At 41.8% G+C, this 59,535-nt stretch overlaps 1 protein-coding gene across 1 annotated transcript; it reads right to left on the bottom strand.

Annotated features, from left to right (window-relative positions):
• Nucleotides 1–9,932: 9,932 nt before the first annotated feature.
• On the bottom strand, nt 9,933–25,580 carry LOC120040000 (transcription factor AP-2-delta-like). Its single transcript, XM_038985322.1, has 8 exons — nt 25,542–25,580; nt 24,448–24,957; nt 18,725–18,785; nt 14,864–15,029; nt 14,189–14,307; nt 13,529–13,670; nt 13,264–13,377; nt 9,933–10,143 (listed from the first exon to the last, which is right to left on the bottom strand). Exons 1-8 carry the CDS (start codon nt 25,578–25,580, stop codon nt 9,933–9,935), a joined length of 1,362 nt encoding a protein of 453 aa, XP_038841250.1.
• Between the last annotated feature and the right edge of the window lie 33,955 nt (nt 25,581–59,535).

The raw sequence follows: 59,535 nt of genomic DNA, 5'->3' as shown, positions 1-59,535 counted from the left end.
GTAACCCAGTCTCACCAACATAGTAACCCCAGTCTCTCCAACATAGTAACCCCAGTCTCACCAACATAGTAACCCCAGTCTCACCAACATAGTAACCCCAGTCTCACACTCTCACCAACATAGTAACCCCAGTCTCACCAACATAGTAACCCCAGTCTCACCAACATAGTAACCCCAGTCTCACCAACATAGTAACCCCAGTCTAACACTCTCACCAACATAGTAACCCCAGTCTCACCAACATAGTAACCCCAGTCTCACCAACATAGTAACCCAAGTCTCACCAACATAGTAACCCCAGTCTCACCAACATAGTAACCCCAGTCTCACCAACATAGTAACCCCAGTCTCACCAACATAGTAACCCCAGTCTCTCCAACATAGTAACCCCAGTCTCACACTCTCACCAACATAGTAACCCCAGTCTCACCAACATAGTAACCCCAGTCTAACACTCTCACCAACATAGTAACCCCAGTCTCACCAACATAGTAACCCAAGTCTCACCAACATAGTAACCCCAGTCTAACACTCTCACCAACATAGTAACCCCAGACCCCAGTCTCACACTCTCACCAACATAGTAACCCCAGTCCCACCAACATAGTAACCCCAGTCTAACACTCTCACCAACATAGTAACCCCAGTCTCACCAACATAGTAACCCCAGTCTCACCAACATAGTAACCCCAGTCTCTCCAACATAGTAACCCAAGTCTCACCAACATAGTAACCCCAGTCTCACCAACATAGTAACCCCAGTCTCACCAACATAGTAACCCAAGTCTCACCAACATAGTAACCCCAGTCTCACCAACATAGTAACCCCAGTCTCTCCAACATAGTAACCCCAGTCTCACCAACATAGTAACCCCAGTCTCTCCAACATAGTAACCCCAGTCTCTCCAACATAGTAACCCAAGTCTCACCAACATAGTAACCCCAGTCTCTCCAACATAGTAACCCCAGTCTCACCAACATAGTAACCCCAGTCTCACACTCTCACCAACATAGTAACCCCAGTCTCACCAACATAGTAACCCCAGTCTCTCCAACATAGTAACCCCAGTCTCACCAACATAGTAACCCCAGTCTCTCCAACATAGTAACCCCAGACTAACTCTCTCACCAACATAGTAACCCCAGTCTCACCAACATAGTAACCCCAGTCTCACACTCTCACCAACATAGTAACCCCAGTCTCACCAACATAGTAACCCCAGTCTCACACTCTCACCAACATAGTAACCCCAGTCTCACACTCTCACCAACATAGTAACCCCAGTCTCACCAACATAGTAACCCCAGTCTCACACTCTCACCAACATAGTAACCCCAGTCTAACACTCTCACCAACATAGTAACCCCAGTCTAACCAACATAGTAACCCCAGTCTAACACTCTCACCAACATAGTAACCCCAGTCTAACACTCTCACCAACATAGTAACCCCAGTCTAACACTCTCACCAACATAGTAACCCCAGTCTAACACTCTCACCAACATAGTAACCCCAGTCTAACACTCTCACCAACATAGTAACCCCAGTCTCACCAACATAGTAACCCCAGTCTCACACTCTCACCAACATAGTAACCCCAGTCTAACACTCTCACCAACATAGTAACCCCAGTCTAACACTCTCACCAACATAGTAACCCCAGTCTCACCAACATAGTAACCCCAGTCTCACACTCTCTCCAACATAGTAACCCCAGTCTCACACTCTCACCAACATAGTAACCCCAGTCTCACACTCTCACCAACATAGTAACCCCAGTCTCACCAACATAGTAACCCCAGACCCCAGTCTAACACTCTCACCAACATAGTAACCCCAGTCTCACCAACATAGTAACCCCAGTCTCACCAACATAGTAACCCCAGTCTCTCCAACATAGTAACCCCAGTCTCTCCAACATAGTAACCCCAGTCTCTCCAACATAGTAACCCCAGTCTCTCCAACATAGTAACCCCAGTCTAACACTCTCACCAACATAGTAACCCCAGTCTAACACTCTCACCAACATAGTAACCCCAGTCTCACCAACATAGTAACCCCAGTCTCACACTCTCACCAACATAGTAACCCCAGTCTCTCCAACATAGTAACCCCAGTCTCACCAACATAGTAACCCCAGTCTCACACTCTCACCAACATAGTAACCCCAGTCTCTCCAACATAGTAACCCCAGTCTCACCAACATAGTAACCCCAGTCTCTCCAACATAGTAACCCCAGACTAACTCTCTCACCAACATAGTAACCCCAGACTAACTCTCTCACCAACATAGTAACCCCAGTCTCACCAACATAGTAACCCCAGTCTCACACTCTCACCAACATAGTAACCCCAGTCTCACCAACATAGTAACCCCAGTCTCACACTCTCACCAACATAGTAACCCCAGTCTCACACTCTCACCAACATAGTAACCCCAGTCTCACCAACATAGTAACCCCAGTCTCACACTCTCACCAACATAGTAACCCCAGTCTAACACTCTCACCAACATAGTAACCCCAGTCTAACACTCTCACCAACATAGTAACCCCAGTCTAACACTCTCACCAACATAGTAACCCCAGTCTCACCAACATAGTAACCCCAGTCTAACCAACATAGTAACCCCAGTCTAACACTCTCACCAACATAGTAACCCCAGTCTAACACGCTCACCAACATAGTAACCCCAGTCTAACACTCTCACCAACATAGTAACCCCAGTCTAACACTCTCACCAACATAGTAACCCCAGTCTAACACTCTCACCAACATAGTAACCCCAGTCTCACCAACATAGTAACCCCAGTCTCACACTCTCACCAACATAGTAACCCCAGTCTAACACTCTCACCAACATAGTAACCCCAGTCTAACACTCTCACCAACATAGTAACCCCAGTCTCACCAACATAGTAACCCCAGTCTCACACTCTCTCCAACATAGTAACCCCAGTCTCACACTCTCACCAACATAGTAACCCCAGTCTCACCAACATAGTAACCCCAGACCCCAGTCTAACACTCTCACCAACATAGTAACCCCAGTCTCACCAACATAGTAACCCCAGTCTCACCAACATAGTAACCCCAGTCTCTCCAACATAGTAACCCCAGTCTCTCCAACATAGTAACCCCAGTCTCTCCAACATAGTAACCCCAGTCTCTCCAACATAGTAACCCCAGTCTAACACTCTCACCAACATAGTAACCCCAGTCTAACACTCTCACCAACATAGTAACCCCAGTCTCACCAACATAGTAACCCCAGTCTCACACTCTCACCAACATAGTAACCCCAGTCTAACACTCTCACCAACATAGTAACCCCAGTCTAACACTCTCACCAACATAGTAACCCCAGTCTCACCAACATAGTAACCCCAGTCTCTCCAACATAGTAACCCCAGTCTCTCCAACATAGTAACCCCAGTCTCTCCAACATAGTAACCCCAGTCTCTCCAACATAGTAACCCCAGTCTAACACTCTCACCAACATAGTAACCCCAGTCTAACACTCTCACCAACATAGTAACCCCAGTCTCACCAACATAGTAACCCCAGTCTCACACTCTCACCAACATAGTAACCCCAGTCTAACACTCTCACCAACATAGTAACCCCAGTCTAACACTCTCACCAACATAGTAACCCCAGTCTCACCAACATAGTAACCCCAGTCTCACACTCTCACCAACATAGTAACCCCAGTCTCACACTCTCACCAACATAGTAACCCCAGTCTAACACTCTCACCAACATAGTAACCCCAGTCTCACCAACATAGTAACCCCAGTCTCACACTCTCACCAACATAGTAACCCCAGACCCCAGACTAACACTCTCACCAACATAGTAACCCCAGACCCCAGTCTCACACTCTCACCAACATAGTAACCCCAGACCCCAGACTAACACTCTCACCAACATAGTAACCCCAGACCCCAGTCTAACACTCTCACCAACATAGTAACCCCAGTCTCACCAACATAGTAACCCCAGTCTCACACTCTCACCAACATAGTAACCCCAGACCCCAGTCTAACACTCTCACCAACATAGTAACCCCAGTCTCACCAACATAGTAACCCCAGTCTCACACTCTCACCAACATAGTAACCCCAGACCCCAGACTAACACTCTCACCAACATAGTAACCCCAGACCCCAGTCTAACACTCTCACCAACATAGTAACCCCAGTCTCACCAACATAGTAACCCCAGTCTCACACTCTCACCAACATAGTAACCCCAGACCCCAGACTAACACTCTCACCAACATAGTAACCCCAGACCCCAGACTAACACTCTCACCAACATAGTAACCCCAGACCCCAGACTAACACTCTCACCAACATAGTAACCCCAGACCCCAGACTAACACTCTCACCAACATAGTAACCCCAGTCTCACCAACATAGTAACCCCAGTCTCACCAACATAGTAACCCCAGACCCCAGTCTAACACTCTCACCAACATAGTAACCCCAGACCCCAGTCTAACACTCTCACCAACATAGTAACCCCAGACCCCAGTCTAACACTCTCTCCAACATAGTAACCCCAGACCCCAGTCTAACACTCTCACCAACATAGTAACCCCAGACCCCAGTCTAACACTCTCTCCAACATAGTAACCCCAGACCCCAGTCTAACACTCTCACCAACATAGTAACCCCAGACCCCAGTCTAACACTCTCACCAACATAGTAACCCCAGACCCCAGTCTAACACTCTCACCAACATAGTAACCCCAGACCCCAGTCTAACACTCTCTCCAACATAGTAACCCCAGACCCCAGTCTAACACTCTCACCAACATAGTAACCCCAGACCCCAGTCTAACACTCTCACCAACATAGTAACCCCAGACCCCAGTCTAACACTCTCACCAACATAGTAACCCCAGACCCCAGTCTAACACTCTCACCAACATAGTAACCCCAGACCCCAGTCTAACACTCTCACCAACATAGTAACCCCAGACCCCAGTCTAACACTCTCACCAACATAGTAACCCCAGACCCCAGTCTAACACTCTCACCAACATAGTAACCCCAGACCCCAGTCTAACACTCTCACCAACATAGTAACCCCAGACCCCAGTCTAACACTCTCACCAACATAGTAACCCCAGACCCCAGTCTAACACTCTCACCAACATAGTAACCCCAGACCCCAGTCTAACACTCTCACCAACATAGTAACCCCAGACCCCAGTCTAACACTCTCACCAACATAGTAACCCCAGACCCCAGTCTCACACTCTCACAAACATAGTAACCCCACTCTCACCAACATAGTAACCCCAGTCTAACACTCTCACCAACATAGTAACCCCAGACTAACACTCTCACCAACATAGTAACCCCAGACCCCAGTCTAACACTCTCACCAACATAGTAACCCCAGACCCCAGTCTAACACTCTCACCAACATAGTAACCCCAGACCCCAGTCTAACACTCTCACCAACATAGTAACCCCAGACCCCAGTCTCACACTCTCACAAACATAGTAACCCCACTCTCACCAACATAGTAACCCCAGTCTCACACACTCACCAACATAGTAACCCCAGACCCCAGTCTAACACTCTCACCAACATAGTAACCCCAGACCCCAGTCTAACACTCTCACCAACATAGTAACCCCAGACCCCAGTCTAACACTCTCACCAACATAGTAACCCCAGACCCCAGTCTAACACTCTCACCAACATAGTAACCCCAGACCCCAGTCTAACACTCTCACCAACATAGTAACCCCAGACCCCAGTCTAACACTCTCACCAACATAGTAACCCCAGTCCCCAGTCTAACACTCTCACCAACATAGTAACCCCAGTCTCACACTCTCACCAACATAGTAACCCCAGACCCCAGTCTAACACTCTCACCAACATAGTAACCCCAGACCCCAGTCTAACACTCTCACCAACATAGTAACCCCAGTCTCACACTCTCACCAACATAGTAACCCCAGACCCCAGTCTAACACTCTCACCAACATAGTAACCCCAGTCTCACACTCTCACCAACATAGTAACCCCAGACCCCAGTCTAACACTCTCACCAACATAGTAACCCCAGTCTCACCAACATAGTAACCCCAGTCTCACACTCTCACCAACATAGTAACCCCAGACCCCAGTCTCACACTCTCACCAACATAGTAACCCCAGACCCCAGTCTAACACTCTCACCAACATAGTAACCCCAGACCCCAGTCTAACACTCTCACCAACATAGTAACCCCAGTCTCACACTCTCTCCAACATAGTAACCCCAGACCCCAGTCTAACACTCTCACCAACATAGTAACCCCAGACCCCAGTCTAACACTCTCACCAACATAGTAACCCCAGTCTCACACTCTCACCAACATAGTAACCCCAGTCTAACACTCTCACCAACATAGTAACCCCAGTCTCACACTCTCACCAACATAGTAACCCCAGTCTAACACTCTCACCAACATAGTAACCCCAGACCCCAGTCTCACACTCTCACCAACATAGTAACCCCAGACCCCAGTCTCATACTCTCACCAACATAGTAACCCCAGACCCCAGTCTAACACTCTCACCAACATAGTAACCCCAGACCCCAGTCTAACACTCTCACCAACATAGTAACCCCACTCTCACCAACATAGTAACCCCAGACCCCAGTCTCACACTCTCACCAACATAGTAACCCCAGACCCCAGTCTCACACTCTCACCAACATAGTAACCCCAGACCCCAGTCTAACACTCTCACCAACATAGTAACCCCAGTATAACACTCTCACCAACATAGTAACCCCAAACCCCAGTCTCACACTCTCACCAACATAGTAACCCCAGTCTCTCCAACATAGTAACCCCAGACCCCAGTCTCACACTCTCACCAACATAGTAACCCCAGTCTAACACTCTCACCAACATGTTAACCCCACTCTCACCAACATAGTAACCCCAGTCTCTCCAACATAGTAACCCCAGTCTAACACTCTCTCCAACATAGTAACCCCAGACTAACTCTCTCACCAACATAGTAACCCCAGTCTAACACTCTCTCCAACATAGTAACCCCAGTCTAACACTCTCACCAACATAGTAACCCCAGTCTAACACTCTCACCAACATAGTAACCCCAGTCTAACACTCTCACCAACATAGTAACCCCAGACTAACTCTCTCACCAACATAGTAACCCCAGTCTAACCAACATAGTAACCCCAGACTTACACTCTCACCAACATAGTAACCCCAGTCTAACCAACATAGTAACCCCAGACTAACACTCTCACCAACATAGTAACCCCAGACTAACTCTCTCACCAACATAGTAACCCCAGTCTAACCAACATAGTAACCCCAGACTAACACTCTCACCAACATAGTAACCCCAGACTAACTCTCTCACCAACATAGTAACCCCACTCTCACCAACATAGTAACCCCAGTCTCACCAACATAGTAACCCCAGTCTCACCAACATAGTAACCCCAGTCCCCAGTCTAACACTCTCCAACATAGTAACCCCAGAACCCAGTCTAACACTCTCCAACATAGTAACCCCATTCTCTCCAACATAGTAACCCCAGACCCCAGTCTAACACTCTCACCAACATAGTAACCCCATTCTCTCCAACATAGTAACCCCAGACCCCAGTCTAACACTCTCACCAACATAGTAACCCCAGACCCCAGTCTAACACTCTCACCAACATAGTAACCCCAGACCCCAGTCTCACACTCTCACCAACATAGTAACCCCAGACCCCAGTCTCACACTCTCACCAACATAGTAACCCCAGTCTAATACTCTCTCCAACATAGTAACCCCAATCTAACACTCTCTCCAACATAGTAACCCCAGACCCCAGTCTAACACTCTCACCAACATAGTAACCCCACTCTCACCAACATAGTAACCCCAGTCTAATACTCTCTCCAACATAGTAACCCCAGACCCCAGTCTAACACTCTCACCAACATAGTAACCCCAGACCCCAGTCTAACACACTCTCCAACATAGTAACCCCAGTCTCACCAACATAGTAACCCCAGTCTCACACTCTCACCAACATAGTAACCCCAGTCTCACACTCTCACCAACATAGTAACCCCAATCTAACACTCTCACCAACATAGTAACCCCAGACCCCAGTCTAACACTCTCACCAACATAGTAACCCCAGACCCCAGTCTAACACTCTCACCAACATAGTAACCCCAGTCTAACACTCTCACCAACATAGTAACCCCAGACCCCAGTCTCACACTCTCACCAACATAGTAACCCCAGACCCCAGTCTCACACTCTCACCAACATAGTAACCCCAGACCCCAGTCTAACACTCTCACCAACATAGTAACCCCAGACCCCAGTCTCACACACTCACCAACATAGTAACCCCAGTCTAACACTCTCTCCAACATAGTAACCCCAGACCCCAGTCTCACACTCTCACCAACATAGTAACCCCAGTCTCACACTCTCACCAACATAGTAACCCCAGTCTAACACTCTCACCAACATAGTAACCCCACTCTCACCAACATAGTAACCCCAGTCTCACACTCTCACCAACATAGTAACCCCAGACCCCAGTCTAACACTCTCACCAACATAGTAACCCCAGTCTCACACTCTCTCCAACATAGTAACCCCAGACCCCAGTCTAACACTCTCACCAACATAGTAACCCCAGACCCCAGTCTAACACTCTCACCAACATAGTAACCCCAGTCTCACCAACATAGTAACCCCAGTCTCACACTCTCACCAACATAGTAACCCCAGACCCCAGTCTCACACTCTCACCAACATAGTAACCCCAGACCCCAGTCTAACACTCTCACCAACATAGTAACCCCAGACCCCAGTCTCACACACTCACCAACATAGTAACCCCAGTCTAACACTCTCTCCAACATAGTAACCCCAGACCCCAGTCTCACACTCTCACCAACATAGTAACCCCAGTCTCACACTCTCACCAACATAGTAACCCCAGTCTAACACTCTCACCAACATAGTAACCCCACTCTCACCAACATAGTAACCCCAGTCTCACACTCTCACCAACATAGTAACCCCAGACCCCAGTCTAACACTCTCACCAACATAGTAACCCCAGTCTCACACTCTCTCCAACATAGTAACCCCAGACCCCAGTCTAACACTCTCACCAACATAGTAACCCCAGACCCCAGTCTAACACTCTCACCAACATAGTAACCCCAGTCTCACCAACATAGTAACCCCAGTCTCACACTCTCACCAACATAGTAACCCCAGACCCCAGTCTCACACTCTCACCAACATAGTAACCCCAGACCCCAGTCTCACACTCTCACCAACATAGTAACCCCAGACCCCAGTCTCACACTCTCACCAACATAGTAACCCCAGTCTAACACACTCTCCAACATAGTAACCCCACTCTCACCAACATAGTAACCCCAGTATAACACTCTCACCAACATAGTAACCCCAGTCTAACACTCTCACCAACATAGTAACCCCAGTCCCCAGTCTCACACTCTCACCAACATAGTAACCCCAGACTAACTCTCTCACCAACATAGTAACCCCACTCTCACCAACATAGTAACCCCATTCTCTCCAACATAGTAACCCCAGTCCCCAGTCTCACACTCTCACCAACATAGTAACCCCAGACTAACTCTCTCACCAACATAGTAACCCCAGTCTCACCAACATAGTAACCCCAGACCCCAGTCTCTCAGTTCTGAAATGGTAAACACTTATTAATTGCACTGTTCAGGTGGACACTGAAGGGGGAACAGTGTGCTCCTCTCCCGTTGGCTCCCAGATGGCGGTGACCAGAAGTCCATGTCTCTACTTCCTGTTGATCAGAATTAATAAACATAGCTGTCTCCATAGCTCCTCCTCCCAAGGCACATGGAAGGGGTTACTCTGTCTTTTCAGCTTTCTCCTCTTTATTGAGCGGTTCGCTGTTTTTCCGGGCGGTTCCGGTCTTTTCCGTCTCCTGACCTGAGGTTTTCCCATGGTTCCCAGCGGCAGATTGTTTGTCCAGGAAGTTGAGCATCTCACTGAGAACGGTCTGGAAGGTGCTAAGGGCTGCGCACACCGCCGGAGTCCCAAACCCATGGGTGATCAGACTGGAGAATACACATATAAATACACAATATATAACCCTAAACACAGACATAAGTAGTGTAGCTGGTTGAAAGCACTGAGCTGTCTGTTTAAACAACTAGCACACAGCTCAGACACCCATGCATACCCCACAAGACATGCCACCAGAGGTCTCTTCACAGTCCCCAAGTCCAGAACAGACTATGGGAGGCACACAGTACTACATAGAGCCATGACTACATGGAACTCTATTCCACAGTACTACATAGAGCCATGACTACATGGAACTCTATTCCACAGTACTACATAGAGCCATGACTACATGGAACTCTATTCCACAGTACTACATAGAGCCATGACTACATGGAACTCTATTCCACAGTACTACATAGAGCCATGACTACATGGAACTCTATTCCACATCAGGTAACTGATGCAGCAGTAGAATCAGATTTAAAAAGCAGGTAAAAAATACACCTTATGGAACAGCGGGGACTGAGAAGAGACACAAACATAGGCACAGACACATGCATATACACAAACACACGATAACATACGCACTATACACACAAGTACACATGGATTTTGCGTTGTAGATATGTGGTAGTAGAGTAGGGGCCTGTGGGCACTCACTTAATATGTTGTGAAATATGTTATGAACGTATTGTTGTGTTTTTTAAATTGTATAACTGCCTTAATTTTGCCGGACCCCAGGAAGAGTAGCTGCTGCCTTGTCAGGAACTAATGGGGATCCATAATAAACCCCAGGAAGAGTAGCTGCTGCCTTGGCAGGAACTAATGGGGATCCATAATAAACCCCAGGAAGAGTAGCTGCTGCCTTGACAGGAACTAATGGGGATCCATAATAAACCCCAGGAAGAGTAGATGCTGCCTTGGCAGGAACTAATGGGGATCCATAATGAACCCCAGGAAGAGTAGCTGCTGCCTTGGCAGGAACTAATGGGGATCCATAATAAACCACAGGAAGAGTAGCTGCTGCCTTGGCAGGAACTAATGGGGATCCATAATAAACCCCAGGAAGAGTAGCTGCTGCCTTGACAGGAACTAATGGGGATCCATAATAAACCCCAGGAAGAGTAGCTGCTGCCTTGGCAGGAACTAATGGAGATCCATAATAAACCCCAGGAAGAGTAGCTGCTGCCTTGGCAGGAACTAATGGAGATCCATAATAAACCCCAGGAAGAGTAGCTGCTGCCTTGGCAGGAACTAATGGGGATCCATAATAAACCCCAGAAAGAGTAGCTGCTGCCTTGGCAGGAACTAATGGGATCATAATAAACCCCAGGAAGAGTAGCTGCTGCCCTGCAGGAAGTAATGGGGATCCATAATAAACCCCAGGAAGAGTAGCTGCTGCCTTGGCAGGAACTAATGGGGATCCATAATAAACCCCAGGAAGAGTAGCTGCTGCCTTGGCAGGAACTAATGGGGATCCATAATAAACCCCAGGAAGAGTAGCTGCTGCCTTGGCAGGAACTAATGGGGATCCATAATAAACCCCAGGAAGAGTAGCTGCTGCCTTGGCAGGAACTAATGGGGATCCATAATAAACCCCAGGAAGAGTAGCTGCTGCCTTGGCAGGAACTAATGGGGATCCATAATAAATACAAATGTTATTTGTCACATGCTTGGTAAACAACAGGTAATAATAAAAGTAATAATAAATCCACGATGAGTAACGATAACTTGGCTATATACACATGGTACCAGTACTGAGACCATGTGCAGGGGAATGAGGTAATAACTTGGCTATATACACATGGTACCAGTACTGAGACCATGTGCAGGGGAATGAGGTAATAACTTGGCTATATACACATGGTACCAGTACTGAGACCATGTGCAGGGGAATGAGGTAATAACTTGGCTATATACACATGGTACCAGTACTGAGACCATGTGCAGGTGTATGAGGTAATAACTTGGCTATATACACATGGTACCAGTACTGAGACCATGTGCAGGTGTATGAGGTAATAACTTGGATATATACACAGGGTACCAGTACCGAGTCCATGTGCAGGGGTACGAGTTAATTAATTAATTGTCAATGCAGATGGTAAGGGTAGCTACCTATTTTACTTGCAATTTAGTTAACTATTTAGTTAACTATTTAGTTAACTATTTTACTAACTATTTAGTTAACCATTTTACTATTTATCAGTATTATGGCTTGGGGGTAGAAGCTGTTCAGGGTCCTGTTGGTTCCAGACTTGGTGCATCAGTACCGCTTGCAGTGCAGTAGCAGAGAGAACAGTCTGTGACTTGGGGGTAGCATAGAGAACAGTCTGTGACTTGGGTAGCAGAGAGAACAGTCTATGACTTGTGGGTAGCAGAGAGAACAGTCTGTGACTTGGGTAGCAGAGAGAACAGTCTGTGACTTGGGGGTAGCATAGAGAACAGTCTGTGACTTGGGTAGCAGAGAGAACAGTCTATGACTTGTGGGTAGCAGAGAGAACAGTCTGTGACTTGGGTAGCAGAGAGAACAGTCTGTGACTTGGGTAGCAGAGAGAACAGTCTGTGACTTGGGGGTAGCAGAGAGAACAGTCTGTGACTTGGGGTAGCAGAGAGAACAGGCTATGACTTGGGGGTAGCAGAGAGAACAGTCTGTGACTTGGGGTAGCAGAGAGAACAGTCTGTGACTTGGGGGTAGCAGAGAGAACAGTCTATGACTTGGTAGCAGAGAGAACAGTCTGTGACTTGGGGGTAGCAGAGAGAACAGTCTATGACTTGGTAGCAGAGAGAACAGTCTGTGACTTGGGGGTAGCAGAGAGAACAGTCTGTGACTTGGGGGTAGCAGAGAGAACAGTCTATGACTTGGGGGTAGCAGAGAGAACAGTCTATGACTTGGGGGTAGAAGCTAACCCCTAACCCCTAACCCTTGGGTAGCAGAGTGGCTTTGACTATTTTTAGGACCATGCATATTACATTGTGTGTGTGTGTGTGTGTGTGTGTGTGTGTGTGTGTGTGTGTGTGTGTGTGTGTGTGTGTGTGTGTGTGTGTGTGTGTGTGTGCGTGCGTGCGTGCGTGCGTGCGTGCGTGCGTGCGTGCGTGCGTGCGTGCGTGCGTGCGTGCGTGCGTGCGTGCGTGCGTGCGTGCGTGCGTGCGTGCGTGCGTGCGTTTACCTGAAGTGTGTGAGGTGTCTCTGTATATCCAGGTCCAGTATAGGTGTGGGTCTGGAGGAGCCAAGAGGAGAACGGTCCTGACTCAACAGGTCCTGGAACTCTTTACAGATCTGTCTAAATGTCACATGGCATTTAGGGTAAGGGTTCAGTGTGTGTGTGTGTGTGTGTGTGTGTGTGTGTGTGTGTGTGTGTGTGTGTGTGTGTGTGTGTGTGTGTGTGTGTGTGTGTGTGTGTGTGTGTGTGTGTGTGTGTGTGTGTGTCTTACTTGGTGGCTAGCACCATCTTCTTGCGTGTGTTGGTCTCCTTGGGTTCGTTGTGTTGACTGGCTAGGTGTTCTCCTACTGCCTTGGTAGGAAACTCTGTCTCACACGTATAACCAAAGTCTCTAGCCAGGTGGAGCGCCTCACCTACAAACACACACACACAAATCATTTATTAGTATAGAGTCATGAGTTTTACTAGGAGGTGTGGATTGATAGAGGGAGGAGTTATTCCTACCTTCCACCAGAGAGGTGAGTTTTAATAGGTGTAGGTTGATAGAGGGAGGAGTTATTCCTACCTTCCACCAGAGAGGTGAGTTTTAATAGGTGTAGGTTGATAGAGGGAGGAGTTATTCCTACCTTCCACCAGAGAGGTGAGTTTTAATAGGTGTAGGTTGATAGAGGGAGGAGTTATTCCTACCTTCCACCAGAGAGGTGAGTTTTAATAGGTGTAGGTTAATAGAGGGAGGAGTTATTCCTACCTTCCACCAGAGAGGTGAGTTTTAATAGGTGTAGGTTGATAGAGGGAGGAGTTATTCCTACCTTCCACCAGAGAGGTGAGTTTTAATAGGTGTATGTTGATAGAGGGAGGAGTTATTCCTACCTTCCACCAGAGAGGTGAGTTTTAATAGGTGTAGGTTAATAGAGGGAGGAGTTATTCCTACCTTCCACCAGAGAGGTGAGGAGTGTAACGTTGGCAGCTTTTCTCCGTCCAGCTGGCAGGTTGAGTCCCAGTCGATCCAACTTTTCCCTCAGACAACGACCACCATTCTTAGACTTAGCTCTGCATTAAAAGACATGATCACATCTTCACATCAATACCAAAAATGTATTAACCACTATAAAACACTATAAAACATATAAAACACTATAAAACACTATAAAACATATAAAACACTATAAAACATATAAAACATATAAAACACTATAAAACATTCCCATTAATTATAATCCACATAATATTTCCCATTTCCTGTTGCTACACGATTATTTTTCTGCTGTGAGAAACTGGTTCAAATTAACATACAGATATAGGACAGACACATCAAAATCTTTTTTCTTTGTATTACTTTTTGACTATCTGTTTTGCCATGTATGAATGTGTAACCCCACCATATACTATCACATCACTAGCAATGAAACATTAGTATATCAATAATATAATACCGATCACTTTCGGAAAAAAACCTCATGAGTGTAAAACTGTCATCAGAAACTAAAATACAAATATGTTTTACTCCATTGTTCATGTTTTTGTTATCATTTGAGAGTGTGTGTGTGTGTGTGTGTGTGTGTGTGTGTGTGTGTGTGTGTGTGTGTGTGTGTGTGTGTGTGTGTACCTGCGGAGGATTCCTCCCAGTAGTGAGGCGTTGAGACACTCTGGAGGCGAGAGGCGTCTCTTCACCTCAGCGATGGTGACTTTATATTTGGAGGTTGAGCTCAGGAGGGACAGACGGCCGGGGACAGAGCAGAACAGATCTGTGGGGTTCACCACACAGGTACCTCCTAGACATAACACAGCAACACAACAAATAAACACGTGCGTGTGTGAAGTCCAGCTGTGTGACAGTTTCCTGCCTGGCCTGTCAGTCAGACTCACGTCTCTGAAAGCTGTGAGTTCACATCATATTAATTCCTCCAAAAGTGTTTTGAATCAAAGTAGTTTGTATTTTATGTTGCCACGGGCAATGGAAAAAGAGCTTTTGCCGGTAGTGCGGTGGAGCGCGTGGGCCCAGAGGCGATAGCGCTATTTAAGCAGCGGAGAGTAGCCTCGGGCGGCGGCGTGAGCGGCGGAGGGATCACACGCGGTATCAAGCGCCTTTTACAAGTTTGCCACGAAAATTAAAGAAAAAGAGACACGGGCCAAATGTCATTCTCTTCCCATTTTAAAAACAATGTTTATAGCACCTGTCACAAGACAGCACAGCCCACACAAACCCAGCAGCAGTCTGAGAGAGGGCGCGTGCACGTAGCTTGATCAGATGCTGGAGGCTTGGCGGGATACTGGTGATTAAAACACAGACACTGCTCTAAGTAGGAGCCGCGTTTCTGGAGACTTTTCTTTTGAAAAAGGTTGTGTGAATATTCATGGCGCCAAAGCCGGCGTCAGAAAGAACAACATTAATATGATCTCAGCTGAATTCGGGCCGCGCGGCATTAGCATATCAAAGCGGCCGCCCGAGGCGAGAGAAGCTATCGATACGGGAGCGCGAGGTAAAGCAAAGATTATTGGTTGTGATGGTTGGAGCAGTGGAGCTCGCGGCTAAATCCTGCACACCATTAACCGAAAGTGATAGCGGAGGGATTCCCGCATCAATCCTCCAGAACTCTCCAAAACACAACACCAAGACAGAGTAACACACACACGCACCTGCACGGTTTATTAAACTACTAGACACAGGCTGCTTAGTGGAAAATTACACGCGTGTAAAGCTAGAGAATAACAGAAAAATAACGACGTATTTGATAGATCACAGCAACAGATAACAGGTAAAACACTATCACAGCAACAGATAACAGGTAAAACACTATCACAGCAACAGATAACGGGTAAAACACTATCACAGCAACAGATAACGGGTAAAACACTATCACAGCAACAGATAACGGGTAAAACACTATCACAGCAACAGATAACGGGTAAAACACTATCACAGCAACAGATAACGGGTAAAACACTATCACAGCAACAGATAACGGGTAAAACACTATCACAGCAACAGATAACAGGTAAAACACTATCACAGCAACAGATAACGGGTAAAACACTATCACAGCAACAGATAACAGGTCAAAACACTATCACAGCAACAGATAAAACACTATCACAGCAACAGATAAAACACTATCACAGCAACAGATAACAGGTCAAACACTATCACAGCAACAGATAACGGGTAAAACACTATCACAGCAACAGATAACGGGTAAAACACTATCACAGCAACAGATAACAGGTCAAAACACTATCACAGCAACAGATAACAGGTCAAAACACTATCACAGCAACAGATAACGGGTAAAACACTATCACAGCAACAGATAAAACACTATCACAGCAACAGATAACAGGTCAAACACTATCACAGCAACAGATAACAGGTTAAAACACTATCACAGCAACAGATAACAGGTCAAAACACTATCACAGCAACAGATAACAGGTCAAAACACTATCACAGCAACAGATAACGGGTAAAACACTATCACAGCAACAGATAACATGTAAAAATTCCAGGAAAGCAGTTTGCTCTTTGTTCTCCTTACCAAGCTCGAGGTAAAATGTTTTTATTTGTATCTTATTTTCATTTTTTTATTTATATTTATTTTACCACGCTGAACATCTGGAAAAGTCTTGTGTCAACAGCCTCGTGGGTTAAAATCAGCAGGAACTATATTTCACTTCGAATTATCTCTCTCTACATCATTAGGCTATATTTCATTATACAGTTCATTTCCAATTTATTCAATGATAACAAATAATTAAAACAGTCATAAGTCTTTACTAATGACATCAAAATATCTTTCAGTTATTAATGTGAAGGCCAACACTATGAAATGAACAAAACATAATTTGGTTATTACTGTGAAGGCCAACACTATGAAATGATCAAAACATAATTTGGTTATTACTGTGAAGGATAACACTATGAAATGATCAAAACATAATTTGGTTATTACTGTGAAGGATAACACTATGAAATGATCAAAACATAATTTGGTTATTACTGTGAAGGATAACACTATGAAATGATCAAACTCCATTTGCACACACTGTATATAGATGTTTCTATTGTATTATTGACTGTATGTTTGTTTATTCCATCTGTATCTCTGTGTTGTTTTTCGTCAAACTGCTTTGCTTTATCTTGGCCAGGTCGCAGTTGTAAATGAGAACTTGTTCTCAACTGGCCTACCGGGTTAAATAAAGGTGAAATAAATAAATAAAATAGATCCTTCAGTTATTACTGTGAAGGATGACACTGTGAAAGTATTATTAGTTGTTCTTGCTGAAGAGAAAGCACAGCTCTAGATGGGTTATTATTCCATGTATCCCGCCCGCTCTAGAGCGTAAACTATTTAAAAACGTTTATCTACTATAAGTATGTACTGTATATTTTGCATAAAATAACTCACCAACAGTAATTATTGAATCGTTCAAGCTAGAGAAACCAAACCAACTGTCACATGTTCAGGCTACCTTAACTTCACTTTGATAAACTATAAACAGAGGAAATTGGCATAAATTAGTATTATATTTCATGGATAAAATGCCAAAAATATGGTTTTAGACATTTTAAATGCATTTACAGAAGCAATTAGGGTTAAGTTCCTTGCTCAAGGGCACATCAAAAGATTTTTCACCTAGTCAGCTCGGGATTCAAACCAGCGACTTATTGGTTAGTGGCCCAACACTCTTAACCACTACCTGCCATCCCATAAACACTTTAAAACAAGCTAGCAAGCAAACCACCTTTTTTCAGGATTTTTTTATTAGTTATTATTATTACTCCTTGTACTGTTATTACAACTGTAATTATTACTATCAAGCTACTATAACTGTTATTATTGCTGTCATTATAACAAATACTATAACTGTTATTATTGCTGTCATTATAACAAATACTATAACTGTTATTATTGCTGTCATTATAACAAATACTATAACTGTTATTATTGCTGTCATTATAACACATACTATAACTGTTATTATTGCTGTCATTATAACAAATACTATAACTGTTATTATTATTATTCATATTATTGTTTCTTGTTGTTGTTGTTGTTAGACAATATGATTTTGTATTTCTTCATTTCATAATAGAGTTGGTTTGAGAATGACTGATCAGAGTGAAAGGATGATGCGCTCTCTATTCCACAATGGAAGTTGTACTGATAGCGTGAAGGAAATCCGACATTACAGCTTCCGGCAGAGTAGTAGAATTGTCTGGTTTGAAGTGAAAGTGCCCGCATGCATGACAGGACATTTCACGTACATTTTAACAACTTTAAACACAAACTGACAGAAAAATGTAAAATAGTACTGTGGTGTGTCATAATATTGGCTAATTCAACAACAATATATTTTCACTTGATTTAGATTCCGTCTTGTCTGTTCGATTCTTCAGTTGACCAGACAGAGAAGGAGATGGGGATTCATGTTCATGTGTGTCTAAGGTGTGTGTTGTAAGGTGTGTTACCTCTTCGGATGACGCCACCTTGGCCATTGAGCATGAGCCCGCACTGCGCCTCGACGGAGCCCTGAAACGGTGTCACATTATTAATAATAACAACAACAGCAATCATAATAATAATAATTGTATTAATGATAAACAATAATAATACTATTTGTATGAATAATAACAACAACAAAATGTGGCAGCAAGTAGCGTAGTGGTTAGAGCGTTGGCCTAGTAACCGAAAGGTTGGAAGATCGAGCCCCAAGCTGACAGGATAATAACCTACCCCTGAACAAGGCAGTTAACCCACTGTTCCTAGGCCGTCATTGTAAATAAGAATGTGTTCTTAACTGATTGCCTAGTTAAATTAAAATAATAGTAATCATGCATTAATAAGGTCCAGAGAGAAACAAATGAGAATCAAAAAACGGACACATTCAGCTCCGCACAGTGCGTCAACCTCAGGTTGGGCGAGAACGCTCAGCCCACGGTGGCGGTGTGTGTGGATATCTGCGCCTACCTGTTGTTACCGATCATAACCACAAATGTGGTAGCATGTAGGACCTGTTAAAAATGGCCGCGTGCAGAGCCTGGTATCAGAATGACTGAGGAACACGGGCTCTATCCCCGTTAATCCCCGGTGTGAGCCGCAAGGCGGTCGAGCACAGACACAGCCCTGATTAAAATAAAACACTCCGCTGTCTATCTCACGCCACACGGAACAGGCCGTGTAAGTCTTTTTAACAAACTCTGTCTGTATAGTATCTTTTTACTCCGAAGCTAAAGTGATTATAAAATCAATATACAAAACGCAGAGGTCTTGCATACATTAAGTGTCTAACAGGAGAAAGGGTTAGGGTTAGGGAGCCTGACGGGGGGAAAGGTGTGGCAGCTCTTTTGTTGAGCATGAAAATCTCTTTATGTTCTCAAAGATGCCATGTCTGTTTCTGCGCGCGCTGGATCAGACCGCATCTGTTCTACTCAGGTTCACGTGCCTTTATTTTCTAAAGAAGGACGAAGACCTCTTCTGTGTCCCTCTACCCTTCCTACCAACAGACCACGCACAGGTCTGATAACAATCTACACAACGAAAGTGGCAAAGATGGTGACATATTGAAATATATGAACATTAAATAAAAAAACAATATTCTTATAATCAGAATCACAATATCGGTTATCCTCATCACCATCAATCATAATAGCCTAAATAAGGGAATATTCACAACAGGGGAAAACCATATGGTAGGCAATTGGATCTAGAACACCATCCCCATTATTATAATAATTATTGTTACAGATCCTACCAGGAGACTATTTTACTACGCTACGCTATGTTATTAATAATATTATTCAACAAGTTATCATATAGACCTATATCAATATTAATAATAAAGTAGTTATCATATAGACCTATATTAATATTAATGAACTAGTTATAATATAAACCTATATTAATATCAATTAACTAGTTATAATATAAACCTATATTAATATTAATGAACTAGTTATAATATAAACCTTTATCAATATTAATGAAGTAGTTATCAGATTAATCTATCAGTCGATGTGCCCTTGAGCAAGGAACTTCACCCTAATTTGCTCCAGTGGTGCTGTACTGCTGACCCTGTAAAACAACACCTATCATACTACTATGACTGACCCTGTAAAACAACACCTATCATACTACTATGACTGACCCTGTAAAACAACACCTATCATACTACTGTGACTGACCCTGTACAACAACACCTATCATACTGATATGACTGACCCTGTAAAACAACACCTATCATACTACTATGACTGACCCTGTAAAACAACACCTATCATACTACTATGACTGACCCTGTACAACAACACCTATCATACTGATATGACTGACCCTGTAAAACAACACCTATCATACTAATATGGCTGACCCTGTAAAACAACACCTATCATACTACTATGACTGACCCTGTAAAACAACACCTATCATACTACTATGACTGACCCTGTAAAACAACACCTATCATACTACTATGACTGACCCTGTAAAACAACACCTATCATCCTACTATGACTGACCCTGTAAAACAACACCTATCATACTACTATGGCTGACCCTGTAAAACAACACCTATCATACTACTATGACTGACCCTGTAAAACAACACCTATCATACTACTATGGCTGACCCTGTAAAACAACACCTATCATACTACTATGGCTGACCCTGTAAAATAACACATTACACTGCACCTATCATACTACTATGACTGACCCTGTAAAACAACACCTATCATACTACTATGACTGACCCTGTAAAACAACACCTATCATACTACTATGACTGACCCTGTAAAACAACACCTATCATACTACTATGACTGACCCTGTATAACAACACCTATCATACTACTATGGCTGACCCTGTTAAACAACACCTATCATACTACTATGACTGACCCTGTAAAACAACACCTATCATACTACTATGACTGACCCTGTAAAACAACACCTATCATACTACTATGACTGACCCTGTAAAACAACACCTATCATACTACTATGACTGACCCTGTAAAACAACACCTATCATACTACTATGACTGACCCTGTACAACAACACCTATCATACTACTATGACTGACCCTGTACAACAACACCTATCATACTACTATGACTGACCCTGTACAACAACACCTATCATACTACTATGACTGACCCTGTAAAACAACACCTATCATACTACTATGACTGACCCTGTAAAACAACACCTATCATACTACTATGACTGACCCTGTAAAACAACACCTATCATACTACTATGACTGACCCTGTAAAACAACACCTATCATACTACTATGGCTGACCCTGTAAAACAACACCTATCATACTACTATGACTGACCCTGTAAAACAACACATTAAACCTATCAGGTGTTTGTGACAATAAAATATTTGTTTTATTATTTACAAAAACAAATATAATTAATAATATACATAAAAACGTATATTAATATTACGAATCAAGTAGTTAAATAAAAACCTATTATTAATCAAGTAGTTATCACATAAACCTATATTAATAATATTGATCAATTAGTTATAATTTAAACCTATATTATTATTACTTAGTTCTACAATTAAAGTAGTTCTACAATAGCTCTATATTAATATGATTAGTTGAATAAATATATATATATATAGGCCTACCAGTTGAATTACTTCTGGTATCCTAGCAGTTTGGTTGTTCAGTTTTAAAAGGAATATTGCAATAAAGGAATGATTTTTCTGTCCCGTGTAGCGTGTTTAACCGGAACCGCAGCTCAGATGTTGCTGCATAAAGAACCGGTTGATTGACATTAAGTCGGTAATTGGATAAACTACGGTGCTTTATGGCGCTCCCGCGACCCATTGTGCCGCGAACCCGGATCCCTTAATCCGCCTTTCAGAGAAGAGAGAAACAGCGGCTTCACACCGCCTCACCAGCCGGACAAACACACTATTTCTTTACATCTAAAAGAATAGTTAAAATATATGTCACGTGCATATGGAGTAAAGTAGAGGGTGGACTGCATAATGGAGGTGGATTTCTCAGATTAACCGTTTAAATGCAGCATTTATTCTATTTCGTTTTGATCTAGATGACTTCATCTTAATTTGACCCATTTTGATTTAACTTCTCTCCATCGAGTATAATATTAGACTAATGTAGGTATCGACTGTCATACATGGAATGTTCTGTTTCTATTTAGACTGAACCCTCCTCCTGCTGCTTTTCAAAAGGACTGCAACGCGTGAGAGGGAACAGAGCTGGGCTAGTGTCTGTGTTTGGAAAGGGCGGAGACGGACTCTGACCATAGAGATAGATAGAGGACTCATCTTTGTATCTGTGCCGTTCTAGCGTATGTGACAGCATGGGCGCCATTGAGACTACATCCATTTTAAAGTAGTACATTTTGTTCTTATTCATTGTCTGATTGTTCCCAACTCATAGGAATCAAGACCCAGTTGACTACTTTAAAATGGTGGAGCGCCTCAATGGCAATGTCCATTCTTAAAGGGGTATATACATGGTGAGTACTCTATCTATCTATCTATCTATCTATCTATCTATCTATCTATCTATCTATCTATCTATCTATCTATCTATCTATCTATCTATCTATCTATCTATCTATCTATCTATCTATCTATCTATCTATCTATCTATCTATCTATCTATCTATCTATCTGTCTGTCTGTCTGTCTGTCTGTCTGTCTGTCTGTCTGTCTGTCTGTCTGTCTGTCTGTCTGTCTGTCTGTCTGTCTGTCTGTCTGTCTGTCTGTCTGTCTGTCTGTCTGTCTGTCTGTCTGTCTGTCTGTCTGTCTGTCTGTCTGTCTGTCTGTCTGTCTATCTATCTATCTATCTATCTATCTATCTATCTATCTATCTATCTATCTATCTATCTATCTATCTATCTATCTATCTATCTATCTATCTGTCTATCTATCTATCTATCTGTCTATCTATCTGTCTATCTATCTGTCTGTCTGTCTGTCTGTCTGTCTGTCTGTCTGTCTGTCTGTCTGTCTGTCTGTCTGTCTGTCTGTCTGTCTGTCTGTCTGTCTGTCTGTCTGTCTGTCTGTCTGTCTGTCTTTATGACTCTGACTGAATGAGACAAGCGTTAGGAGGTAGCGGTTAGGTTTTAGGAGCTAGGAGTTAGGGCCTGAAAATAACTTTGTAGTTCATTATAGCCAGTGTGGCTGTTGGATGAAAAATGTCAGCAGCTGTGTTTAGACTTGGTGTTTGATCAGGATTACAACAGTGGGGGAGAGGAGAAGAGAGGACGGGAGAGGAGAGGAGGGGAGAGGAGAAGATAGGAGGGGAGAGGTGAAGAGTGGAGGGGAGAGGTGAAGAGTGGAGTGGAGAGGAAGGAAGAGGAGAGGGGCAGGGAGTAGGGGAGAGGAGAGGAGAAGATAGGAGGGGAGAGGAGAAGATAGGAGGGGAGAGGAAGGAAGAGGAGAGGGGCAGGGAGTAGGGGAGAGGAGAGGAGAAGATAGGAGGGGAGAGGAGCAGAAAGTAGTGGAGAGGAGGTGAGAAGAGGGGAGAGGAGGGGAGAGGAGCAGGGAGTAGGGGAGAGGAGAGGAGAAGATAGGAGGGGAGAGGAAGGAAGAGGAGAGGGGCAGGGAGTAGGGTAGAGGAGAGGAGAAGATAGGAGGGGAGGGGAGCAGAAAGTAGTGGAGAGGAGGTGAGAAGAGGGGAGAGGAGGGGAGAGGAGCAGGGAGTAGGGGAGAGGAGAGGAGAAGATAGGAGGGGAGAGGAAGGAAGAGGAGAGGGGCAGGGAGTAGGGTAGAGGAGAGGAGAAGATAGGAGGGGAGGGGAGCAGAAAGTAGTGGAGAGGAGGTGAGAAGAGGGGAGAGGAGGGGAGAGGAGCAGGGAGTAGGGGAGAGGAGAGGAGAAGATAGGAGGGGAGAGGTGAAGAGGGGAGGGGAGAGGAGCAGAAAGGAGAGGAGAGGAGGTGAGAAGAGGGGAGAGGAGGGGAGAGGAGAGGAGGGGAGGGGAGAGGAGCAGGGAGAGCAGAAGATAGGAGGGGAGAGGAGCAGGGATTAGGGGAGAGGAGAAGATAGGAGGGGAGAGGAGAAGAGGGGAGGGGAGCAGAAAGTAGGGGAGAGGTGAAGAAGGGAGGGGAGAGGAGCAGAAAGGAGGTGAAGAGGGGAGAGGAGAGGAGGGGAGAGAAGACAAGAGAGGAGAGGAGGGGAGAGGAGAGAGGAGGTACCTGCAGGTCATCCGCCCCAGGGGTAGGGAGCCCCAGACCTGCCGCAGGCAGCAGCCTCTGGTCGTGGTGCATGCTATACTGTCCGCCGTGTGACGTCATCAAAGACAGGTCATGTCGCCGGTAAGCGTCCAGGCAGCCCAACTCGCGCCTCTGCTGATCATCCAGGCACGAGGACTTGAGTGCACGGGCACTGTGCAGGTTGATGAAGTCTGCATCTCCATGTGTTGCATGGTGAATCTGCTGGTAGTACTGCCCGGAGTGGAGAGAGTTGAGGCCATATGCTTCTGGGCCCACTGCTGGGTGGGAGTGCTGGAAGTCATAGTGGAAGGACTGGTGGTGCAGAGGGGTGTACTGGTGGTTGGTGGAGAAGTAGGGCGAGGCGAACTCTGTGGCCGCCGGGGGGTAGGCTGTGAGCGGCGAGGACGAGCTATAGGCCACCGAAGAGTTGGCGACGCTCTCGAGGCAACCGAGTTGCATCAGACGATAACTGTTGGACCCGTCATGACGTATCTGAGAGGAAGAAAGGGAAGGAACATCTCAGCAGTGTCATTTCATTTACAATCTCTTTAACCGCCAGCTGTCTCCCAAACATGTTCTCACACACGTTGACACAACTGAAACACTCAAGACGCTTATAAAAAAAATACATGAATATGTCATTCCACGAGCCCACGGTGTTTGTATGTGCATGTTGTTCACCGTTCTGTCATGCTGGGCTCATCGTTTTAGAGCTCATGGTGTTTTATTTTTATATTATTACTATCGAACTGCGGTCTCAGCTTTACGCGAGACGGATGGCAGGTGAGTAGGGTGAGCCACCATAATGTTCTAATCACTCCCGTTACCGGTTTTACACACAGGAGGCTCATCTGCCTCTCTCTCTCCACACAAAAACAACCCCCATTACACCAAGACAGTCCCATCCCCGGTCCCACGATATATCAAGCCCTGTTTTCTGGAGACCCATTCACAATGATTTGTACTCTAAATCTACATGTAGCCTCACAAACAGTTGTGATTAATATAACTGATAGAGAATATTCCTTAATGTTATTTATAATGAAGAATGAAGAAGAGTGATAATATATAAATACCTCGGAATCGTGGACCAGGCCGGGAAATGTGGCTGACATGTTCTTGCTCCGGTAACCCGCTTTCCCTCTTGATCAAATAAATGATTTCCGTTAAAATCCCCAAAACGAAAGAAATGTAAAAAGTCCCTGCGTAGAGCCGCAGATAGCTGGTGAAACAAGAGCGTTTCCCCTCTGTACCAGTCACACCGGCTGGCGCGCCGATTTTGTACTTGCAGGGTATTTCTGTTGTGATGTCGTCGGTGGTCCCCTGATAATATAGTTAGAAAATTAAGCATCAGCACTGAGGAATGGATGGAGGACAATAGAAGAGCTAGCTGCTTCCATCCCAGGAGACAAGGAATAAATATTGTATCTTCCCTAATAAGGAACCGACACTCTTTCATCAATTTTTGTGGACATTTTCTTTTTGCTCGTTTGTATTTGCTTTCTTCGTTTCACCCACATGGCTTAAACCTAGGCTATTACAACAGGAATTGGATTTTCAACAGAAATGTAAGTTGCTTTTAAAACATCCCCTGGTTTATATATTGATTATTACTTAAAAATGTATTTTCGTTTAAACTAAATGTGTTTAATGTATTTAATTTTTTCAAACATAGCACTCCATTGCCGTGCACGTCACCGAATCTCTATTAAACCAATTATTATTACTACTACTATTAGCATATGACGAGCCGATTACTAGTACTATTATTATTTATGTTTTGTTGTTATTGTTATCCTTATTATTGGTGTTTAATTATTATTATTATTGTGTCTAATTTCAGACATTTTATTGTGGTTATTATTATTATTATTCTATCCTCATTGTTTTTAAATCTAATAGACTCGATATTAAACAGTAAAAATATGCTGGAAATAACGAAGATATTATGTTTTGATCGGAATTATAAATATGGAATGAGTGTACTACCTGGGAAGAAGATCATTTCGATTAATAACGAGAACAATCAGGAGATACTTTCTGCCAACAGCTCTGGATTTCTCTGAGGAATCAACCTCGTTCCTTTGCTCTTATGTCGCTAATGGAACAAGGGCATTTATAACGTACATTTACCGGCTAACAAAATGTTATTTCACAGTGAATTGTTGAGGCGTTGTGGTATCACCGGGGTGAGTGTGTGTTTCTGCTCTGCGCTCGGGCGGAGGGGGGATACGGCTTCAGCTCATGACAGAAACCGAGACACCGACTCATCTCTTTTCTTTGTAGAGCCTCTTCAACCGGGGCTCAAGTGCTGTGTAGAAGTGTCAACGTTGTGTTGCCCTCAAGCAGGTCGACACAATACTCTGACTCCATTGTGTGAGTGGCGGGCGCATGAATGGAGGTCAGCTTATTATACACTTTAATATTCGGTTAAGACCGGGAGGCCAGTGCGAGACAGCGGTCAGTATGATGATCTCAACCACCCGCACTCACCTGGAGCCAGTTCGATGGTAAACAGGCCGGTAGAGCGAGAGAGAAAGAAAGAGAGAAAGAGCAAGAGAGAGCCTGTTGGTAACAGCCGGTAAAGAGAGAGGATAGAGAGATAGGATGGTCTGCCAGTAACGGGCCAGTAGAGAGAGAGGATAGAGAGATAGGATGGTGTGCCAGTAACGGGCCAGTAGAGAGAGAGAGGAGGGTAGAGAGAGAGGAGGGTCTGCGGGTAACTGTCCAGTAGAGAGAGAGAGGAAGGTAGAGAAAAAGCGGGGTCTGCAGGTAAGGGGCTGTTAGAGAGAGAGGAGGGTAGAGAGAGAGAGGAAGGTCTGCGGGTAACTGTCCAGTAGAGAGACAGGAGGGTCTGCAGGTAAGGGGCTGGTAGAGAGAGAGAAGGGATTTGTACATCGTTACAACACTGTATATAGACATAATATGACATTTGTAATGTCTTTATTCTTTTGGAACTTCTGTGAGGGTAATGTTTACTGTTCATTTTTATTGTTTATTTCACTTTTGTATATTATCTACTTCACTTGCTTTGGCAATGTTAACATATGTTTCCCAATAAAGCCCCTTGAATTGAATTGAGAGAGGAGTGTAGCGAGGAAAAGATACATGTGGAATAACAGAAGGCTGTGCTTCCGGTCAGGCCCTGCAGCTCTCTGTCTGTCTGCCTCAGTACTCAACTATTCTAGCAGTCTGTCAGATATAACACACGCACTGAGGGAGAGAAGGAGAGCGGGAGGGTGAGAGAACATTAAGCGAGTCTAAGCGCAAGGGCAGAACGGTGCTTTTAATGTTTTAAAGCCTGGAGCTCTGCTTATTTAACCCGAATTATCGAAATTACTCCAGGAGATACTAAATCCACCCGCCCACTCCACTCAAAACCGGCAACTTCAACATGCGCGCAGACACGTTTATCAATGTTAAACTGAAACAGCGGTTGTGTTTTAAACTCTATTGGTGTGATATTTAAATTATGACTCTGTGTCATTATAATGACCAGTCACCACAGACCCCGCTACAGACCGACCGACCGACAGGCAGGCAGACAGGCCCTTTAGACGCCGTTATTTACTCTTAATCTTTAATTAAAAAACTATTTCTCCATCTGTTCCTATACAGGTCTCAGGCCTATCACTAAATAACCACCACAACACTCTCTCATCTCAACAATATTATACTGCATCTCTTCTAAATAATATCATCATTCAAATGAGAAATTATAACCGCAAAACAAAATCATGAAACACCACATTATGGAAGGTTTAGACTAATATATGCTTTTTAATAAAAAATATAGTTCTCAAGGCCCACAAGCCCGTGAGTAAATTAAGTAATTCGATTGTTTTGCCTCGAGGCTTGATGAAGGCCAGTTGTCGCACGTGAGGATTAAGCTTTTCCACCAGGCAGAGCGCGCTGTCTGTGCGCGAGGCACCAGTTGCGCGGTAGACGGTGCTAATAGGGCTTAGCTCGTGGAGCAGCCTCGCGGACTGGGCAGGAAGCGCCAGATGCGCAGTGAGTTCGAGCCCGGACCGGATCCATCTGCTGCCCTGCTCGGAGAAACTAGAGCTCCAACCCGTAGAATCTCAGCGCGGGAGCGAAATTAACGCTCAGACACACAGGGTCAAATCATAATATTTACTGTCAAATAGACTACTATAACTCTATACTATTATACAATAATAACTATCACAGTATAATATATATAGTGGAATACAGTTAACCGTGCCTATCAACATCCAATTGAGGTGGAAAAACCGCTTACTCTTTATGCTAAATATACTAGCCTATACTCTATATCATAAATATACTAACCTACTCTATATCATAAATATACTAACCTATACTCTTTATCATAAATATACTAACCTATACTCTTTATCATAAATATACTAACCTACTCTATATCATAAATATACTAACCTACTCTATATCATAAATATACTAACCTATACTCTTTATCATAAATATACTAACCTATACTCTTTATCATAAATATACTAACCTATACTCTATATCATAAATATACTAACCTACTCTATATCATAAATATACTAACCTATACTCTTTATCATAAATATACTAACCTATACTCTTTATCATAAATATACTAGCCTATACTCTATATCATAAATATACTAGCCTACTCTATATCATAAATATACTAACCTATACTCTTTATCATAAATATACTAACCTATACTCTTTATCATAAATATACTAGCCTATACTCTATATGCTAAATATACTAGCCTATACTCTTTATCATAAATATACTAGCCTATACTCTTTATCATAAATATACTAACCTATACTCTTTATCATAAATATACTAGCCTATACTCTTTATCATAAATATACTAGCCTACTCTATATCATAAATATACTAACCTATACTCTTTATGCTAAATATACTAGCCTACTCTATATCATAAATATACTAGCCTACACTCTATATCATAAATATACTAGCCTATCATAAATATACTAGCCTATCTCTATATCATAAATATACTAACCTATACTCTATATCATAAATATACTAGCCTATACTCTTTATCATAAATATACTAGCCTACTCTATATCATAAATATACTAACCTATACTCTTTATCATAAATATACTAGCCTATCTCTATATCATAAATATACTAGCCTATACTCTTTATCATAAATATACTAGCCTACTCTATATCATAAATATATTAACCTATACTCTTTATCATAAATATACTAGCCTATCTCTATATCATAAATATACTAACCTATACTCTTTATCATAAATATACTAACCTATACTCTATATCATAAATATACTAGCCTATACTCTTTATCATAAATATACTAGCCTACTCTATATCATAAATATACTAACCTATACTCTTTATCATAAATATACTAGCCTATCTCTATATCATAAATATACTAGCCTATACTCTTTATCATAAATATACTAGCCTACTCTATATCATAAATATATTAACCTATACTCTTTATCATAAATATACTAGCCTATCTCTATATCATAAATATACTAACCTATACTCTTTATCATAAATATACTAACCTATACTCTATATCATAAATATACTAGCCTATACTCTTTATCATAAATATACTAGCCTACTCTATATCATAAATATACTAACCTATACTCTTTATCATAAATATACTAGCCTATCTCTATATCATAAATATACTAGCCTATACTCTTTATCATAAATATACTAGCCTATCTCTATATCATAAATATACTAACCTATACTCTTTATCAGAAATATACTAGCCTATACTCTATATCATAAATATACTAACCTATACTCTATATCATAAATATACTAACCTATACTCTTTATCAGAAATATACTAGCCTATACTCTATATCATAAATATACTAACCTATACGCTTTTAGAGTAAAATGTAGACCTACTTGAAAGAAAATGTCACCAGTGTGATTGGAGAGTGATGAAGACCTTATTATAGCATTTTAATGTTGTCTCTTAGACGAGACATTATTACCAACTTGTCTTCGGCGTCTTGAGGTTGTTTTCTGTGCTTCCACTGGGACCAGAATCTAATCGAAATATTCACGTGAAAGAACCATTTACAGACCACTATTGTGAAAAGCTTCAGGCCTTGTTGGAGATCTGGGATCATTTTTGTTGTACTTTCACAACACAACCAGCATAGGTCTAATTCTATAAAAATATTGCAACGTTTATAAATCAAGTTGAACCGTAATTGTGCAGGCTTTGGAGCAGGCTTTGCTTATATTGTTTTGTCAATATGTCAATGTGCTTGTATCGGTCCCAATTCAAATTAACCTGAAATATTACATTTTTTAAAGGAAATGCCAGATGGTTTCCTCTTGACGTCCTTTCTCCTCTCTTGCTCCCTATTTAAATCTACTACCTTTCTCCTCTCTTGCTCCCTATTTATCTCTACGTCCTTTCTCCTCTCTTGCTCCCTATTTATATCTACGTCCTTTCTCCTCTCTTGCTCCTTATTTATCTCTACGTCCTTTCTCCTCTCTTGCTCCCTATTTATATTTATATCTACGTCCTTTCTCCTCTCTTGCTCCCTATTTATATCTACGTCCTTTCTCCTCTCTTGCTCCCTATTTATCTACGTCCTTTCTCCTCTCTTGCTCCCTATTTATATCTACGTCCTTTCTCCTCTCTTGCTCCCTCGTTATCTACGTCCTTTCTCCTCTCTTGCTCCCTCGTTATCTACGTTCTTTCTCCTCTCTTGCTCCCTATTTATATCTACGTTCTTTCTCCTCTCTTGCTCCCTCGTTATCTACGTTCTTTCTCCTCTCTTGCTCCCTATTTATATCTACGTTCTTTCTCCTCTCTTGCTCCCTATTTAAATCTACGTCCTTTCTCCTCTCTTGCTCCTTATTTATATCTACGTCCTTTCTCCTCTCTTGCTCCCTCGTTATCTACGTCCTTTCTCCTCTCTTGCTCCCTCGTTATCTACGTTCTTTCTCCTCTCTTGCTCCCTATTTATATCTACTACCTTTCTCCATGGGATTATCGGCCTACTGACGTTTGTTTCCAGCAGTGGATTTCAGTTATTAGCGGAAGTGCAAATGCTTCACGTGAGCAGGCTATATATCAATGCAATGCTGAATTTGTTCATTGTTATTCATTGAACTTATTTTACAGAGACAGTACAAATCAATCCACATTTTATCACACCAATTTAAAGATGTATCAATTTAAAGCTAATTCTCATCAGTCGAGCAAGTTCAAATTAGCCTATATCAACAATATGTTAACAATTTGATCAATCAACAATATCTACATCAATAGCATAAAAAGACTACTACTAAAACAGACACCATCACAATCCAAGAAAAAAAAATACACATTTAAAAAAATATTTTAAATTAACAATTTCTAGAAAAGCTATTTTAAGGGATGCAGGCCTATAGGTTGGATATTAATGTGTTGTATTGAACGATGTGCTGAGGTCTGTTTGGTTCTGTGGACTGTGGTGTTGAGGACTGTGGTGTGTTGAGGACTGTGGTGTGTTGAGGACTGTGGTGTGTTGAGAACTGTGGTGTGTTGAGGACTGTGGTGTGTTGAGGACTGTGGTGTGTTGAGGACTGTGGTGTGTTGAGGACTGTGGTGTGTTGAGAACTGTGTTGTGTTGAGAACTGTGGTGTGTTGAGGACTGTGGTGTGTTGAGGACTGTGGTGTGTTGAGGACTTTGGTGTTGAGGACTGTGGTGTGTTGAGGACTGTGGTGTGTTGAGGACTGTGGTGTGTTGAGGACTGTGGTGTGTTGAGAACTTTGGTGTTGAGGACTGTGGTGTGTTGAGGACTGTGGTGTGTTGAGAACTTTGGTGTTGAGGACTGTGGTGTTGAGGACTGTGGTGTGTTGAGGACTGTGGTGTGTTGAGGACTGTGGTGTGTTGAGGACTGTGGTGTGTTGAGGACTGTGGTGTGTTGAGGACTGTGGTGTGTTGTAGGACTGTGTTGTGTTGAGGACTGTGGTGTGTTGAGGACTGTGGTGTGTTGAGGACTGTGGTGTGTTGAGGACTGTGGTGTGTTGAGGACTGTGGTGTGTTGAGGACTGTGGTGTGTTGAGGACTGTGGTGTGTTGAGAACTTTGGTGTTGAGGACTGTGGTGTGTTGAGAACTGTGGTGTGTTGAGAACTGTGGTGTGTTGAGAACTTTGGTGTTGAGGACTGTGGTGTTGAGGACTGTGGTGTGTTGAGGACTGTGGTGTGTTGAGGACTGTGGTGTGTTGAGGACTGTGGTGTGTTGAGGACTGTGGTGTGTTGAGGACTGTGGTGTGTTATAGGACTGTGTTGTGTTGAGGACTGTGGTGTGTTGAGGACTGTGGTGTGTTGAGGACTGTGGTGTGTTGAGGACTGTGGTGTGTTGAGGACTGTGGTGTGTTGAGGACTGTGGTGTGTTGAGAACTTTGGTGTTGAGGACTGTGGTGTGTTGAGAACTGTGGTGTGTTGAGGACTGTGGTGTGTTGAGGACTGTGGTGTGTTGAGAACGTTGAGGACTGTGGTGTGTTGAGGACTGTGGTGTGTTGAGGACTTTGGTGTTGAGGACTGTGGTGTGTTGAGGACTTTGGTGTTGAGGACTGTGGTGTGTTGAGGACTGTGGTGTGTTGAGGACTGTGGTGTGTTGAGAACGTTGAGGACTGTGGTGTGTTGAGGACTGTGGTGTGTTGAGGACTGTGGTGTGTTGAGGACTGTGGTGTGTTGAAGGACTGTGGTGTGTTGAGGACTGTGGTGTGTTGAGGACTGTGGTGTGTTGAGGACTGTGGTGTGTTGAGGACTGTGGTGTGTTGAGGACTGTGGTGTGTTGAGGACTGTGGTGTGTTGAGGACTGTGGTGTGTTGAGGACTGTGGTGTGTGCATGTGGCAAAGTTGTTGTAAACAGTCAGACACTGAACTCATAAGGCCGTGAGCGTCTGTTACCTTTCCACCGCCAGCCACTATAAGACTCTCGGTCAGAGGCGACATAACAACCGCCACGACAACAGCCTGGTACTGACCTACATAGTACAGTAATGGGATGTTAGCCAGGTTGCTCAAATGGAGGAGGAGGAAGGGGAATCAGAATCAATGCCTGGTTTATTTACAGATTTACACAAAATGTATTTCACAGAGCAATAGGTGTGGAGCAGGAAACAGTGGTCAGTATTTTAAATTAAGCCTGTAGCCAAGAGGCCAGAGCCCATTCAAACAAACAGGCGTTACAGTCTTCTAATATGCCTGTAGTATTAACGACATTAGCAATGCACTATTTACACACACTAACAGCCCAAACATAAACACATAGGCCTACAGATTGAAATGTCTCGTTAATAGTGTCGTTTCTGGCTTTTATTTGTAATTAGGATGTTTTATTGTTTTAATTAATAACTATAATTGTGCTGTAGATTTAGTCGAAACCCTTGGTTCATGCCTCTCGAAACTCCATCCCAGCCTACCCTCCCAGCCACCCCAACCCCTACCCTCACCCTTACCCCTTCCCTCACCCCTCCCCCTTACCCCCAACCCATGGGCTACCTCTCACCCCTCACCCGTACCCCTCAGTCATAGTCCCATAAAGTCATCATGTGGCTGTTATAAGGAGCTGCCTGTAAGCCTGGGCAGCTAGCCGGTCACAGTGCGGTGTTTTCTGAAGCCGGAACGAAGGTAGATTGGTTTACATCTAACAATATATTCATTTGAAACCACCTTGTTAAAAAGGCCCTAAACTTAATATTTTGTTGTGTAACCTTTATTTGAATAGGCAAGTCAGTTTTAAGCACAAATTCTTAATTACAATGACGGGCCTACCCGGTCAGTTAAATAGGCTTTAACAATCACCTGTTCAGGCAGGACAGAAAGGTAAATAGTCCAGAGGTCCACTAAAATCCCTTAACATATAGACTAACCCTATACTGTTAAACATATAGATTAACCATATAGATTAAACATATAGATTAACCATATAGATTAACCATATAGTGTTAAACATATAGATTAACCATATAGACTCTATGTAACGGATGTGAAATGGCTAGCTAGTTAGCGGTGGTGCGCGCTAGCAGCCTTTCAGTCGGTTACGTCACTTGCTCTGAAACCTAGAAGTAGTGGTTCCCCTTGCTCCTTTGTGCAGCGATGGGTAACGATGCTTCGTGGGCGACCGTTGTTGATGTGTGCAGAGGGTCCCTGGTTCGCGCCCGGGTCGGGGCGAGGGGACGGTTTAAAGTTATACTGTTACACCTACACTGTTAAACATATAGACTAACCCTGCATTGTTAAACATATAGACTAACCATATAGACTAACCATATAGACTAACCCTATACTGTTAAACATATAGACTAACCCTATAGACTCACCCTATACTCTTAACCATATAGACTAACCATATAGACTAACCCTATAGACTAACCCTATAGACTAAACATATAGACTAACCCTATAGACTAACCCTATACTATTAAACATATAGACTAACCCTATAGACTAACCCTATACTGTTAACCATATAGACTAACCCTATAGACTAACCCTATACTGTTAAACATATAGACTAACCCTATAGACTAACCCTATACTGTTAACCATATAGACTAACACTATAGACTAACCCTATACTGTTAAACATATAGACTAACCCTATAGACTAACCCTATACTGTTAACCATATAGACTAACCCTATAGACTAACCCTATACTGTTAACCATATAGACTAACACTATAGACTAACCCTATACTATTAAACATATAGACTAACCCTATAGACTAACCCTATAGACTAACCCTATACTGTTAAACATATAGACTAACCCTATACTGTTAAACATATAGACTAACCCTATAGACTAACCCTATACTGTTAAACATATAGACTAACCCTATAGACTAACCCTATACTGTTAACCATATAGACTAACCCTATACTGTTAACCATATAGACTAACCCTATAGACTAACCCTATACTGTTAAACATATAGACTAACCCTATAGACTAACCCTATAGACTAACCCTATACTGTTAAACATATAGACTAACCCTATAGACTAACCCTATAGACTAACCCTATAGACTCACCCTATAGACTAACCCTATAGACTAACCCTATAGACTAACCCTATAGACTAACCCTATAGACTAACCATATAGACTAACCATATAGACTCACCCTATAGACTAACCCTATAGACTAACCATATAGACTAACCCTATAGACTAACCATATAGACTAACCCTATAGACTAACCCTATACTGTTAAACATATAGACTAACCCTATAGACTAACCCTATAGACTAACCCTATAGACTAACCATATAGACTAACCCTATAGACTAACCCTATAGACTAACCCTATAGACTAACCCTATAGACTAACCATATAGACTAACCCTATAGACTAACCCTATAGACTAACCCCTATACTGTTAAACATATAGACTAACACTATAGACTAACCCTATAGACTAACCATATAGACTAACCATATAGACTCACCCTATAGACTAACCCTATAGACTAACCATATAGACTAACCATATAGACTCACCCTATAGACTAACCCTATAGACTAACCATATAGACTAACCATATAGACTCACCCTATAGACTAACCCTATAGACTAACCCTATAGACTAACCATATAGACTAACCCTATAGACTAACCCTATACTGTTAACCATATAGACTAACACTATAGACTAACCCTATTTTATTTATTTATTTTTTCACCTTTATTTAACCATTTATACTGTTAACCATATAGACCAACTATATAGACTAACTCCATATAGACTAACCCAATACTGTTAACCAAATAGACTCACATTATTCAGTTAGCCCTACAGACAAACATTATATACCAACCTTATAGACTAACCCTATAGACTCACCCTATACTGTTAACAATATAAACTCACCCTATACTGTTAAACATATAGACTAACACTATAGACTAACCCTATACTGTTAACCATATAGACTAACACTATAGACTCACCCTATACTGTTAACCATGTAGACTAACACTATAGACTAACTAAACATGTAGACTAACCCTATAGACTAACTGTATACTGTTAAACATATAAATTAACAATATAGACCAACACTATACTATTAAACATATAGACTAACCTTGTAGACTAACCCTACAGACTAACACTATAATGTTAACCATAAAGACTAACCCTATACTGTTAACAATATAGACTCACCTTATACTGTTTAACCATACAGACTAAACCTATAGACTAACCCTATACTGTTAACCTTATAGAATAACCCTATAGACTAACCCTATACTGTTAAACATATAGACTAACCCTATAGACTAACCCTATACTGTTAACCATGTACACTAACCCTATACTGTTAACCATAAAGACTAACAATATTTAACCATATAGACTAAGTCTATTTTATTTATTTATTTTTTCACCATTATTTCACCACCTATACTGTTAACCATATAGACTAACTATATAGACTAAACCCAATAGACTCACCCTATACTGTTAAACATACAGATTAACTCCAATACCGTTTACCATATAGACTAACCCCATATAGACTAACTATATAGACTAAACCCATATAGACTAACTATATAGACTAAACCCATATAGACTAACTATATAGACTAAACCCATATAGACTAACTATATAGACTAAACCCATATAGACGAACTATATAGACTAAACCCATATACACTAACGCAATACTGTTAACGAAATAGACTCACCCTATACTGTTAGCCCTACATACTAACATCATATACCAACCTTATAGACTAACACTATAGACTCACCCTATACTGTTAAAAATATAGACTAACCCTATACTATTAAACATATAGACTAACCCTATAGACTCACCCTATACTGTTAAACATATAGACTAACCCTGTATACTAAACATATAGACTAACCCTACAGACTAACCCTATACTGTTAACAATATAGACTAACCCTATAGACTCACCCTATACTGTTAAACATATAGACTAACCCTATAGACTAACCCTATACTGTTAATCATACAGACTAACACTATAGACTAACCCTATACTGTTAACCCTACAGACTAACCCAATACTGTTAAACATATAGACTAACCATATACTCCTATGCCATATAGACTAATCCTTTACATTTAAACATAGAAACTAACACTATACTGTTAAACATACAGACTGACCCTATAGACCAACTCTATACAATTAAACAAAGAGACTAACCATATAGACTAACCCTATAGACTAACCCTATAGACTAACCCTATAGACTAACCATTTACTGTAACAAACCCTATATGCCTACACCATAACCCTATACTGTTAGCAATATAGACTAACTCTATACTGTTAAAGATATAAACTAACCCCGTACTGTTAACCATATAAACAAACTACTGTTAACCATATAGACTAACCCTATTAACTCACCCTATACTGTTAAACATACAGATTAACCCCTATACTATTAAACATATAGACTAACCCTATACTGTTAAACATATAGACTAACCCTATAGACTAACCCTATACTGTTAAACATATAGACTAACCCTGTAGACTAACCCTATACTATTAAACATATAGACTAACCCTATAGACTAACCCTATACTGTTAACCATATAGACTAACACTATAGACTAACACTATAGACTAACCCTGTAGACTAACCCTATATACTAAACATATAGACTAACCCTATAGACTAACCCTATACTGTTAAACATATAGACTAACCCTGTAGACTAACCCTATACTATTAAACATATAGACTAACCCTATATACTAAACATATAGACTAACCCTATATACTAAACATATAGACTAACCCTGTAGACTAACCCTGTAGACTAACCCTATAGACTAACCCTATACTGTTAAACATATAGACTAACCCTATACTGTTAAACATATAGACTAACCCTATACTGTTAACCATATAGACTAACCCTATAGACTAACCATTTACTGTTAAACATATAGACTCACCCTATACTGTTAAACATATAGACTAACCCTATAGACTAACCATATAGACTAACCCTATACTGTTAAACATATAGACTAACCCTATACTGTTAAACATATAGACTAACCCTATAGACTAACCATTTACTGTTAAACATATAGACTAACCCTATAGACTAACCCTATACTGTTAAACATATAGACTAACCCTATAGACTAACCCTATAGACTAACCCTATAGACTCACCCTATAGACTAACCCTATACTGTTAAACATATAGACTAACCCTATAGACTAACCATATAGACTAACCCTATAGACTAACCCTATACTGTTAAACATATAGACTAACCCTATAGACTAACCCTATACTGTTAAACATATAGACTAACCCTATACTGTTTAACATATAGACTAACCCTATAGACTAACCCTATACTGTTAAACATATAGACTAACCCTATAGACTAACCCTATACTGTTAAACATATAGACTAACCCTATACTGTTTAACATATAGACTAACCCTATAGACTAACCCTATACTGTTAAACATATAGACTAACCCTATAGACTAACCCTATACTGTTAAACATATAGACTAACCCTATACTGTTAAACATATAGACTAACCCTATAGACTAACCCTATACTGTTTAACATATAGACTAACCCTATAGACTAACCCTATACTATTAAACATATAGACTAACCCTATAGACTAACCCTATACTGTTAAACATATAGACTAACCCTATAGACTAACCCTATACTATTAAACATATAGACTAACCCTATAGACTAACCCTATACTGTTAAACATATAGACTAACCCTATACTGTGAAACCAATAGACAAACCCTATAGACTAACCCTATACTGTTAAACATATAGACTAAAACTTAGGTCAGTACAGGTGCATCAAAGCTGGGACAGAGAGACTGAAAAACAGCTTATCTCTCAAGGCCATCAGACTGTTGAATTGCCAAGTGCAAGTGCAAACCTGCCCCTTAGAGGCTGCTGCCCTATATACATACAGACTTGGAATCACTGGACACTTTAATAATGAAACATCATGTTTAAATCATGTTTTATACTGCTGTACTCACCTCATATGTATATACTGTATTCTACTGTATTTTAGTCAATGCCACTCCGTCGTTGCTCGATTTAGGTACATATTTCTAATTCCATGCTTTTCCTTTTAGATGTGTGAATATTGTTGTTAATTGTTAGATACTACTGCACTGTTGGAGATAGCAATACAAGGATTTTGCTACACCCGAAAAAACATCTGACAAATACGTGTATGTGACATATAGAATTTGATTTGATTTGATAAGCTAAGGGTAAAATACACACAAATTGTTATACCAACTACATAAATACATACCAACTGTTATACCAACTACATAACTACATACCAACTGTTATACCAACTACATAACTACATACCAGCTGTTATACCAACTACATAACTACATACCATCTGTTATACCAACTACATAACTACATACTATCTGTTATACCAACTACATAACTACATACCAACTGTTATACCAACTACATAACTACATACCAACTGTTATACCAACTACATAACTACATACCAACTGTTATACCAACTACATAAATACATACCAACTGTTATACCAACTACATAACTACAGACCAGCTGTTATACCAACTGTTATACCAACTGTTATACCGACTACATAAATACATACCAGCTGTTATACCAACTGTTATACCAACTACATAAATACATACCAACTGTTATACCAACTACATAAATACATACCAGCTGTTATACCAACTACATAAATACATACCAGCTGTTATACCAACTGTTATACCAACTACATAAATACATACCAACTGTTATACCAACTACATAAATACATACCAACTGTTATACCATCTGTTATACCAACTACATAAATACATACCAACTGTTATACCAACTACATAAATACATACCGACTGTTACACCAACTTCTTAAGTACATACTAACTTTAATGCAGGGACACTTCAATCAGTTCTACCTAATTTCTATCAACATGTCAAATGTGCAACCAAAGGAAAACAATTCTAGATCCTCTACTCCACACACTGGGACGCGTACAAAGCTCTCCCTCGCCCTCCATTTGGGAAATCCCACCACAATTCTATCCTCCTGATTCCTGCTTAGAAGCTAAAATTAAACAGGAAGCACCAGTGACTCGGCCAATAATAAAGTGGTCAGATGAAGCAGATGCTACCACAGACTGGAACATGTTCCGGGATTCTTCCAATAGCATTGAGGAATACACCACATCAGTCACTGGCTTTATCAATAAGTGCCTCGAGGACGTCGTCCCCACAGTGACTGTACGTACATACCCCAACCAGAAGACATGGATTACAGGCAACATTTGCACTGAGCTAAAGGGTAGAGCTGCCGCTTTCAAGGTGCGGGACTCTAACCCGGAAGTTTATAAGAAATCCTGCTATGCCCTGCGATGAACCATCAAACAGGCAAAGCGTCAATACAGGACGAAGATTGAATCATACTCCACTGGCTCTGACGCTCGTCTTATGTGGCAGGGCTTGCAAACTATTACAGACTACAAAAGGGAAGCACATCCGCGAGCTGCCCAGTGACAAGAGCCTACCAGACGAGCTAAATCACTTCTATGCTCGCTTCGAGGCAAGCAAAACTGAGGCATGCATGAGAGCATCAGCTGTTCCGGACGACTGTGTGATCACGCTCTCCTTAGCCGGCATGAGTAAGACCTTTAAACAGGTCAACATACACAAGGCTGTGGGGCCAGATGGATTACCAGGACATGTGCTCCGGGCATGTGCTGACCAACTGGCAGGTGTCTTCACTGACATTTTCAACATGTCCCTGACTGAGTCTGTAATACCAACATGTTTCAAGCAGACCATCATAGTCCCTGTGCCCAAGAACACGAAGGCAACCTGCCTAAATGATTACAGACCTGTAGCACTCACATCTGTAGCCATGAACTGCTTTGAAAGGCTGGTAATGGCTCACATCAACACCATTATCCCAGAAACCCTAGACCCACTCCAATTTGCATACTGCCCAAACAGATCCACAGATGATGCAATCTCTATTGCACTCCACACTGCCCTTTCACACCTGGACAAAAGGAACACCTGTGTGAGAATGCTATTCATTGACTACAGCACAGCGTTCAACACCATAGTGCCCTCAAAGCTCATCACTAAGCTAAAGATCCTGGGACTAAACACCTCCCTCTGCAACTTGATCCTGGACTTCCTGATGGGCCGCCCCCAGGTGGTGAGGGTAGGTAGCAACACATCTGCCACGCTGATCCTCAACACTGGAGCTCCCCAGGGGTGCGTGCTCAGTCCCCTCCTGTACTCCCTGTTCACCCATGACTGCACGGCCAGGAACGACTCTAACAGCATCATTAAGTTTGCAGTCGACACAACAGTGGTAGGCCTGATCACCGATAACGATGAGACAGCCTATAGGCAGGAGGTCAGAGACATGGCCGGGTGGTGCCAGAATAACAACCAATCCCTCAACGTAACGAAGACTAAGGAGATGATTGTGGACTACAGGAAAAGGAGGACCGAGCACGCCCCCATTCTCATCGACGGGGCTGCAGTGGAGCAGGTTGAGAGCTTCAAGTTCCTTGGTGTCCACATCACCAACAAACTAGAATGGTCCAAACACACCAAGACAGTTGTGAAGAGGGGACGACTAAGCCTATTCCCCCTCAGGAAACTAAAAAGATTTGGCATGGGTCCTCAGATCCTCAAAAGGTTCTACAGCTGCAACATCGAGAGCATCCTGACTGGTTGCATCACTGCCTGGTACGGCAATTGCTCGGCCTCCGACCGCAAGGCACTACAGAGGGTGTGTGTACGGCCCAGTACATCACTGGGGCAAAGCTGCCTGCCATCCAGGAACTCTACACCAGGCGGTGTAGGAGGATGGCCCTAAAAATTGTCAAAAACCCCAGCCACCCCAGTCATAGACTGTTCTCTCTGCTACCGCATGGCAAGCGGTACAGGAGTGCCAAGTCAAGGACAAAAAGGCTTCTCAACAGTTTTTACCCCCAAGCCATAAGACTCCTGAACAGGTAATCAAATGGCTGCCCGGACTATTTGCATTGTGTGCTCCCCCAACCCCTCTTTTACACTGCTGCTACTCTCTGTTTATCATATATGCATTGTCACTTTAACTATACATTCATGTACATACTACCTCAATTGGCCCGACCAACCAGTGCTCCCGCACATTGGCTAACCGGGCTATCTGCATTGTGTCCCTCCACCCACCACCCGCAAACCCCTCTTTACATACTACCTCAATCAGCCCGACAAACCTGTGTCTGTATGTAGCCTCGCTACTTTTATAGCCTCGCTACTGTATATAGCCTCGCTACTGTATATAGCCTCACTACTGTATATAGCCTCGCTACTGTATATAGCCTCGCTACTGTATATAGCCTCACTACTGTTATAGCCTCACTACTTTTATAGCCTCACTACTGTATATAGCCTCTCTACTGTATATAGCCTCTCTACTGTATATAGCCTCACTACTGTATATAGCCTGTCTTTTTACTGTTGTTTTTATTTCTTTACCTACCTATTGTTCACCTAATATATTTTTTACACTATTGGTTAGAGCCTGTAAGTAAGCAATTCACTGTAAGGTTTACACTGTTTATTCGGCGCACGTGACAAATAAACTTTGATTTGATATGATTTTATACCAACTAAATACTACATACCCAAATACAAATCTGCATACCAACTTTTATATCAGCTACATAACTACATACTAACTGTCAAAACAATTACACAACTACATACCAGTTGTAATATCAACTGTTATTCAACCTACATAAAAAATATACATTTCATAAGAACTACTATACACCAACATCATAACTACATACAAACTGTTATACCAACTACATAACTACATACAAACTGTTATACCAACTACATAACTACATACTATCTGTTATAACAACATCATAACTACATACTATCTGTTATACCAACTACATAACTACATACCATCTGTTATAACAACTACATAACTACATACCAACTGTTATAACAACTACATAACTACATACCAACTGTTATAACAACTACATAACTACATACTATCTGTTATAACAACTACATAACTACATACCATCTGTTATACCAACTACATAACTACATACCATCTGTTATAACAACTACATAACTACATACTATCTGTTATAACAACTACATAACTACATACCAACTGTTATAACAACTACATAACTACATACCATCTGTTATAACAACTACATAACTACATACCATCTGTTATAACAACTACATAACTACATACCATCTGTTATAACAACTACATGACTACATACCATCTGTTATAACAACTACATAAATACATACTACCTGTTATACAAACTACATAACTACATACCAACTGTTATAACAACTACATGACTACATACCAACTACATGACTACATACCAACTACATAACCACATACCAACTGTTATACCAACTACATAACTACATACCAACTGTTATAACAACTACATAACTACATACCATCTGTTATAACAACTACATAACTACATACCAACTGTTATAACAACTACATAAGTACATACCAACTGTTATAACAACTACATAACTACATACCAACTGTTATAACAACTACATAACTACATACCAACTACATGACTACATACCAACTACATAACCACATACCAACTGTTATACCAACTACATAACTACATACCATCTGTTATAACAACTACATAACTACATACCAACTGTTATAACAACTACATAAGTAGTTACAAAACCAGTTACAAAATCAGCTGTATAAAAAATACAAAAAACAAATACATGACTATATACCAACTTCAGTTATAACAACTACCTAACCACATCAACTGTTATACCACTTACATAACTACATACTGTTGTACCAACTACAAAACTACAGTTGAAGTCGGAAGTTTACATACACCTTAGCCAAATACATTTAAACTCAGTTTTTCACAACTCCTGACATTTTATCCTAGTAAAAATTCCCTGTCTTAGGTCAGTCAGGATCACCACTTTAGTTTAAGAATGTGAAATGTCAGAAAAATAGTAGAGAGAATTACTTATTTCAGCTTTAATTTCTTTCATCACATTCCCAGTGGGTCACAAGTTTACATACACTCAAATAGTATTTGGTAGCACTAACTTTAACTTCTTATGGCTGCAGTATTGATTAGCTTGGATGAAAAGGTGTGCGGAGGTGCCCAGAGTAAACTGCCTGCTCCTCAGTCCCAGTTGCTAATATATGCATATTATTAGTCTATTTGGATAGAAAACTCTCTGAATTTTCTAAAACTGTTTGAATGGTGTCTGTGAGTATAACAGGACTCATATGGCAGTCAAAAACTTGAGAAGAAATCGAACCAGGAAGTGGGAAATCTGAGGTTTGTAGGTTTTCAACTCATCGCCTATCGAATACACAGTGGGATATGGGTCCATTTGCACTTCCTACGGCTTCCACTAGATGTCAACAGTATTTAGAACCTTGTCTGATGCTTCTACTGTGAGGTGGGGCCGAAGGAGAGGGGATTGAGTAAGGTCTAGCATGACCTGACCATGCTCTGACCATGCGCGTTCATGTGAGAGCGAGCTCTGTTCCATCGCACATCGGAAGTCAATGTAATTCTCCGGTTGGAACATTATTGAAGATTTATGTTAAAAACATCCTAAAGATTGATTCAATACATCGTTTGACATGTTTCTACTGACTGTTATGGAACTTTTTGACATTTCGTCTGCTTTTAGTGAACGCGCTTTGTGACTTGTTTTTTGTTTATTGTTTTTGTTTGGATTTGTTTACCAAACGCGCTAACAAAAGTAGCTATTTGGACATACATGATGGACATTACCGAACAAATCAAACATTTATTGTCGAACTGAGATTCCTGGGAGTGCATTCTGATGAAGATCATCAAAGGTAAGTGAATATTTATAATGTTATTTTCTGACTTCTGTTGGCGGGTACCTGTATGGCCGACCTCAGATTATTGCATAGTTTTTGCTTTTTCCGTAAAGCCTTTTTGAAATCTGACACAGCGGTTGCATTATGTAAAAGTTCATCTTTAATTCTATGTAAAACATGTGTCTTTCATCAAAGATATGATGAGTATTTCTGTAATTTGATGTGGCTCTCTGCAATTTCTCCGGATATTTTGGAGGCATTTCTGAACATGGCGCCAATGTAAACTGAGGTTTTTGGATATAAATATGAACTTTATTGAACAAAACATAAATGTATTGTGTCCTATGAGTGTCATCTGATGAAGATCATCAAAGGTTAGTGATTCATTTTATCTCTATTTCTGCTTTTTGTGACTCCTGTCTTTGGCGGAAAAATGGCTGTGTTTTTCTGTGATTTGGCGGTGACCTAACATAATCGTTTGTGGTGCTTTCACTGTAAAGCCTTTTTGAAATCGGACACTGTGGTGGGATTAACAAGAAGTGTATCTTTAAAATGGTGTGAAATACTTGTATGCTTGAGGAATTTTAATTATGAGATTTCTGTTGTTTGAATGTGGCGCCCTGCACTTTCACTGGCTGTTGTCATATCGATCCCGTTAACGGGATTGCAGTTAAATTGTTTTACTTGGGTGAAACGTTTCAGGTATCCTTCCACAAGCTTCCCACAATAAGTTGGGTGAATTTTGGCCCATTCAACCTGACAGAGCTGGTGTAACTGAGTCAGGTTTGTAGGCCTCCTTGCTCGCACATGCTTTTTAAGTTCTGCCCACAACATTTCTATGGGATGAGGTCAGTGCTTTGTGAGGTCAGTGCTTTGTGATGGCCACTCCAATATCTTGACTTTGTTGTGCTTAAGCCATTTTCCACAACTTTGGAAGTATGCTTGGGGTCATTGTCCATTTGAAAGACCCATGTGTGACCAAGCTTTAACTTCCTGACTGATGACTTGAGATGTTGCTTCAACATATCCACATCATTTTCGCTCCTCATGATGCCATCTATTTTGTGAAGTGCACCAGTCCCTCTTGCAGCAAAGCACCAACATGATGCTGCCACCCCCGTGCTTCACGGTTGGGATGGTGTTTGTCGACTTGCAAGCCTCCCCCTTTTTCCTCCAAACGTAACGGTGGTCATTATGGCCAAACAGTTCTATTTTTGTTTCATCAGACCAGAGGACATTTCCCCAAAAAGTCCAATCATTGTCCCCATGTGCAGTTGCAAACCGTAGTCTGGCTTTTTTATGGCGGTTTTGGAGCAGTGGCTTCTTCCTTGCTTAGCGGCCTTTCAGGTTATGTCGATATAGGACTCGTTTTACTGTGGATATAGATACTTTTGTACACGTTTCCTCCAGCATCTTCAAAAAGTCCTTTGCTCTTGTCCTGGGGTTGATTTGCACTTTTCGCACCCACCAAAGTACATTCATCTCTAGGAGACAGAACGCGTCTCCTTCCTGAGCGATATGACGGCTGCATGGTCCCATGGTGTTTATACTTGCGTACCATTGTTTGTACAGATGAACGTGGTACGTTCAGGTGTTTGGAAATTGTTCTCAAGGATGAACTAGACTTGAGGAGGTCTACAGTTTATTTTCTGAGGTCTTGGCTGATTTCTTTTGATTTTCCCATGATGTCAAGCAAAGAGGCACTGAGTTTGAAGGTAGGCCTTGAAATACATCCACAGGTACACCTCCAATTGACTCAAATTATGTCAATTAGCCTACCAGAGGCTTCTAAAGCCATGACATCATTTTCTGGAATTTTCCAAGCTGTTTAAAGGCACAGTCAACTTACTGTATGTAAACTTCTGACCCACTGGAATTGTGATACAGTGAATTATAAGTTAAATAATCTGTCTGTAAACAATTGTTGGAAAAATTACTTGTGTCATGCAAAAAGTAGATGTTCTGAATGACCTGTCAAAACTATAGTTTGTTAACAATACATTTTTGGAGTGGTTGAACAATGAGTTTTAATGACTCCAACCTAAGTGTATATAACCTTTTCTCAATAGGGGGTGCTGTTTTCACTTTGTAAAAATTTCGTTCCCAAATTAAACTGCCTCGTACTCAATTCTTGCTCGTACAATATGCATATTATTATTACTATTGGATAGAAAACACTTTCTAGTTTCTAAAATCGTTTGAATTATATCTGTGAGTAAAACAGAACTCAAGTTGGAGCAATTTTCCTGTGAGGAAGTGAGAAATCTGAAATAAGGCAGGCTGTTCTGGGGTCAGTTTATTAATTTGCATGTCTTCTATTGGTCGAGATGCACTGCATCATCTGCATCCCCTAGATGTCAGCAAATAGTGAGAATTGGAATGGAGTTGCTAGGCAGATCTGAGGCCATATAAATGGGCTGGGAACGTGGGGTCCAGTCTTTTCATCTTTCGCCATGACGCAAGACAGACCTCAGGATGGCGTTTTGGAAAGCTACCGTTATAGGCCTTAGATATATCCGGCTCTGATTTTATTCGATATAGGTGTTAAAGACATCATAATGTTGTTATTTTAAACCGAGTTATATCATTATATATCAGTTTATATCAGTATATTGCGATTTTCGGTATTTTATTTGTGCTGCGTTATGGTGAGTTGGACACGTCTTCGCCACATGGCTAATGTTTACTGCTAATTCCAAAGTTGAAGGCGACAATCTACAACCGAGCAACGATTCCTCTGGACAAAGGACAACTTGCCCAAGATTCTGATGGGAGCTCATCAAAAAGTAAGAAGTATTTATGATGTTAATTCGTTGTTCTGTTGAAAAATGTAAAACTACTGTTCCGCCATTAATTTCGGTGCGGTCTCGCTTTAACGCACGCTGTATGTCGTAGTAACGTTAATTTAAAAAATCTAAAACAGCGGTTGCATTAAGAACTAATGTATCATTCATTTGCTGTCCAACCTGTATTTTTTAGTCAAGTTTATGATTAGTTACTGATTAGATTAGGTGCCTCTCCCAAGATTTCTCCCGACATATTGTTGGCAGCTTGGCTACTATTCTCATTGTATAACCACGATTTGTGCCGCTAAATAAGCACATTTTCGAACAAACTCTATATGTATTGTGAAATATGATGTTATAGGACTGTCATCTGAAGAAGTTTGAGAAGGTTAGTGAAAAAATTAATATCTTTTGCTGGTTTATTCGTTATCACTATTGTTGGCTTGAATCAATGCTGTTGTGTGGTTGGCTATTGTAGTAAGCTAATATAATGCTATATTGTGTTTTCGCTGTAAAACACTTAAAAAATCTGAAATATTGGCTGGATTCACAAGATCTTTGTCTTTCATTTGCTGTACGCTGTGTATTTTTCATAAATGTTTTATGATGAGTATTTAGGTAATTCACGTTGGTCTCTGTAGTTATTCTAGTTGCTTTGGTGAGAGTTGTGATGGTGGCTGCAATGTAAAACTATGATTTATACCTGAAATATGCAAATTTTTCTAACAAAACATATGCTATACAATAAATATGTTATCAGACTGTCATCTGATGAAGTTGTTTTTTGGTTAGTGACTATTTATATCTTTATTTGGTCGAAATTGTGATAGCTACCTATGCAGGAATAAAATGTGGGAAAAAAAAGTTGTGTCTTTTGCTATCGTGGTTAGCTAATAGAAATACATATTGTGTCTTCCCTGTAAAACATTTTAAAAATCAGAAATGATGGCTGGATTCACAAGATGTGTATCTTTCATCTGGTGTCTTGGACTTGTGATTTAATGATATTTAGATGCTAGTATTTACATAGCTATGCTAGGCTATGCTAGTCAGCTTTTTTACTGATGGGGGTGCTCCCGGATCCGGGATTGTGACCAAGTAGAAGATAAACTTCCGACTTCAACTGTACCAACCATGATGCTGTCAGGTTTATGTATGTGAACGACACCAACCTTTTACTGAAGTGAGTCCACTAAAAAAATATATCATCCATCAACATATAGTTGTGTGTGTTGATGATGTTAGTTTAATGTGACTCAAGCTGTTCCTGCAATGAACTCATTTACTACTGAGAACCATCACACACACACACACACACACACACACACACACACACACACACACACACACACACACACACACACACACACACACACACACACACACACACACACACACACACACACACACACAGACACACACAGACACAGACACACACACACCGTTTGAAAGGAAAAGAAATAACTAGAGAAGAGAGAACACAACCCTCCCATTCCACTGGGAATTATAGTATTCCTTCTCCGCTTCTCTCTCTCTAACTTCCTTTCTCTAACTCTCTCTCACTCTCTCTATCCATATCTCTCTCTCTTTTATCCATTTCTCCCTCTCTTCCTCTCTCTCTACCTCTCTCTCTCATCCATCTCTCCCTCTTTTCCTCTCTTCCCCTCTCTCTCATCCCACTCTCCCTTTCTCTCTCTCTCTCTCTCTCTCTCTCTCCATATCTTCCTCAAATCCTTTGTCTCTCTGATTATGCAGCTGATCCCATGGTGCACTGCTCTCTAAGATCATCCACCTGTCAATCACACACACACACACACACACACACACACACACACACACACACACACACACACACACACACACACACACACACACACACACACACACACACACACACACACACACACACACACACACACACACACACACACACACACACACACTAGTGTCAGTCTGCCAAGTGTTGATGTAAAGGTGAAGATTTTAATGTTATCATTGTCATGAGAACACACATTAGACTGTTAACACGATATACACGTTAAAATATTAACACTATATTAACCCGCACTAGCCTTGAGGTGCGTGTCCTTAGCCCGGTACCTCCAGTTCCGGTACCACGCACCAGGCCTACTGTGCGCCTCAGCCGGCCAGAGTCTGCCGTCTGCCCAGTGCCGCCTGCACTGCCCGTCTGTCCCGAGCCGTTAGAGCTGCCCGTCTGCCCAGAGCTGTCAGAGCTGCCCGTCTGCCCAGAGCCGTCAGAGCTGCCCGTCTGTCCCGAGCCGTCAGAGCTGCCCGTCTGTCCCGAGCCGTCAGAGCCGCCCGTCTGTCCCGAGCCGCCAGAGCCGTCCGCCAGTCAGGAGCAGCCAGAGCCGTCCGCCAGACAGGAGCAGTCAGAGCCGTCCGCCAGACAGGATCAGCCAGAGCCGTCAGCCAGCCATGACCAGCCAGAGCCGTCAGCCAGCCATGACCAGCCAGAGCCGTCAGCCAGCCATGACCAGCCAGAGCCGTCAGCCAGCCATGACCAGCCAGAGCCGTCAGCCAGCCATGACCAGCCAGAGCCGTCAGCCAGCCATGACCAGCCAGAGCCGCCAGCCAGCCATGATCTGCCAGAGCCGCCAGCCAGCCAGGATCTGCCAGAGCCGCCAGCCAGCCAGGATCTGCCAGAGCCGCCAGCCAGCCAGGATCTGCCAGAGCCGCCAGCCAGCCAGGATCTGCCAGAGCCACCAAAGCGGGTATTAACTATGGTGGAGTGGGGGCCACGTCCTGCACCCGAGCCGCCGCCGTAGGAAGGCCCACCCGGACCCTCCCCTTCTGTGTCAGGTTTTGTTATCTTTGTTTTCTGTAATATTTTGGTTAGGTCAGGGTGTGACAGGGGGGATGTTTGTGTATAGTTGTCTCGTCTGGGGTGGTTGTATGGTATAGAGAGTGTATAGGTAGAGTGTATAGGTTTTGTGTTGAGTGTAGGTGTCTAGGTAAGTCTATGGTTGCCTGAATGGTTCTCAATCAGAGACAGCTGTCATTCATTGTCTCTGATTGGGAGCCATATTTAAGGCAGCCATAGGCAGTAGGCTTTTGTGGGTAATTGTCTATGTGTAGTGTTTAGTGTCAGCACTATTTTGTTTGATATAGCTTCACGGTCGTCTGTTTGTTGTTTTTGTTCGTTTGTTTCGTCTTCTAAAATAAAAGAAGATGTCTTTCTATCACGCTGCGCCTTGGTCCTCTATACAAAGTTACGACGACCGTGACAATTAGGATAGAAAACACTCCAAAGTTTCCAAAACTGTCAAAATATTGTCTGTGAGTATAACAAAACTGATTCTGCAGGCAAAAACCTGAGAAAATCGAACCCGGAAGTGATTTTTTATTTTTTTTATCTGTGTTTCCTGGCCCGTCTTTCTTCCATTTAAAGGGGTATCAACCAGATTCCTTTTCCAATGGCTTCCTCAGGCTGTGACCAGGCTTTTGACATAGTTTCAGGCTTTTATTTTGAAAAATGAGCGAGATTTTTCAAAAGTAGTCAGGTGTCCTCTGATTAGTTCCTGCGCGCGAGAGGGTAGCTCTCCATTTTCTTTTTCTCTCTTTTATTGAATAGGTTACGGTCCGGTTGAAATATTATCGATTATGTTTGTTAAAAACAACCTGAGGATTGATTATAAAAAACATACTTTTTGGAATTTTCGTGGAACGGAACGAGGCTTTGGTTTTCTGAACATAACGCGCAACCCAAATGGCGTTTTTTTGTTATAAAAGTAATATTTATCGAACAAAAAGAACATTTGTTGTGTAACTGGGAGTCTCGTGAGTGCAAACATCCGAAGATTATCAAAGGTAAGCGATTAATTTTATTGCTTTTCTGACTTTCGTGACCATGCTAATTTGGGGCTAGCTGTTCTAGCATTGATTGATACACTCACAAAAGCTTGGATTTCTTTCTCTGTAAAGCATATTTTCAAAATCTGACATGACAGGTGGATTAACAACAAGCTAAGCTGTGTTTTGGTATATTTCACTTGTGATTGCATGATTATAAATATTTTTGTAATATTTTGCGCCCTGCAATTCAGCGGTTGTTTAGGAAAATGATCCCGTAAAAGGGATCCGTAGCGCAGAGAAGTTAACACAATACACACATTAGACTGTTCATGCAATACACACATTATACTGTTAACACAATACACACATTATACTGTTAACACAATACACACGTTATAAGTTAACACAATACACACATTATAATGTTAACACAAAACACACATTACAATGTTAAGGTTAACACAATACACGTTAGACTGTTAACATTATACACATGTTGGAATGATAACACAATATACATGTTAGACTGTTAACACAATACACACGTTAGACTGTTAACACAATACACACATTAGGATGTTAACACAATACCGACGTTAGAATGTTAACTTCTCTGGGATATGTGGGACGCTAGCCAACAGCCAGTGAAATTGCAGGGCGTCAAATTCAAGCAACAGAAATCTCATAATTAAAATTCCTCAAACATACAAGTATTATACACCATTTTAAAGATAAACTTCTTGTTAATCCAGCCACAGTATCTGATTTCAAAAAGGCTTCACAGCGAAAGCACACCTTGCGATAATGTTAGGTCTGCGCCTAGCCACAGAAAACCATACAGCCATTTTCCAAAGAAGGAGAGGTGTCACAAAAGACAGAAATAGCGTTAAAATGAATCACTAATCTTTGATGAGCTTCACCGGATGGCACTCCCAGGACTCCATGTTAGACAATAACTGTTTGTTTTGTTCGATAAAGTTCATCTTTATGTCCAAAAACCTCATTTGAAATTGGTGTGTTATGTTCAGAAATATATTGTCTCAAACAAACATCCGGTGAAAGTGCAGAGAGCCACATCAAATTACAGAAATACTCATCATAAACATTGATCTAAGATACAAGTGTTATACATACGATTATAGATACACTTCTCCTTAATGCAACCGCTGTGTGAGATTTCAAAAAAACTTTACGGTAAAAGCACACCATTATTTTATGTTAGGTCAGCGCCTAGCCACAGAAAAACATACAGCCATTTTTCAACCAAGGAGAGGTGTCACAAAACTCAAAAATTGCATCATAAATATGAACTTACCTTTGATGATCTTCATCGGAATGTACTCCCAGGAATCCCAGTTCCACAATAAATGTTTGATAAAGTCCATCATTTATGTCCAGAATTCACAAGGCGCAGGCACTTAGTCCAGACAAAAAGTCAAAACAGTTCCATTACAGTTGGTAGAAACATGTCAAATGATGTATATAATCAATCTTTAGGATATTTTTATCATAAATCTTCAATAATGTTTCAATCGGACAATTCCTTTGTCTTTAGAAATTCAAGGGAATGCAGCTCGCTCTCACGGCCGCGCGCGTGACTTAGCTCATGGCATTCTTAGAAACTTCAGAGCGTTTCTATCCAAATCTACTAATTATATGCATATTCTAGCTTCTGGGCCTGAGTGGCAGGCAGTTTACTCTGGGCACCTTATTCATCCAAGCTACTCAATACTGCCCCCCAGTCCCAAAGACGTTAACACAATACACACATAATAATGTTAACACAATGCACACATACTGATGTTAACACAATGCAGAGATTGTAATACACAATACACACATTATAATGTTAACACAATACACACATTATAATGTTAACACAATACACACATCACATTAGACTGTTAACACAGTTCACACATTAGCATGTTAACACGATACACACAATGCACAGATTATAATGTTAACACACTACGCCCGTTAGACTGTTAACACAATACCCACATTATAATGTTAACACAATACCCACATTATAATGTTAACACAATGCACATATTATAATGTTAACACAATACACACATTATAATGTTAAAACAATACACACATTATAATGTTAAAACAATACACACATTATAATGTTAAAACAATACGCTGAGTGCTATATACTGGATTATGACACATTTTTGTAATTTCCGGTCACAACTTCCAGACTTGTTTACGTGCTGCTGTGCGTTTTGTTGCTAACGTTTCTTTGCTACCTGCCAACCTCTACTTCATCAAAAAAGCTGACTAGCATAGCCTAGCCTAACGGGACAGGGAAATCATATAATATAATTTTCATGAAATCACAAGTCCAATACAGCAAATGAAAGATAAACATCTTGTGAATCCAGCCATCATTTCCGATTTTTAAAATGTTTTACAGCGAAAACACAATATGTATTTCTATTAGCTAACCACAATAGCCAAACACACAACCGCATATTTTCACCATGTTTCCACCGCATAAGTAGCTTTCACAAAACCGACAAAATAGAGATAAAATTAGTCACTAACCAAGAAACAACTTCATCAGATGACAGTCTTATAACATGTTATACAATACATTTAAGTTTTGTTCGAAAATGTGCATATTTGAGGTATAAATCATAGTTTTACATTGCAGCCACCATCAAAAATAGCACCAAAGCAGCCAGAATAATTACAGAGAGCAACGTGAAATACATAAATACTCATCATAAAACATTTATGAAAAATACATGGTGTACAGCAAATGAAAGATAAACATCTTGTGAATCCAGCCAATATTTCCGTTTTTTTTTGTGTTTTACAGCGAAAACACAATATAGAATTATATTTGCTTACCACAATAGCCAAACACACAAACGCATTTATTCACCGCAAAGGTAGCTTTCGCAAAAACCATCAATAGATATAAAATTAATCACTAACCTTTGGACAACTTCATCAGATGACAGTCTTATAACATCATGTTATACAATACATTTATGTTTTGTTCGAAAATGTGCATATTTATAGCTACAAATCCTGGTTATACATTGTGAATACGTAGCAACGATTCACCAGAATCTCCGGAGATATTTTGGACACTCACCTAATCTGACCAAAGAACTCATCATAAACTTTACATAAAAATACTTGTTGTATGGCAAATGAAAGATACACTGGTTCTTAATGCAACCGCTGTGTTAGATTTTTAAAAATAACTTTACCACAACATACAGCTTGGGTTATTGTGAGACAGCACTCACCAACACGGCAGAGAATAGACATCAACATTTTACACAGAAATACGAAATAACATCATAAATGTTGTCTTACTTTTGCTGAGCTTCCATCAGAATGTTGTACAAGGAGTCCTATTTCCAGAATAAATCGTTGTTTGGTTTTAGAATGTCCATTTCTTCTGTCGAATTGGCGCCACAATGCTAGCCAAGGTTGCTAACATTCCCATCCTCTCTTGGCGCAAAGAACGGAAAACTCCAAAAGTCCCAATAAACGTTGAATAAACTGATAAAACTCGGTTGAAAAAACCTACTTTATGATGTTATTATCATATGTATCAAATAAAATCAGAGCTGGAGAAATTCGCCGTGTATAGCGAACGCTTTTCAGAAGACAATGTCGAGGTCCCTCGCGCGCCGTCGAAGACAAAGAAAATACCGGACCTGTCACTCCAAAAGCTCTTGTTCGGCCTCAGATCAAGCTAGACACCCCATTCCACCTTCCAATGCCTGTTGACATCTAGTGGAAGGCGTATGAAGTGCATACATATCGATAAATAAAAGCCAGTTGAATAGGCAGGCCCTGAAACAGAGCCTCGTTTTCAGATTTTTCACTTCCTGTATTGAAGTTTGCAGCCAAATGAGTTCTGTTTTACTCACAGATATAATTCAAACAGTTTTAGAAACTTGAGAGTGTTTTCTATCCAATAGTAATAATAATATGCATATTGTATGATCTAGAACAGAGTACGAGGCCGTTTCATTTGTGCACGATTTTTTCCAAAGTGAAAACAGCGCCCCCGTATTGACAAGAACCCTCAATCTACTTTTTCACTCCGGACGCTTTATCTTGACGTGGACCTCCACCAGCCGACGCTAAGTAGTAACATTAACTTGATGCCTTCTAATTGCAGTCGCTGTACTCATAATATACAGGAGAACGATCGCCTTACGACAAGGATAGCTGTGCTGCAAGCCCAGCTTCAGACGCAGTCGTTAGGCAAGGGTCATTTCAGTGTAGGAAAGGATGAAACAGCATCTGTGCCACCAATAAGTACAGACAGTAACGTCAGTATAAATCCCCTCGCAGCCGGACATCTTTCTCATGGCTTCTGGAGGGAAATGCTGTAGGAATGCTCAACCGGTTCTCCCCATTAAGCAGCGAGTCGGAGTCAGAGGCCGAACCTTCTCTGGTCTCTACTCCTCCCATTACAGGGTCTGAGACGCCAAAGCCTTCCCACCATCAGCTCTGACAAATTGAAAACCCTAGTCGTTGGTGACTCCATTACCGGTAGTATTAGACTTAAAACGAATAATCCAGCGATCATACACTGTTTAGCAGGGGGCAGGGCTACCGACATTAAGGCTAATCTGAAGATGGTGCTGGCTAAAGCTAAAACTGGCGAGTGTAGAGAGTATAGGGATATTGTTATCCATGTCGACACCAACGATGTTAGGATGAAACAGTCATAGGTCACCAAGCGCAACATAGCTTCAGCGTGTAAATCAGCTAGAAAGATGCGTCGGCATCGAGTAATTGTCTCTGGCCCCCTCCCAGTTAGGGGGAGTGATGAGCTCCACAGCAGAGTCTCACAACTCAATCGCTGGTTGAAAACTGTTTTCTGCCCCTCCTGAAAGATAGAATTTGTAGACAATTGGCCCTCTTTCTGGGACTCACCCACCAACAGGACCAAGCCTGGCCTGTTGAGGAGTGACGGACTCCATCCTAGTTGGAGGGGTGCTTTCATCTTATCTACCAACATAGACAGGGCTCTAACTCCCCTAGCTCCACAATGAGATAGGGTGCAGGCCAGGCAGCAGGCTGTTGGCCAGCCTGCCAGCTTAGTGGAGTCTGCCACTAGCACAGTCAGTGTAGTCAGCTCAGCTATCCCTATTGAGACCGTGTCTGTGCCTCGACCTAGGTAGGGCAAAACTAAACATGGCGGTGTTCGCCTTCACAATCTCACTGGAATAAAGACCTCCTCCATTCCTGTCATTATTGAAAGAGATTGTGATATCTCACATCTCAAAATAGGGGTACTTAATGTTAGATCCCTCACTTCCAAGGCAGTTATAGTCAATGAACTAATCACTGATCATAATCTTGATGTGATTGGCCTGACTGAAACATGGCTTAAGCCTGATGAAGTTACTGTGTTAAATGAGGCCTCACCTCTTGGTTACACTAGTGACCATATCCCCCGCACATCCCGCAAATGCAGAGGTGTTGCTAACATTTATGATAGAAAATTTCAATTTACAAAAAAAAAACGAAATTTTCGTCTTTTGAGCTTCTAGTCATGAAATCTATGCAGCCTACTCAATCACTTTTTATAGCTACTGTTTACAGGCCTCTTGGGCCATATACAGCGTTCCTCACTGAGTTCCCTGAATTCCTATCGGACCTTGTAGTCATGGTATATAAAATTCCCAACTGTCGCAAAGCTAACTAAAAAGCAGCATTCCCCAAGAAAGGATGGCTTTCACTTCAGCAGTGATAAATTCATGAACTTCTTTGAGGAAAAGATCATGATCATTAGAAAGTAAATTACGGACTCCTCTTTGAATCTGCGTATTCCTCCAAAGCTCAGTTGTCCTGAGTTTGCACAACTCTGCCAGGACCTAGGATCAAGTACTAAGTGTTTTAGTACTATATCTCTTGACACAGTGATGCAAATAATCATGGCCTATAAACCTTCAAGCTGCATACTGGACCCTATTCCAACTAAACTACTTAAAGAGCTGCTTCATGTGCTTGAACATAATAAACAGCTCTCTATCCACCGGATGTGTACCACACTCACTAAGTGTCAGTAATAAAGCCCCTCTTGAAAAAGCCAAACCTTGACCCAGAAAATATGAAAAACTATCGGCCTATATCGAATCTCCCATTCCTCTCAATTTTCTTTTTGAAAAAGCTGTTGTGCAGCAACTCACTGCCTTCCTGAAGACAAACAATGTATACGAAATGCTTCAGTCTGGTTTTAGACCCCATCATAGCACTGAGACTGCACTTGTAAAGGTGGTAAATTACCTTTTAATGGCGTCAGACCGAGGCTCTGCATCTGTCCTCGTGCTCCTAGACCTTAGTGCTGCCTTTGATATCATCGATCACCACATTCTTTTGGAGAGATTGGAAACTCAAATTGGTCTACATGGACAAGTTCTGGCCTGGTTTAGATCTTATCTGTCGGAAAGTTATCAGTTTGTCTCTGTGGATGGTTTATCCATGGCAAGAATCAGAACCTTTCTGTCCAAAAATGATGATGAAAAATGTATCCATGCTTTTGTCACTTTTCGGTTAGACTACTGCAATGCTCTACTTTACTGATAACCTACAAAGCATTACATGGGCTTGCTCCTACCTATCTTTCCGATTTGGTTCTTCCGTACATACCCACACGTACACTACGGTCACAAGACGCAGGCCTCCTAACTGTCCCTAGAATTTCTAAGCAAACAGCTGGAGGCAGGGCTTTCTCCCGTAGAGCTCAATTTTTATGGAATGGTCTGCCTACCCATGTAAGAGACACAGACTCGGTCTCAACTTTTAAGTCTTTATTGAAGACTCATTTCTTCAGTAGGTCCTATGATTGAGTGTAGTCTGGCCCAGGAGTGGGAATGTGAACGGAAAGGCACTTAAGCAACGAACCGCCCTTGCTGTCTCTGCCTGGCCGGGTTCCCCTCTCTCCACTGAGATTCTTTGCCTCTAACCCTGTTACAGGGGCTGAGTCACTGGCTTACTGGTGCTCTTCAATACCGTCCCTACGAGGGGTACGTCACTTGAGTGGGCTGAGTCACTGACGTGATCTTCCTGTGTGGGTTGGTGGTTGAAGATATCCCTCTAGTGGTGTGGGGGCTGTGCTTTGGAAAAGTGGGTGGGGTTATATCCTTCCTGTTTGGCCCTGTCCGGGGGTATCATCGGATGGGGCCACAGTGTCTCCCGACCCCTCCTGTCTCAGCCTCCAGTATTGATGCTGCAGTAGTTTATATGACGGGGGGCTAAGGTCAGTCTGTTATATCTGGAGTATTTCTCCTGTCTTATCCGGTGTCCTGTGTGAATTTAAGTATGCTCTCTCTAATTCTTTCTTTCTTTCTCTCTCTCGGAGGAACTGAGCCCTAGGACCATGCCTCAGGACTACCTGGCCTGATGACTCCTTGCTGTCCCCAGTCCACCTGGCCGTGCTGCTGCTCCAGTTTCAACTGTTCTGCCTGCGGCTATGGAACCCTGACC

The sequence above is a fragment of the Salvelinus namaycush genome, unplaced genomic scaffold (assembly GCF_016432855.1).
Source record: "Salvelinus namaycush isolate Seneca unplaced genomic scaffold, SaNama_1.0 Scaffold318, whole genome shotgun sequence".
NCBI classification, from domain to species: domain Eukaryota; kingdom Metazoa; phylum Chordata; class Actinopteri; order Salmoniformes; family Salmonidae; genus Salvelinus; species Salvelinus namaycush.
The sequence above is the reverse complement of the archived record's forward strand: the minus strand, read 5'-3'. Positions and strand labels throughout refer to the sequence as shown.

Bases quoted from the DNA above. Each gene is read 5' to 3' on its own strand.
- LOC120040000 (XM_038985322.1), bottom strand. From the start codon at position 25,580: ATGTCAGCCACATTTCCCGGCCTGGTCCACGATTCCGAG. The intron at 15,030-18,724 runs GTAACACACCTT...TGTTATGTCTAG, and splicing joins AGGTGGCGTCATCCGAAGAG to GAGGTACCTGTGTGGTGAAC. The intron at 13,671-14,188 runs GTAGGAATAACT...GTGTGTTTGTAG, and splicing joins CCTCACCTCTCTGGTGGAAG to GTGAGGCGCTCCACCTGGCT.